This window comes from Labrus bergylta, chromosome 6 (assembly GCF_963930695.1).
Source record: "Labrus bergylta chromosome 6, fLabBer1.1, whole genome shotgun sequence".
Taxonomy (NCBI): domain Eukaryota; kingdom Metazoa; phylum Chordata; class Actinopteri; order Labriformes; family Labridae; genus Labrus; species Labrus bergylta.
Genome location: NC_089200.1, coordinates 8,320,630 through 8,392,718, shown reverse-complemented (window position 1 = coordinate 8,392,718; position 72,089 = coordinate 8,320,630). Strand labels below are relative to the sequence as shown.

At 40.0% G+C, this 72,089-nt stretch overlaps 1 protein-coding gene across 1 annotated transcript; it reads left to right on the top strand.

The window, feature by feature from the left end:
* Nucleotides 1-30,913: 30,913 nt before the first annotated feature.
* On the top strand, nucleotides 30,914-62,943 carry LOC109986572 (regulator of G-protein signaling 8). The gene is made up of 5 exons (XM_020637281.3): nucleotides 30,914-31,177; nucleotides 48,604-48,714; nucleotides 51,325-51,386; nucleotides 58,421-58,587; nucleotides 60,279-62,943. Exons 2-5 carry the CDS (start codon nucleotides 48,614-48,616, stop codon nucleotides 60,471-60,473), a joined length of 525 nt encoding a protein of 174 aa, XP_020492937.1. The 5' UTR covers nucleotides 30,914-31,177; nucleotides 48,604-48,613; the 3' UTR covers nucleotides 60,474-62,943.
* The last annotated feature ends 9,146 nt before the right edge of the window (nucleotides 62,944-72,089 follow it).

Genomic DNA, 72,089 nt, shown 5'->3' with positions numbered 1-72,089 from the left:
TTGAGGAGAGAGAAACTCTGGCAGCATGGAACGTGCCAGATGATTAAAATGAGACGAACAAATGACAAAGGTTTTAAATGTATGGCATAAGGTTTAGAAAAGCCTTATATTGCATAAGACACCCGGAAAGAATTATGAAGGGGAATCAGTCACACATAGGAATCAACAGACAGGAAAACTCTGTCAGCTGAAGTTTGGAGTAAAAGTTGTTACTTCAAAGCTCAACCTCTTGATACTCTGTCTCTAACAGAGTCTGTTGTTTGCAAAGGAAAATCTGTTTTGAGAGGAAGTCCTTGCCTGTATTTTATTCATATCCCAACAATACACAATCCTAAAATAATGTGTTAAGCAACAGAACATAACATAATTAAAGCAAAAATAGAGTACATTACCCAATAGAAATGTTAGTAAAGATTCATCATAGTTTTTTTTCTATATTTACAAGCTGGTTCTCCTAATAGAACTGATGGTTCCCTTGGCAGGACCATATGGGAGAGGATCAAATACCAGGAGCTGGTAGAGCAGTGCTGGATAAGGGGCTGGAAAGCTTGCTGCTGAGCCCGTCGAGTTGGGATGTAGATACTTTGAAATGCTTGGCATCACAGGAGCTGCCAAAAGGAGAGCCATCAAGATTGTCATTGAGGCTACATAGAGGGCCTCTAGGGAGCTTTGGATCAAGAGGTCCGACTCATGGGCCAATAATCCCGGCTGGCTCGCCTGAGTAGATTTTGGGCAATTTTTTTTAGTTCATCACAGAATTTAAATACTTTTTTCCTACTATAACGATGTAAAGGAAAATAATGTTTTTCCTCATATTTAGAATTACATGAAGCAAATGATGTCCCTAATACTATTTATGATTTATGATTGACAGTTGCAGGAGCCTATAGGCACAGAGTTCATCCACAGTGTGTATGTAGTGTGTACACCTGCACTCTGACACAAACTCATACATATTCTTCTGTTTGACTCGCACACCTTCCCCCAATATCTGCAGGACTGAGGTTGTTTTGTATAAAGACAGAAAAGGAGACAGTGTTTATTATAACCTGCTGGAGCCCCGGGGACTCACTGCCTCATATTTCATCTTAATGTTTCTTCACTCACAGCCTCACTTTGTTCCCCGGGATAACTTCAGAGGAGGGAAACAACAATGGTGAAGCAGGTGAGTTGGCGCTCACAGCCAGTCTCACCTTGGCCTTATCTGGGGCTTCCATATCTCGGATTAAACTGCCTGAATTAGACTGTGCGCTCGCTGGACGCAGGTGAAAACGTCCCCTGGGAGTCTGGGATGAAAGATGTGTTTCTGCCCGAGCAGGGAGTGTGGCAACAGGCCGAGCTGGGCAGGTCATTATATTCTGGGCTGTGCTGAATGGGTGGGCCCGGCTGTGTTGCTCTGCATCTTTGGTTTCTGCTCCGTGATGACGCCCACAGAGCCCGTCACGACAGAGTGACTCAGGGGAACTTACAAGAATCTCATCACAGAACAGGTGAGGTACTGAGCTGTGAAATGAGACCACTATGACTACTGTAAACAGCAATGAAAGCCTGATATATTCTATTTCCCAATTTCCTACACAATGACCTATAACAAAAAAAAAAAAAAAAAAAATATATATATATATATATATATATATATATATATATAAATAGATCTATAGAAAATCTGATTGTAATTATGAATATTTAAAAAGGTAATGTAAATATTAATGTAAAATTAGATAATGGATGTTTGGTTTTCAAGCACATATTTAAGCCTACAGGGTTTAAAACTGCAGCTACAGGACATTAATTTCACTGTTGCTAGGTTACGAAAGTTGTCTCATGAAACTTCTTGCTGGAGTGTTGAGACACTTTTAAATTGCTCTGTGTGTTTATATTTGCTTTCATTTAAGGCATTTTTTTCAGAGAAAACATAAAAACAATAGAAAGGAATCGTGTTGTGACAGTAGCAGCAGCTCTCGACCTGGAAATAGTGCCTTCTAAAAAACAAGTCTGGGAGCAAGAGATAAACTGTGTGAGGAGACAGATCAGCCTCTCCTCTGTTATTGTTGTTGCCAAAGTTGAAGCCCTAATGTTTAAAAAAACACAAGTGTTTTAAGCATCTTAATGTAACATTACATGTAAAAGTCAATATTAAAATCCATGGATTCAAGAGTATCACTCACTAATGCTCTGTTTATTCAAATTACCCCGTGTCCTAACAGCACGCAAGCGTCATATGTCACGTTCTGTCGCGCAGCAACGGACGCTCGTTGTCCACACTGCATGAGTTAAATCTTGAAATCTATGCTTTGTAAATTTCAGTATCCCCCCTTGCAAAGAGAGCTAACATCTAGTGCTTTTGTACTGAAGGTGGACAAACGGATGTGTGGTGCTTTGTATTAACGAGCAGCTGAATCAAATCACAACACACGGGCTCGTCGGTAAACGGCTCGCAGTGAGACGAAATAAAAAGTAAATTTTCCGGTGTTGACACAAGTCAGAGCACAACATTTAAATCACGGAAGTGGATATTATCAATGTACCGTTATTTCCACTTTGTAAGATGAGCTACCAAGCTCTGTAGAGTGAGGAAAGCGATTGTCAGTGCCTTGGAGAGCCCCCTTCTTCCTCGTTCCCTGTCTGTTGACACGAGCGAGAGGAAAATAGAAACGGGGCGTCGGGTTAAAAACGGCACGCTGCATCGCGCTGCGTCGCTCACGGGCAGTTAGGACACTCGAATAGGAAACAATAGAATTAGACACGCCGTTACATATGGTTGTATAAGGCTGAAGGTCATTGCACTATTTTGTGCTCATGTCAATCATGTTTGCACACTGACTCTGAAACTTTCGTCCGTTATTATTTTTTTTCGGAACAGGTTCGATTTATGTGTGTGTGTGTGTGGGTTTGTGCGTGTGTGTAGTGTTGCCCCCCCATACGTCCCAGCCGCTGTTCATGATCAGTTGCTTTGCAGATATGAGTGGTGTTCTGGTGTTTAATGTGTGGTTCGAGTATAGAGGGCAGTGTATCAAACTGGAATCCTGAAATACACCTGGGAGCGATCGGGATGATTCTGCAGCTCCTTATCAACAGGAAAAACTTCCATTTTTTGACAGGTGAAACTATCGCTCTTGTCTTTTTGTCATGTGTCCTGTTGTTGTTTTTCAAGGAGTGAAGAGACCGCAAAATCCTCCTCGTCTCATTCTGCGATTTTCGCAATAATAGTAAGATAAACGCAGCGGACTCAGTGTGAAAGGTCTCGGATTACAGATCCAAAAAACTCGAAGGCGAAGGCCTTTAGATGCGACTTTTAGAGCATTATTCAGAAAAAACACTCTTCAGACACACCTCCATCATCCCTCAGCTCGCCTCTCCCTCAACCCTCGTCTGCAGTCTTAAGTGATGATCTCAGAGTTGATTCAGTTGTTGTATGTCTGCCATGGAAAGTCTTGTCTACAGTTCTGGAAAGTCTGTTGGTTCTCCTTCAGTTACAACACTCCGTTGTATTGCCCCCAGAATCAGCGTCCCTGAGTGGGCCGGGCAGCATCTCCCCTGCGTTGTAGCGTGGCTTACATTTCTACAGGGAGGGGTTCAGGCGGGGAAGAAAAAAAGAAAGAAACATGTTTGAGCCTCTGAGCGAAACATGAACAAGCTGTCCCATCAGTTTGAACACAGAGCTCAGAACAACAAATCCAGAGGGAGTTTGACCTCACTCCCTTTGTAGGAAGTCGTTTCTCCACCACACATTTACATAGGGTTTGATTTTCCCCGTGCTAATATTCAGAATGTTGCATATTATACTTTTAAAACATAGTATTACAAATAACATTTTGAATAACACAGTTGTGTAAAAAAACACACTTCTGGCTTTCATTTCGTTTTCATTCGACCAAGTAGGAAAATAAATCAGAACCCCAGCAGTCAGACAAAACGTCCTTTGCTACATCCCATTAGAGGCTGCATTGTTCAGTACCCGCCACACAAAGACAAAGCAGTTAGCTATTTCATTAGGATTTTTCAAGGCACTTGAGTTCAGTGGTGTTATAAAGTTTGGTACAGACTGTACAGTTTCACATCTCACTGACTGTGAGACTGTAGTACGTAATGTGGTCCTTCACACTTCAAAGGACCAACTCCTGAACAATGCAGTATGGTTGCTGCTGCTTACACAAATTATAGCAGGTACTGGAAAGCTGTAATCATTTGATGCTCAGCCATTAGGTATATGGTAAATGGACTTGAGCTTGTGTAGCTCTTTTCTAGTCTCCTGACTGCTCAAAGCCCCTTTAAAGCTGCAGGTCATACCTACACATTCACAAACTGATGGCAGAGGTTTCTATGTAACATGACCATCAGAAGTAACTTATCCCATTCATACAGATGCATATGCCTCCGACGAAGCAGCGGGAGCAGCTTGGGGTTAAGTGTCGTTCCCAATGACACATTGGACATGTTGCCACAGGAGCTGGGGACCGAACCCTCGAGCTTCCGGTTGAAACACGACCGACTCTACAAACTGAGCCACAGCAGCCACGCAGGATTCTGAGTGGTTTTGAAATTTAGTTTGAAGACAAAAATTAAGTCTGAAAGCAAAGAGCCCAAAATTTAAATGTATGTTTTAACCATATCAGATCCATTTCCACTTTCTTTCCCAACACTTGTTATCGCTCTTATTCAAATCGTGTGCAGCTGTAAAGTGCATCTCAGTTTCAGTGCTCTATATCTATTCCTGTCCAGTTGCGTCTTTGCCAGAAATTAAGACAAATATTTATTTGTTGTTAAGTTATCTGCTTCTTGCAACTGCTGAATAAAAGCTTCTGTGGCCACTGAAATGATCTTGTTACTGTCTGCAACCTCTGCAGTAACAACATGCTGCTTTAGAGGAAACTGTGACACCATGGTAGCTCTAATAAAAATTCAGAGGAACACCAAAGTAATCAGGAATTATCCTGCGGGGACAGATGAATCAATATCAAACTATTGTTTCAAGTCTTTATCTTTCAAATTACAGGTGGTTAGTTGCCAAGGGAGCTTTGACTCGCTCAGAAATACAACAGAGGAGCCACTGTGGAATATATCTGTTTACAGGGAAGCCACAAACAAACACACTTTAATACAGCAGAGGCCCTACACTCTTCAAAATATAGCAATCTAGGGACAAGTCTGAAGTCGGTGTCGCTTAAGAAGGGCTCAGTGATCAAATTAAAAACACAGGCAAAGTCAAGTTAGACTCTTCAAATAAAGCTAACTGAGAAGCACATTCTGTATGTGCAACAATAACTAACATGGTTTTAATTATTATTATTGTTTTAAAAAAGCTGGGGGGGGGGTTGCATTATGTACCTCCACCAGAAGGCGGCCCTATGGGGCTAACACCAACCCACAAGTTGACCCAATGAAGGGACATAAAAGACCATAACAAATCTAAACCAAGTGATTAATTATTTACAGATAAAACAACTAAATCAAATTAAAAAGATATCATAGAACTCAAAAACAACTTTAACACAAAGCACCACAACACAGCAGCAGTCCTAACTTCAAAAGCCTCATTACTCCTGAACTCAGCACTAGACTTTGAAGCACTGAAGCCCTGATCGCCTCATTAGCCGATTAGTAGCTTCACCTGTGCAGAGCTGGAGACAACAGAGGCGGAGAAGGGACAAACAGCACGGACAGCCGTACAGCCGTCAACCAGAGTATCCAGCTTAAAAAGTTTGTTTGAGCCACGATAAATTAGGACTGATAAGGGGCTGTCCACATTTAGTTTTGATACATTAGAAAAATAAGAGATAAGAAATAAATACAAATAATAGAGCACAGATTATTTCAAACATGAACCCAATTTGAAGCTTTGCTGGCTGCTGCTTTTCGTGGAATACAAAATAACAACTTGTTGACAGCAAGGATTTTAGAGCCTTGTTTCGCTTAAATGGACCATTGAGTTTATTTGCATGAAATTAAAATGTATCAACTCGTCACATTATAAGCCTCATTTACGCTGCTCACAGATCCATCATCTACACACAGAGGTAATGTTAAGTTGACAGTGAATAGGATTGGAAGTGCATCTTGTTTCTCAATTTCTCTTGCAATCAGTAGACAGGGAACACTTTCTAAAAAAATAATTAGGTCTCTGTCCGCCTTCCCCCAGGTGACTAGACAGGTGTATTCTGCATGGATTTACTGCAGCCTGGTTTTCTGTGTCCCTGTCCTCCTGGTTACAGACCTCCTCAGGTACAAGCCGGTAATCACCCTCCAGGACCTCGGCTCTGTTGCAGAGTTTCTGCTGCTGTTAGTTGGGCTCAGGGACCGGGTTCAGGTGGTCCTCTTTAGCTCCAGCATTGACGTGGCTGCAGATGTGGTCTATTTCTGCTACAGTGTGCAGCCGAGCTACTATCACACAGGGACTGGACTGCTGGGCTATATGCATACTACTGTTGGTGGCATGTTAGCCAAACTGCCAGTGTATTTGGTGTATGTGAGAGCCTGTACTGTATTTACCACAGCAGCCATATTCCTCAATGCCACTCACACATCCTCCAGCTTTTAAAATCATACAAGCACAGAGAATATGTCAACATGTCATTTGACTCCTTGCTCAGCAGCTGATTGTGAAAAATCTAGAGTGACATCAGGGTATATGTGAAAATACAGCCACACCTTTTGGGGCTCAGTCACACCAGTTTACAGTTTACGTAAAAGAACCTGGATAATACTACGAGCAAGCCAACACTACTGAGGGCTTGAAATGCGTGCCTTTCATTTCATCTATATGACGTTATAACTTGGAAAAATAAGTTAGCTTATATACCATACACTCAAAAAGAAAGAAAAGTTGAGAAAACTTTTTTTTTTAAAGGTAAAGCAACCAGCTGCAAGGCATTTTTGAGTTCACTCAACTAATGTTTGACATGTTGAGTCAACTAAGTTTAAGAAGTTTTAAGTGTTTTCTTCAATTTGTGTTGAATCTTAACATTACCACAAACATCTACTCACATACTTAAGTGAAAAAAATTAATTATTTTAATTTGATAACATGGAAACTTTGTTCTTCTTGATTTAAAAACATACGTCCACAGCACTTCATATTTTTTGTTGAGAGAACCTGACTATAAACTTCACTGTCACCCACATACTAGGTCGAATAAAATACTGACCTTTTAAATGCACTGTGTGGTTTTCTTCATTTCTTAATGCACAAACTGCTGCAGCCCCCGTTACTGCTCTTTAACTGTTTGTTTATGCACTGAATGTTCTTTTTTTTTTTTGTCTATCTTTGCTGATGTAATCACTGTACATATCCTTGTTGCGGTATAAAAAAAAAAAGGTCCAACTTATCTTAGTTAATCTTATCTCATCTTTAAGTTTTCAAACTCCTCTTGTTTCACAAGCTTGACAGTTCGTTCTGCACCGTCACTCCAAACTCAGGAGGAATTATTCAGCAAAATCCCAAAACTGATTAATTCCTAGAGCCAGCCCCTGCATACTGTCTGCTGCTTAACAGAACATGCTCACACTCTTGTAAAAACATTTTCAATAACGCTTATGGGTGTTATACACATCCCGCTACAAAAAAGTAATTGAATAGACACAATCCTTTTCTACTATCAGTATTTCACAACCCCCCAAAGCAACATACAATAGAAGCAGCATTAATTAGAGCTTTTAATTGCCTGCTCTCATTCCCAGATGGGTGTAGCAGCTGCTGCTGTCCAGCCAGTGCACTTTTATTGATTATAGTACTGATACATTCCTGTATTCCCCAGAAACCAAAGGCAATTACTCTGTGTAAACCACATCCAGGCTGTATGCCTTTCACTTGTAAATGGTTGTGCCCAACACGCAGTCAAGCTGTAGGGCCTGTGTCTGATATTTCCCTAAAGATTCCTGTTGTATTTTTTCTCAGTTCCACTCTTAGAAAAAACCTCCCAGAGGAAAAAACCTGGTGGAGAACCGATACGGAGAATATATGAATATGGATTACCAACATGATAAAATATAGCAGAAATGCAAAACATAATTTACTGTTTTCATATTCAGCATATTTATAACGATGTCCTGGAGCTGGAAAACAACATTTTTTAGGAGCTGTTATAAAGATAAAGCCAAATGTGTATGCAGAGCAAAGTGAGTTATGTTCGGTTGTATTGTTTTGTACAACATGATTTTCAAATAGAAGGCGTTACAGGACACCTCGACTGAAATACTTATGTGAGGTCTTAAGCTGTTGTACAAGTCCTTTACACTTCAAGTATATGGTTCAGTCAATGGGGAATGTATCCAGAGCATCATTTTAGTCAGGACATTTCCTTTCCCAAGGTCATGTCCACAGTTACCAATCAGTTTGTTTTATAGCTGGGTGATGTATATGTTCAGACATAACTCTGGGTGACACACCTGAGTTCAAAATGTTGGCTAATTCAAATTGGACTCCCCCTGCAAAGAGCACAAGTAATGTCTGATTTCATCAAATCAGAATGAAAAGCAATTCACAGAATGAAGTCACTTGTGTATCACTTCTATCCCACACACTAGTGTTGTAGTACTCTAAATCGGTTTTGGTCTTAAGGCCTGACCCGAAACCTCGTCTCAGAATCAAAGCATTTTGACTCAGTCTTGTCTCGGTCTCGGACTGGGTGGACTCCAGATTTTAAATCAAGACCGGTCAAACCACCACTGATATTCTGTTTTTCCACATCATCACTGTGATTAGAAGGAAAACGCCTCGTTCTAAAACAAATAACTTCAACACATTTATAGATTGATTTTTAACTCCCCGGTTATGGCCGCAACCTTCCCGGTGTTAAGGACAAAGTTAGTGACACGCCCCCTGCACGTAAGACGATGATCATTCATTGAAATGTCTGGTCTCGGTCTCGCCCTGCCTTGGTCTCGGTCTTGACTCGGCCTCGATCCCTAAACGTCTTGGTCTTGTCTCGGAGCACTCGGTTGACTCAGTTACTTTGGTCTTGACTACAACACTACCACACACAATGCCAAATTGTAAGAGCTGAAGTTGTGGTTTAACCAAGTGTTGATCTCTGGTGTTGAAAAATGAAGCCAACTGCAGTTCCTTCATTGTCCACTCGAGGCTGGCTGCAAAAGCCCCGAAGTCACATACACTCCCATGTTAAAAATATTTCCCTACCTATAACTAAACTTATATTTAAATGCCACATTTTTGCTCCTATTTTAACCATATTAACTTATTCATTCTTATCTTTCCTGAACCTTCACAAAACCATGAACTCGACCAAACCACACATTGTCTTAATCCAATCAGACATGAAGGAATAATGACCCGGTCTCTGAGGCGGTTTGTGTACAAAGTCCAACACATTCAGGGCAGTCCTCCTACAACAACAAAGATGGATCAGTTCCTGGCCTTGAAAAATCTTTGCCACCGATGTACTCCAGGGAGCAATTATCTTTTCTCTGCATTGATTCCACTCAACAATTCAGAAGTAAACAATGATTTATATTACGGTTACCATAGGCTAGTGTAATTCAGGATCTCCTTCTATTAATCTTACAATCAACAGAAAGTGGGGGAAATTATTTAATCTATACACACACGTCCAATAAATCTGAGGAATAATCAGTTTCAGCTCGGACTCCTGCTGTTTGAACATACTGTAAAGACCAGCCTTGATATTGATTCTCTCTGTGAAGCGGCACAGCTGGCTCCTTCTGACCCTGCTAAGCCGCCCATCAACACTTCTGAGGAAACCGGTCTAATTATTCTGTTTCCATTTGACCCCCCTCTGCTTATCAGAGCCGGGGGGGATTGTTTAAGTACATTTTAAATGGACTGGCGGTGTCCGTATTGGACTATTAGCGCAGATTGACCGTGAATGGAGGAGGAAAATCAAAGAAGATGCAAAGAGTGAAGCAATTATGCTCAGTCTCTTCATATATTCTAAAGGATAAAGAGCTCTCAGTAAATGGATCCTGGTCTCTGGGGACTTACAAGAAAGCAGCAGTGGTTATGGAGAACATGTGATGCATATGTACCATGATATGTAATGTGAGAGGTTTGAAAAAGAAGGGGGCAAAACCAAAAGAATACCCCAAAGATAAAAAAGAAAGGGGACAAAGTAGATGGTGTCAAAGCTCTTAAGACAAATAATGATCACAAGATTCACTTTCTGGAGCTCCATTTATTCATTCACAGGGATAAAAAGCCTCATCAAGTCTCACGTATGAGGTGAAAGGAGATTTGTAATGTATTAGTGTGCCACCCTGTGGCTGAAATCATAAACTTCACTTTTCAAATGTGGATGAAGAGGAATAGAGATGAAATCTGTAAAATGTTTAAAATATTAACTATTTTACAGACTGATTGATTTTCTTTCAGTTCTCTGCTCACAATTACCAAATCCAAGTCCTATACCTATCTCAAAGTGAAAGGGCTTTTTTCATACTGTTTTATAGTAATTAATAGAAAATAGACACACACAAATCAATAATAATTACAATATGTATTTTTTTCTAACTCTTGATTCCTCTTCTTTCCTCTTACTATAGAGCTGCTGCCATACATGCACCATAATGCTTAAAAATCATCTCATTGTATTGTAGACATGAGAAGCAAACATAACGTCTGCCATGAAAAAAAAAAAAAACATTTAGAGATATAAAAGGTATAATGTGCCACATTCCTACTCCCCACTTACAAAGACAGCTGTGATAAAGTGTCCAGCTGTACGTTTGTGTTTTGGTCTCCTTTAGGAGCCGCAGCCCCTGTTGTTGAGGGACTTGTATCCCTGGAGCGAGCTATGTGGGGGCTTCCGGTCCTGTGAGGGTTTCACGTTCATTATCTCTGGGACTGTATTCCTGATGGACCTGACTGACAACATTTGGATCTGCTACACATGCTTCTCTCTCTCTCGTAAACAGCCTCTACATGCTGCTCGGCACCATCTGCACGTCAGAATAACATCTACATATGTCAGCTGCCAAATATGTGGCATGTGGAGAGTTGAACAGCCTAGAAAATGCCAAATACTATGTGTCTGTTTGAACATATGCAAGGATCTGCTGTGTAACATTTAAATATGTGAAGCCACAAGGATACCATCACAACAAAATGTTTGTATTTAACACATGTTGATGTGTGCCAATATGAGGCCCTGTTGGATTTAGTTCTGGGGAGAATAAAGCCAATTATAAACCTCCAGACAGATCTTGTAGGTTCCTCTGGATTGTTGGTGGGGGACAGCCTGCTGCTATGGACTACAGTATGACCCCCTTCTGTGTCAGTGTGTTAGAAGTCCAGAAGGCTTCGTCTCCCCCAACCTTCATCTGGCACGACTACCACCCGCAGAGACGCTGCTTATCAACAGGAAAGGCAAATGCTTGGGGCTCCAGACCAGTAGGGGGCCCCTGAGGGCTCACAAACGTAACTGTGCAAATTTTGCAACGACAGAAGGAAACCTCCCTAAGGGGGCCCCCCATCTGACTGCGCTCATTCTCGTTACCCTGCTGAGTGTTGCATGCAATACTGCTGTGAAAACCAAAGTCTATCGATGATAGTCAACGGGGAAAAAATGAAGAGGAATTATCCGTCTACAGGAGAGAGAAAAAAGAAACAGGAAAAAAGAGGAAGAGGAGTAAGCGACCAGACACTGGCAGACATGATGGTGATGAATGCTGGTTGGAGGGCCCCGCTATTATTATTATTTTTTTTTTTTTATAGGGCCCTGACAGACTCTAGAATCGCCTTGACCCGGACTTAAAATCAGGATTCCGCCCAGTCAGAGACCTAAACAAGGCCGAGCGATTCCAAGATGAGACTGAGACCTTTTAGAAGTGGTCTTGAGCCCGGTCTTGGAACCAAGACCAATCTCGAGGACTACTTCACACTACAAGTGCTGCTGGAGTGTTTTGACCCCTTCAAGCCTTTCTCTCTCTCTCCATGAACCTCGGTAGGTGTTCACGTTGTGCTAGAACACCCTAGTCTGCTTCTTCATGGACCTGTAAGTGTGAAATAAAGACTAGAGTAAGCCCCAGGGAACAAAAACTGATGCTATTTGAAGATTATTTAACAAGCATGCAGAATGAGACAGACCTCGAGGGACCAGAGGAATAATTGGGTTAATGAAGTGATTAATTAAAATGACATTTACAGTGCAAGTTATACACACATTTCTTTTGAGTTCTTTCATCCATCATTCGTGCTTTGCCACCGTTTCCCTAATGATCACCGTCAGAGGTGTGCGTACCCTGCGCACTACAAATGAAGCGCCCCACAGCTAAGGGCCACCAAGCTGCCATACAGGTGAAGACCACCTGAGGCACGAGAACAACACTCGGGACTCTAATGTGATTGGCCTGAATTATTACTACAGCAAACAGTTGATACAGAGAAGTCTAAGACACATGTAGAAACAGAACAATTCATTCATTCAAATTTAAAGCGGTTAAGTGATTTATTAGTTTTTCTACCAGCATGGTTGAAAAAGTAAAGCCTTCACAGACAAGCTGAGACACTCATGGTGTAACTGCAATCCTTACATACGGCCACTAGAGAGCGATAGCTACACAGTATAAAATCAAACACACTCAAAGCCAGTGTGTGGTGATGTTACATTATCAGTCTGTACTGAATGTTTTAAGCATGTCAGAATTATTCATCTTTAAAGGACAATGACATTAAAATTTTTAAGTCCCTGCAGTTTGCAGCAACATGTACAGTATAACTATGAACATGTACAGTATAACTATGAACATGTACAGCATAATTATGAAGTGGAGATTTAAATACATCCTTATTTATACAGAACTGATCAAGATAATGGCTGCACACTGTGGTGCTGTTGCCCTACAGCGAGGAGGTTCCTGGTTTGAATCCTCATTGGACAGGAGCCTCTCCGTGTGGAGTTTGCATGTTCTCCCCGTGCATGCGTGGGTTCTCTCCGGGTACTCCAGCCTCTTCCTCCCACAGTCCAAAGACACACTTGTTCGGTTAATTGGGGACTCTACATTTGACTGAAGTTGTGAATGTGAGTGTGGCTGTTTGTCTGTCTATACAGTATGTAAGCCCTGTGAGTGACACCGCCTCTCACCCAATGACAACTGGGATCGGCTCCAGCCCCCCCGTGACCCCGAATGGGAAAAGCGGTATAGATACTACTACCTATCCTATCATGCAGAATGAAGGCTCATTAACTGTATCTTTGAATATTCTTTGAAGCACTTTTCACGAGGATTATGGCTGCTAAATTCAATGTCACTTAATTGCAACATTGGGTAACAAGCAGGCTTTTAAAGCAACACTGAGTAACCGGGCCTTCTCCTGGTTTTAATCATATTCAGGATCATCATGCCGTTTACATACACACAGAGGAACCTGGTTATTCATAACCCTTTCATACATGATAAAGACTAGTATCCCTGTTTCTGATAACTGTGTCTTATTTGTGCAGGTGTCTGTGCTGTTTAGTTTTTACAACACAATCTATGAGTTGGGAAATGGGCATCCAGTAACCTGTTCACCTCAGGCATGAATAGGTGCTTTCTCCAACCCACACTTCAGATTATATTTCATTCTTTCAAAACTCAGTGTCTTTTTGTCGCTGCAGAAGTAAGAAGCGTGTGTGGAGTAAGGCATCAGGATAAGGGCTTAACCCATTTCCTAAAATCAGGATATGATTTTAACATGCACAAACACAAAAACAGGATAGTTTAAAATAATTCTGGATCAAAACAGGAATACTGAAGTTAAGGTAAACTAGAGAACTTCCTCTCTGCATATTATTGAATTGAAAAAAAAAAACCCTTTCCATCTGTTGATACGCTGTGTCCTGAAATGACTGTTCTGCATTTGTAACTAAAAAACCTTGCAGCACAATATTCAGCAGATGTCGTAGCTAGTCCTTCACAGAAAGCGATTGATTTTGAAGACCATCCAAAATCCCGTCTAAAAAGCCCACCCCAAGCTTGCTGCTTTTTTAGGTACTTATTAGGCTGGGAGTAAATCGGGTGAGTTTGGGGCACTTTTCGGTGCACCAACATCACAAGGGAGCATATCTTTAAGCAACATGCTGTTGCCAGGAAACAGAGCTGTGTGTGTGTGTGTGTGTGTGTGTGTGTGTGTGTGTTTTTTTTTGATTAGGAGCCTTATTCAGAAAGGTTTGAGTCAGTCAGCTGCGGCTACTGGTGGTTTTTAATTTCAAACATTTGTCTGGGCGCGTTTGAAGAAAAGTATATTTCTAAGACGCATAATGTGAAGAAGTGGAACAAACATGTGTTGTAACCTCACTCTGTGTGGATGATTGACCTCACCAGTGTGGTGCTCTCACACTCAGCAGGTGACGTCTTATTGTGATGCTCTAATTTATCACATTTGCATTTTAGAAATTCATGTCTGCATTCATAAAGACCATACAGCAGTCAGGCAGAGAGAAAGAAGTGACCCTCCTGAGTGGTCAGGATGATTTATGTGTGGTCACGCCTGACCTATAATTCATAATTACAACAGTAAGATCATTACTGCTTCCTGATGGATAACAGCGGCAACTATTAGCTGAAATGAGCTGGCATATTGTATGCATAACGCTGGCTAATTAACCATATTTCTATGACGACATATCGCTCAGTTTTGTCTGTCGTTGTCATTAGGACTCTTATTAAATGTATAGTGAAGAGGTTGCTCTCGTCCCACTCGAAACAAAACCTGGGGAATTAAGAATATGTATTTACAATTACCCCAGTATGGTAATGTTTTATTGGTGTTAAATTAACAATTTCAGACTCATCTTTTATGAATCCTGCAAATGTAGGATATCAGTCAGCTTAATCACATGCAGTGTTTTGTTTTCCTGGTTGTGTTATTGCAGGGCATCTCCTAATCTAATAAAAGAGGGATGAGGTGTGTATCTAGCTGGAGGTGGGGTCAGTTGGTTCCAGGCAAACAGTACATTGAGGTATATGTTTGCACTCGTGTGAGCCTTTTGTTGTTTTTTTAATTCGATGGTAGGTTACACATGCAGGTGAGAGGCTGTCAGTGAGTTTTCAGTCTCTTGTTATGAGTAAGTCCGTTCTTATTTGAACCTCACTTGCATATTTTAACATCCTAATTTAAGATAGTAACCACCATGTTAAAGGTGCACTCTGGAGTTTTGGAGAGAAATGTAAATGTTGGAGAAATTTACAGATTCTGTGGTTTATGTTCAGACCTCTATACACAAACTGTCCTCAGAGGAAAATTTGGTCGCTGGAACACTGAAGATAAAATGCAACGGGAAAAGTCATGGTGGTTGGCCAGCAACAGTGAAAGCATAACTCTCCTGGTGTGAGAGTGTGCAGGGACCCATTTTTGTCCTTTGAGTAAAGTTTGTGTATTCAGTTCAGAAAATATAGCATAGAATTGTTTAACTTCTCCAACTTTCAAATTTCACTACCAAATCTACATAGTGCATTTTTAACATTTTCACCATTAGACATGTTAGCATGACTACAGATGTGTAGTCTTTTCTGATGTGAGAATGCTGCTAGCATGTTAGCATTACTGTCAGAAAACCACTTACTGTAGGCAAACGATTCTACAAGACAAAGAGCACTGACCTAAAACCAGACGAAAAGATATAACGACGTAGAAAAAAGTGACGCCTCGGAAAAACACTCTTCTCAGAATTGTTATTTGTGTATAAAAGTTCTTATCATGACCCAAAAATTTGACTTCTTTCATCTCAGTGCTTCTTCTGTGCTTTAACTGTTTAACTCAGAGCACTCATAACATTTCTACTTCCCACGTCAGGACTTCCAGAAATAGGTGGCACTCATCCTCAGGGAAATGCAGGAGTAGGTTCTGAGGGGTGTGGACCCAAGCAAGTAGCTCAGTGACAAGTTGACTCAAATGTAGTAAATTATTCCTGTAGGCCTAGTAAAGGGTCTATTCACCCTAAAACAATTTAAAATTTTTAGTTGTGAAAACTTGCCCTTAAAAGAAGCAATATGTCTGACTAACTCTGACACCCAGTCTTTAAAATGGGTACTTCAGTCCAAATTCAAAACAATGGAGAGAGCTGTCCCTCCCCGCCCCCTCCTCTCTTCAGGAGATGTGTTACATATTGGTCAAACAGTAAAAGAAAATCATAACACATCAGACTTAAAGTGTTCAGGTGTTTTTATCATATAAACACTGGCTGTGTTTTATACTCTCACTTAGCCATAATGATGTCAACATGCACAAGTCTGTAAATGAACCTGAAACTGAAATAGCTGAAAGAAGTTCAAGCATCCTTAATTTCATTATTCACACTTGTGCTTATCCTGCAGTGTCCGGTCAAGATGTCTTCCATGAAAACTTCACACTGGGAAGTGTGCCCTCCTCTGAGAATTCCTTCCTGGTATTGATTTGAGTTCAAGTTCACAACATATCTTAGACAATAAAATAATCTGCCGTTTCTTTCGGGTAAAGGAGTTCGGATGAGAGTAGCAAGGTGTCAAATTTGGAGTCTTCCGGAGCCTGGAAAGTACCACAATGAATCTTTCAAGGAAGTAGTTTGCACTTTTTGGAGGAGCACTACCAGGAATTGATGCTTTGTTTATTCATGTGAATTCAAGCTTCAAAGCAATGACTAAGCTGTGTATTCATGTAAAACAAGGAAGTTGGTTCATACTTTCAACAGCTCATCACTATCAGCTTTACTGTAAATAAACAGCAGCTGCTGGTGTTTGTTTTCATCATACAGGCCTATTATTAACTTCATGTTGGAAGGATTTCTTAAATTAGAGGCAGATGTAGGCAGACATAGTTAATGACCTTTATCTCTTAATACTCTGGCTGACGCGCTTTTCACATCCTCATGCAAGTGATTGTTTTCAACTTGTCAAACATAATCTACAGCACTCACTGATTATTTCCATTTATCAATCACATTTATTTATAAAGCACATTTAAAAACAGCAACAGCTGACCAAAGTGCTGTACATGAAACTAGAGAGCAATACAGATTCAAAACAAAACAAAAATAAAGATAACAAGGCAAAACTCACACATACAAATTTGCCTACACACATGCACACAGAATACAAACAATATAATTATATAATTAGACAATACTATTACAAGACATTTGATAGAAGTACATGCAATCTAACTAGGACTTAAAGGCCAACGTGTAGAAGTGTGTTTTGAGGCAGGACTTAAAAGATTCCACAGAGGGGGCAGACCTGACTGAGAGAGGAATTCTGTTCCACAAGCGAGGGGCCTTAACTGCAAAGTCTTGGTCACCTCGAAGTTTATAGTGAGAGTGAGGTACAGCTAGGAGGCCCATGTTAGAGGATCTGTGGGGTCTGGCTGTTGTGTAGGGGCTGAGGAGAATAGTAATATGAGGGTGCCAGGCCATTTAGTGCTTTAAAAACAAACAATGCACCCTTAAAATCAATTCTGTAACGATGTAATTTGAAGCCAGTGAAGAGAGGCTAAAACAGGGTTTGATATGCTCCCTTTTACGTGAACCAGTAAGCAGCCTGGCTGCAGCATTTTGAACCAGTTGCAGTTGTGATAGGGATGACTGGCTGATCCCCGAGTACAGGGAGTTACAGTAGTCAAGACAGGACGAGATGAAAGCGTGGATTATTATTTCTAAGTCATGAAAGGAGAGGATAGGTTTAAGTTTCGAGATTCCTCTTCTTAGCTGAAAGAAACTGGTTTTAACGACTGATTTGATCTGGTATTCAAATGTGAAGGCGAAATCAAATATTACTCCAAGGTTCTTAGCGTGTAGCTTGATGAGGGAGGAAAGATGACCTAAGCTGCTTGGGACCTGTTTTATGGCTTCAAAGGGGCCAAAAAGAATGAAAGAAAGAAAGCATTTGATGTCTTCCAGGCACTGTGTAAGATAATTTAAGTCTGATTGATTTTTTGGGTTTATGGGTGAGTATAGTTGGGTATCATCTGCATAACAGTGATAAGAAATGTTGTGATTTTCCATGATTTTTCCAAGCGGGAGCATGTAAATGGAGAAAAGAATAGGGCCTAGGATGGAGCCTTGAGGGACCCTGCAAGACAGATTGGCTGTGGAGGAAGAGGAATTGCCTATGTTCACTGAGAATGTTCTATTTTTTAAATACGAGATGAACCAATTCAGGGCAGAGCCTCCAACACCAACCGTATGCTGAAGGCGATCAATTATAGTGGCGTGATCGACGGTATCAAAAGCGGCACTCAAGTCCAATAAAACCAGGACAGCACAGTTTCCTGAATCGACTGTGTGGAGGAGATCATTATGGACTTTTAGGCGTACTCAGTACTGTGAGCTACCCTGAAACCTGACTGAAATTTATCAAGTATATTATTTTGGTGAAGGTAGGGCACAAGTTTGTGCAGAACAACCTTCTCTAGTTTTTTGGAGAGGAAAGGTAGTTTTGAGATGGGTCGGTAATTACAAAGCAGTAATGGGTCCAGGTTTGGTTTCTTTAACAGAGGCTGCACCACAGCATGTTTAAGACAGGATGGGACTTTGCCAAATGCCAAGGAGCTGTTTACAATTGAGAGGATACTTGGCCCAATGGAGTCAAAGGCCTCCTTAACAAGACGAGTAGGAACTATGTCATGCGGGCAGGTTGTAGATTTCATGTTAAAAACAGTTTCTTTAAGTGAGGCTAGGGAGATGGGCTCAAACCGGTTAAACTGGGCAGAGCGAATAAGAGAGACAGAAACATCCATCGTTGGTACTTGAATGCTGTTTCGAATGCTTTCAACTTTACCAGTGAAGAACTTCAAGAAGTCGTCACATTTACTTAACGGCACACCTTGGGTGATTCTGGGAGACGGACAGATGAGAGAATTTATGGTACTAAAGAGGACTTTACGACAATCGCTCCTTAAAGCTCTAGTTGTGTCAGTTTTTTATTTAAATGGAGCAATGGCCTCTAGAATGGAGGAGCAGGTGGAATTAAATAAGGTAGTGAGTTCCTCTGTGCTGAGCTCGGGAGGTGAGGCCTCAATGATGTGAATGTTTATGCACTCCATGTGCGTCGCAGTCTGTCAGCGCTAGGTGGCCATCGCTGCCACTCTTCTTAATGCTCCTGTATCCACAGCAAGAGTCGCAGTGCATCTCCGGCACGTGCCAGCAGCGCCACTGCGCTCTGCTCCATTTTAAATACACTGACAGTCTAAGCGCTGACAAAGCACACAAGCACATGTCAAGTTGGATGGAATAGAACAACCCGGACAGGAAGTCAGACAAGGAAACGCAAGGCGCGGCCAGTCAATTTCAAGGAAAAACACATTATACGGACTCACAATTTTGTTTTCCATCACTTTATCGACATTAATTTAAAACAGGAACCAAACGAACACCATAGCAACCCCAGAAAGACAAAAACAACACATGCACGCTTTTCTCTTCATTCCGACTTGATCTTGTTGTTCTCCTGTGATGTAAATTCCCTGACCTCACGCTCAAGAAATGGACCCAGTGGGGCATGGAGCGCGCCATCCAACGGAGGAAAACTGTAGCGTTGAAAGAACGCAGCACCCACGGACTATGTGGAAAATGGCAGTTAAAGTTTGAAATTGGTGTTACAGAAGGATGACAGACATCAATTTAAAGTACTGCCATTTCTCTTCTCTTGTCTGCATGGACCAAAAATGTCTGCTGATACAATAGTGTAGAGGAGAGGGGCCCTACTCGATAGTCTATCAAAGACGGCTTTGACATGTGGCTTTCCGCTTTCCTCGCACAACGTGACAAGGTGTGACTTCTAACACAGAATGTCTTTGATTAAATTAACTGGAATTCTAGAAATATTGGGGAGGTTATTTTTTACCGTCACATGCCGCAAGCATGTGGGTTGACACGAGTGATTAATTGCTACTTGAGAACAGCTGAAGGACGGGCAGCCCCAACACTTGATTCATTTTAACATATGATCCATCTGGACAAGTCAGAAATGATGGCAGGAAACTGCATTAATTATCAGGCTCTCCCTCTTTCACCCTTTTCAAACCTTCAGAAAAGCCGGTCTGTCCGCGCATTGCAATCCTTCATTTTCGTAATGCCGATTAATTCCCACATTTGACCTAACAGCGGTAACATCACTGCATTTAAGAGTTCAAGTTTGTTAAAAAAATAATCATTTCCACTGCTGCAATTTAACGTAATTTAAATATAAACAAATAGACAGTTGTTTCATCCAAGTATGAAGTACATCAACATTATCTGTGCACATGACTGAGAACTCCTGCCTTCAAATATGCAATCTTTGGGTATGGTTTCCTACATTGCGGCACAGATTTGTGGTGTGCACAAAGATTTATGGATATGGGCGATTTTGACAAATATTTTCTGTTTTAATTTTGTCAGAAATGTAGTTTACTGAGCTGCTACCTGTGTTGGTCGGGGATCTCTTGAAAATGTTTTTTTTCGTCTCAACAAGGTTTTTCTCTGGTAAAATTGAGGTTTAAATAAAAGATACACCTTGAAAATGTTCCAAAGCATCTGAATGAGACATTCACAACCCACAGCGTTCTCATCCTTCACTGTCCAATACCTACTTGTACAACGTCTCATTTAGCATCCGTCACACTGACAGTAAGTTCTAGTAGTACGTTTTTTTATTTTGGTAAATGGACTTTATAGTGCTTTTCTAGTCTTCTGAATACTCAAAGCGCTTTTACACCACAGGTCACACCTACACATTCACACACTGATGGCAGTGGTTGCCATCAGAAGTAACTAATCCCATTTATAAGCCACCGAAAAAAAGCAGTGGGAGTAATTCGGGGTTAAGTGCCTTGCCCAAGGACATATTGGACATGTTGCTGTAGGAACTGAGGATCGAAACCCTCAACCTTCCGTTTGAGAGATGACAACTCTACGAACTGAACCACAGCTGCGTTTTTTAAAAATTTGGTTTGGCTTTTTGTTCTTTATTGGAGAGACAGGTCAGTGGATAGAGTAAAAAATCAGGGAGAGAGAGAGGGTGGAATGACATGCGGCAAAGGAGCCACAGGTCAGATTCAAACCTGGGCTGGCCACATCAGGAACAGTAGCCTTTGTACATGGGGGCGTGCACAATAACCACAAGGCCACCTATGACCCTAGTAGTAAGTTTAAACAGAGATCAGAAAGAGTTACTGACAGTGGTAAGTTGAGTTTTTTTTTCTTCACATATTCTACTGATGTTGAAAATGTTGTGAAAGGTCCATTATTCCTTTAAATTGTTTTTGGTGTTTAGTTCGTGTTAGGCAAAAAAATGACTATAAAGTTTTTGGCAACTACTTGTTTAAGTAAAAAACTAAAGTTTTAATTGCGGAAAAACACTCCTGGGTGTAATAAATCATTGTTTACCTTTTGTTTTACTGGAAACTCAAAGCCCAGTCCTACAGTGTTTGACTCATCCGTTCTCCCTGAAGACCTTTCCAAGCTAGTTTTCACTACGTCATGCCGAGAAATTACATAGCACGTCTCATATTGCAAAGACTGGGTTTACTTCACAGTGAGTTGACAGCTTTGTGAGTCTCATGCAGAGGATGAAAGGTACATTGTGGGTCTGTATGAGACACCATGAGCTGTGACAAAACTGGTAAGAGCTGGAGGGGGGGAGTGGGTGAAGGTCAACTCTGTTCCGTAACTCACCACCACCACACACACCAATTTATTGCAAAGTATTTTGCTTAGTCATTTCAGTTTAAGGCAATGCATTCACATGTGCAGTAAATCCTTGACTACAGTTTCATTACTTTACAGTGCTGAAGATCAGGTATGTCACAACAACAATACAATAAATCAACTGAGGCATGATGGCATTACAGCTGTCATAGACATTGGGTGTTTTTTTACATGGCCATTTGGGCCTCAGTGCTCTCTGGAATAGATTTTATGGACTTTGAATAAAGAGTGAGCAGGCAGGTATCTTAATAAACCTATAAGAAACCATTTGGAAAAATCTTAGCCTGCTACAGTCCTACCTGCCACGTTGATCAGATGTCTGGTTACCCGACTATCAGTCTTTGAAGGAATTTTTTATCAATGAAAAAAAAAATCTGAAGGCTGTCCATCATATTGACTGAAGAAAATATGTTATGTTGTTGAGGTTCCAGGAAGTCTGGCACACAAAAAAATTACAATTGACATCACAATGTCCCTGTACGACACAGAAAACATTTGTACGGTTGTGTTCAGACTGTCTGTTGGACAACGCACCACATACCCAACATTAGCCCATACCACCTTTAAGGCAGCTGAAGCTAACATACTCGTGTGATTGAACCAAAGATGGTGCAAGCCAACTCTCACATACTTATGTGAGATTAAAAGGGATACTTCACCCATTTGCATTAAGCTTTGTATCATTAGAAACCTGGTAGTATTTTTGAATGGTCCCCGCCCTCATTTTCCCCTGAGATGGGAAATGTTTGTATTTGTAAGTCTGAAAAGGAACGCTAGTTCCTCATATGAAGCTAAAGACCTATCACTGATCAGTGGGTGGGAACTCACGCCCAGAATCGAAACTTAACATCCGCCCATATTGCTTGGAAGCTATGCTAAGAGGCTCTAAGGAGAAAGCTGATAATGGCGAAAAAATATAAATATAGCGGCGAGATGGCTGCTGCCGACAGGCCGGTCTTGTGTTTTGGCCGCTGATTCTGAAAATAGAGGACCTTAGTGGGAGTGGCCTGCGGTGCTGTGCATTCTGGGATTCAGTGTCTTTCATCCACGAGCCAAAAAGACACTTTCTGCCTTTTCTCGGCCAAGAAGGCAACAACCTCAAAATGTATTTCACATTTCTACTACATATATGACCCAATGTCAATACAGATTCATGTTTCAACTGGTGAAGTATCCCTTTAAGCGTACTGAGTACTATTAAATGCAAGTCCCACAGTAACTGGGTAGTTAACATTAGATAGTGAATGCTGTTGGCCTAACCAAACTCTACAAAAAAGAGAAAAAGAGATGTGGTTTTATTATTTGTTCAGAGGCTGATTCAGCTTAAGTCCATATCTCATTATCATTAGAAAAAAAAATATATTTAATATAAAAACATATTGACAGAATTTTTACGACCCTGACTGTGAAAATGGTCTGTCACTATATTTCATTCCTGTGATTGACTGGTGACCAGTCCAGGGTGTAACCCCGCCTCTCGCCCAATGACCGCTGGGATCAGTTTGAGGTCCCCGTGACCCCAAACAGGAAAAACGGTATTGAAAATGGATGGATGGATGGATGTCAAACTAACAGACGTTGATGAAGTCTGATGCAGCCTCAGAGTTGAGTGCTGCATTTGATTTCTTTACCTGTCTCTGATGAGATAATGATGATCTGATCAAATGATGCAGATGTTTGCCATGTGGTAACATTATGATTCCAAAATAGGTCAAAGTTATCATTTCCAGTCACTATTAACAGATGTATGAGTCGCTCTACATTAGAGATTAAACTACTCAGCATAATTAGAGTTTAAATAACAACAGTCTGCTTAAAGGTGAGAAAAAGGTGAAAGGGGGACAAGGATTAAAAGGAGGCGGTGAAATCTAATCTGCTTTCCTGAGAGAATCTTGTTGATAGACACAACAATGACTAACCCAGAATATTTTTAGACCTGGTGACTAAAAAAAAACACGTATGAGTAAAGGATGGGAAAAAGATTTGTGAGACCAGGGGAAATTTGTTTTCAGCATGTACAGGCGTATTACGTCCCTGAACCTATTTGAGCAACTCCTTGTTGTGTAACCGTAATAGCTCTCTTCATTGTGTAGTCTGTAATAATAAAATTGAAGGTCATAGACACAGAAGGGGAAACATTGGAACATGGATTCAGGTGGATTTTGACTCCAAAATTAGCATCCAATAACTCTACCAGACAGTACTCTGTTTGTGACTGTGGAAAGTTCATAATAAATAAAGGGCCATATCATATTTTTGGAGGTCCCTCCCTATTGAAGCTAAAGAGAAAAAGAAAACAAAATGGGTTACACATTGAAAGGAGAGCCTGAAGTATGACACGTCATAAAAAGTATCATGTGCTCAGGGATTCAGGTTAAAAATTCAACTTGCATGACATCAGTGTTAGTGAAGGTTTTTCTTTCCCCTGTTAGATAACAATAAAAAACATATTTTTCAGGTTTCTGATTCAGCAATTAAAAATTTAATAAAACGTATTTCCCTGATGCCTTCACTAACATCTACTGAAAGGTATTAATATTAGTAGGATAATACTTTATTACTCTGTCAATTCTAGTCAACCCAATAGAATGATACTATTTAATGAAGAAAGTTAAACGTTTGTGTTGTCAATGGATAGACATTTTTTATCATGATTAATAAGCGCAGAGACTGGGGTTAATCATGATTAATCACACGAATGATCAGAATTTAAAAAATAAACAGTAGGTGACTAACATAAGTTACGTTGGGACAAAACAACAGTATGACAACTTCTATCTAACTGAGGGTTAAAGTCTGTTTGTGCCCAGTATCTAGTGTCTGAGTTGTTAACGATATCTACTGTAACTTTTCCATCTCAGCTGCTCAGTGACTGTCTTGAGGTAATGCTTGCGGCAGCTGAAGGTAACAGAGTTGTGTGATTGAAGAATGGTGCAAACCAATGCTAACATACTTGTGCGCTATAAGCTTCCTAAGAAAAATTAAACTAGGGTGACAAAACTTTGAAATTTCCAAAATAGGAATCATGTAATTTTACCACAAACCCACATGTACCGATTCACAGATCAGTGATCTGCACTGGTCACACAAGTCGGTAAAGGGAAATGTTCCCTCCTAACAAGCCTGTTTAAGTTGGTTGTTACCGGCGTTTGCCTCACTTAAGTAGGTCAAAACAGTGCTACTTTAAGCCAGTCTGTGTTTGCTCACATTACTATGGCTTTGTATGTCGGCATTTCCACCATGGGCGACTGAAATATTGACACTTTGCAGTGTGTGCATAAAGGCATTATATTCATTGCCTGGTACTTGTATAAGGAAGCTGTAACTTTCCTGGAGCTTTTTGGAAAACGCTGACATTATATTCAGTATCACAGCTAAACTACCTGTTGTTGTGCAGCAGGTCCTGTTGGTATGACAAGCTAGGCTAGCAAAGCAAAAGTCACAACCCTGAGATTGATCGATAGAAAAATCTGTATTTAAATTTGTCTGGTGGTCCATTAGTGATGTTTTTCTCTTTTGGTTAAAACAGCAACAGACTTGACAACGACATTGTTGAAATGGAAAATTTGAAAAATAATATTTAGAACCTCCAAAGAAATCAAGACTTAAATCATTTATTCAGAAAGGGGGAATCGGGCCTGAAAAATTCTGTTTTTTTGTTGTATTTACTCCACATTAGCTGTACACAACAACACAAGACGATATTCTGTTAATATTTTTAAAACTAAAGATTGTTCCATCCTGTAGGTCTTATTTTCAGATATTACAAGCTGGCATTTTAAAATGTAAAACAATACTGGGAAGAGTGTGTGTCAGACAATGTTAAAGACCAATTACATGATGAACAAATGACGTTTGCTACTCGGAGAGGATATCCGATTAGTCATCCACAGAGACAGAGACGGTGTCTGGGAACCTACAATACCTGCAGCATCATCAAGGTCACAAATCCATGGTCAACTATGTGGGCGAACATTTCTCATCACTCCTTTTGTGGCCTGCTTCCTTGTGACTGAAAAGAGCTTTGAATTACTGATGTTTTGTTCTGCAAACTATCATTTCAAAATCTCTTGATAAACAAAATGTTTCATCTATGAAGGATCATGTTCAAAGACATTTTTTGGTACGTCACTTTTCATTGAAACAGTATAATGGGTGATTTAGGGGAAGTATTTGTCATAAATGCCAGATGCAACTTGAGATATAGCCACTTGATAAAGAAACCGTGCATTACGGTGGTGGACTGACCAGAAATACACCAAATTGTTATATTTTTTCCACTTTCTGGTAATGCCTTTTATGATGAATTTTCCCAACAACCACTGTGATGTAAACTGCTATTCCTGAAATGTACTGTATGATGTACTTCTGGGTTGTTTTTCCTGTTCACATTTTCAGAGAGGATCAAGTTTCCTCATGTTGCCATTAGAATCAGAAATAATGTGCTTTATCCCCAGGGTCGTCAATACATAATATTACAACTTGAATCTGTTCCTATACCTCATTATTTACTTTTATATAAAAGACAATATTTAAAAATGTAAGATACTTTGGTTTTTCAAGGTTCATGTCTTGCTTCTTGTATAAGTTTTGTGATTTATCCTGACAGTGGTAAACTTGGCTGTGTCCCAGTTCCTGGGCTACATCCTTCCAAGGGTATATTTGAAGACGCTTTGAAGGCTATCCCATTTCAAGAGGCTCCCTTCAAATGCAGCCAACAAATGTGTCCTACATTTCCTGAATGCTTCCCCTGATGGCCCACCAATCCAGAGATTCATTTCGCTCCATTTAAATTAAATGGTGCGCAATGAATCTCACTGGCTGATGACTGCGCTTTAAGTTATAGGTTTCACCTTAGCCGAAAAGCTAGCGATAAAATGTTTGAACAAAAGAAAAGGGCCTTAAAACTTGTGAATAAGTCTTACACTAATAGGTGAAGTAATGGCACATTTGTTATGTTAACTAGTTCTGGTGCAGCTGTTGACGTTACCAAGTAACAGGAGCAGTAAGTTAAGAATATAAGCGGGAACAGCTGGTGACGCAAGCAAGAAGTTAGACCAGACCGTCTCATTTCAGTTCTGCCTTGACTGACAACTGTACGGGGTGTGATTTTTTTCTATAACATGGCCATTTTGATTTCATGAACAATACATGTAATGCATAGTAAGGCGTGTGTCTGACCTGATTCAGGCTTTGTCCATTTATATTTACAGTCCATGGGTCCTTCAAAGGATGTTTCCCTCAATTGGGACAGAGTGCTGTTGTTTATAACAACATCTCTGACCACATTTTTGTTTTAAGGTGCTTCCTTAGTTTAAAAAAAAGGCTCACCTTCTGTTTTAAACAGCCTTCAGCTTTGCAAGGGGTCAGCCCTGTGTTCCCACAGCCCAATGGTCCCACAGTCCTCTGTTCCCACATTTCTAAGATTTTTCTTAAAATTAGGCCCTATTTACCTTTAGGAGTTGCCCTCGACCATACAGACAGTGTTTTACCATATTGGGAAACCATCATGGCTTTGTACTGCCTCTTGTTCTTGTTCAGAACCATTGGACACTACAGGCACGTACACCAAGCTGTCAAAGTGGCCATCCGACGAGCCTCAAGCCACGGTTGGAGGTTGTTATTTTCATTTCAACCAATCCCTGCGGAGGAAGATCCAAGAGCTCGGATTGGCTGTTCCCTACCACCAAGACCGCACCCTTGCTCGGGTCATCTGCAAACTCATGGCACTGGGTTACCTACCGCTTGCTCTGGTTCAGATGAACTTTAACACACTTGTCAATGGCAGACGCTGTAGACGTCTTGTGAGACACTAACCGGCAATTGAAGAGTTCATCACCTATATGAGGAACACATACATCCGCCCTGGATCCACATTTCCACCAGTTATGTGGGATGACTTCGAGAGGCACATGGACCAAAGAACGAGCAACGATGTTGAATGTGAGTAATTGCAAAATGACCATGTTGAATATTGCAAAATGTCTGTGTAGAAGTAATTTTAATGTTTGGTCTTTCTATAATTGTTTAATTCTAGCTTACCACCGGACGATGAATGATACAGTGCAAGTGCGCCATCTCTCTCTGTGGCTATTCATCCGTCACCTGAAAGATCGCCAGACGCTGACTGAAGAAAGCATCATGCTGGCAGAGAGAGGCGATGCACCCCCACGACGGCGACGCAAGTGGAGGATCTTAGAGGCCACACTGGTTCGACTGAAGGGACGGTATAATGGTGGCAATCGAAATATTGAGTCCTACTGGAGCGCTGTAAGCCACTGTGTTGTGGAAGCTGTTTAGAGTTGCCCTGGCTTGTGGACATGTGCTGTTCCCTGGCATCATTTTGACACGTCCTTTGCTAAAGTGAAGCTCCTTATAGTAAATTGAGCTTTGTATTCTTTTTGTTCTTGAAATAGTCTTCAAAGGACATCACTTGCAGAGTGCCTGTTCCTGGCACATAAAAGGTTGAAAAGTACTAGAGGCCTTTCCAGTTTTAAGTGAACTGCATAAATAGTGAAACGTTTTACTTATTTAGATTGTTAGAATGTGTACTGTGGAAAGTTAAATGTGCGCTGTGTCTTAATTACACTAACTCATGGAGGTGAGTTTGATTTCATTATGAGGGTTCGTCACTCCACAGCAACCCCATGTTGGAGTAACGGTGTTGAGCTTGAGAGAGAGTTTAGAAGCTAGCTCTCTCCTTCAAATCCCCAGCTGCGGGACTGAGTGGCAAACCATCAGGGTCAATTGATTTCAACAAACAGGACAAGATGTAAATATCGTGTGCCAAAAACACTCACCAAGAGAGTAGCGCAGTAGACTTGATGACACTGGCAGGTTGACACAGAGGAGTTTTCAGATAGGCATCCTCCTTCCTTAACGTTTCCTCCATGAGCCTATGACGGAAAGTGACTCAAAGCATCCCAGGAGCACCCTCTCTCTATGCCAACCCGGCTTTTCAGAGGTATGTTGAAGCTATGGTTTGCGTCCAGTTGCTGCGCTTCATTCGACTGATCTGACCAGAAGCTAGTCAATGTGAGGCCTCTGTGCTACTTAGTTTAGTTTGTTTATTTAAAAGGACAATGTGCACTTACATTAAATGTTTGCAATAAACAAAGAGATGGGCGCACCAGATTTAACTAAAAGTTACATTCCATCTGTAGTCCATTGCTACTGGATAATAGGTTGGGTGTAATCGGGAGAAAGGGGGATAAAATCTGATACAAGTTGATGAAAAACTAAATGTGGGAACATAGGGCCTAATTTTGAAAAAAATCTTAGAAATGTGGTAACATAGGGCTGTGGGAACATAGGGCTGTGGGAACATAGGGCTTAGGGAACATAGGCACGCTCCAGCAAGGCCAATGCTGATATAAAGAAATGGACCAGCTGGGACTTATCCTTGTCATGACATTTATATAACCCTCCTATTAACTGATATTTTCATCTGTGGAGTAACCTAGGTTATGCAATGCTTGGTTGTACGGATCTATTTGACTTGAATATATTTTATTGTTGCACAGTTCATACGCTGCGATGCTGTGGACATGTCAAGGTAAGATAAACTCAACGATGCATCTTTTAACCGTTGACTAGTGCATATCCAGCATAGCGGTAGGACTGTAGGTAAATGTACTAGAAAAAATGCAACTGTATTGATCAAACTGAGAATAATCCTAATTATTGCAGCCTTTATTAAATGAAAATTGGAGCCAGATCATTTTTAAATGTAACTTGTTCAACCATTGTTCTTCAAGTTCTTAGTTATACTCACAACAGACTGTGTGTGTGTGTGTGTGTGTGTGTGTGTGTGTGTGTGTGTGTGTGTGTGTGTGTGTGTGTGTGTGAGTGTGTGTGTGCATGTGCTATGCAGAGTAGATGAGAGTACCAGAAGGACAGAAAGAACATGTGTGTGTAGGCAGAGCTCTTGCTTGGTTTTGTGTACGTGTGTGTGTGTGTGTGTGCTTTTTTTATGTAACACTTGGTTGCCTATTCAGTGGCGAGATTCATCCTTCCTCAACCCGTCTGCCTCCTCCACACACAAAGTCTCTTGCAGAACGTATCTTCCTCATCTTATTGCAAAAAGATAAATGCACTCTCGTCTTACTTTTTACTATATCATCCCCTTTTTTTGCAATGTTTTCTATATTAATGAATATAAAGATAACAGATTGGAGATACTGTGGGAGAAGCTGCATCTATGACTTGTTTTTTCCAGAACGAGTATAATGTTATCGTATCATGTTACCTTGTGTGCCATTGTGCATGTGTACACTGTAGTTACAGATACTCGCACAGCAAAATACTACTACTACTACTAATAATAATAAGTAGTTACTTTATTTGTATAGCACCTTTCATAGAAGTGCTGCAGCTCAAATTGGATTGCATTAGATTGCATAGGTGGTTATAGACCACTCTCTGCTTTTAAACAACTTGAAAACTTGAATTTGTTTAAATAAAAAAAGCTGCAAGTGCTTTTAAATTTACCTTTCAGATAGGCTGCAGTGTGTGAAGATAGGCAATGTCCAGCCATCTTTTCTCACCTGCAAAAGGAGTTCCCCAAGGTTCAGTTCTCAGACCAGTGTTATTGACTATTAATAACACTTTTATTAATGACATTACTGCCTCATTGAATAATTGCAATATCCATCTTTATGCCGATGAGAGTATGTATTGAGAGTGCAATACAGTATTACACATATCTTACAATTTGAATACCTCACTTGTTCTTACTCACAATAATAAGTGAGGGCTGCTATTGTTCTTACTATTGTAAGTGAGGGCTCAATTTGTTCCCGAGGGATTTAAAAAACAAAATGAATAAATGGAATAATGTTTTACCTGATGTGTAAGGCTCACAACCAAAAAATTATGTTAAATTAACAGATTTGTCATGCTGTAAAGCTCCATTTAATTTCAATAATCTCAAACTAGCATATATTTTAATGCTTCAGAACTTGTATGTTAAAGAATTGTCCAATTGTTGTTGTCGAGCAATTCATCAAGTTAACAAACTTGTTCCAGATACTCGATAAGAAAAGTGTTTCAGTGTATTGTCAGGCTTCTAACAAAGAATCTGCTGAGATGTGAAATCCCACATTGACAGCCCTGTTGCTGACCTCTCAGCCATCTCAAGCCCCCCAACCCCTTCCACTTCACATTTATTTTCCCGTCCTTTCACCCACAGCATCACTGAACAGCACAGCTCCACTTCACAGATGTGCTCCGGTTGTCCTTGGAGAGTTCCCTTTGCAAACAAAAGCCCTCTTCCCCCTTCGCCTTCCTCTGATTCCACCCCCCCCTTCTGCCTCTCCCTCTGTCCGTCTCCCCTGCTCTCTCTCCCCCAACGATTTCACACCACCGAGCATGCCGCGTGTATAGCTCCCACTCGCTGGCTAAAGAAACACTTCAGTTCTGAGCCGTGCAGATTTTTATACAAAAAAACACACCAGCATTGGCTAGAAGGAGGCTGCAGTCTGCCAAACGCACGTTGCAGAGAGGCAGTGTTAAAAAGGAAGATCAGCCAGAGTCCAGCAGCTCTCGTGCACACAAGACTCAAGGTAAAGGATCCATATTCATTTACTGAACTAGGTGACGAGGTGTTATGTAACTCTGCCGTGGACTGAAGCTCTGAGCTTTACTGAGGTCTTTGTCATTCTTTACGGTTCATATCACTGATTATTATCTGCTGCTTTGAACAGAGGCTTTCTGCTAAATCAAAAAAAACGTTGGTGATTGGCATTACTGTGGTTTATTTTGTAAATATGAATCCAAGAATACAAGTATACAAGTAGAAGCTTCATACAACAGATTTCTACATGCTTTTATCCTGCAAATGTATTTGTGTGTGTGTACCCTTTGTGTGGCTTTCTGTTTACATTTCTGCTAAAGCTATTTGTTATTCACGCATGCTGCAGTTCGATTCCCTGTAAGCACGATTGAAATCCATTTCACACCCGCCCACCCCTCCCTTCATGATGAAAGCTCTGAGGGCTTTTCAGTCCAGTAAATGTCACTCATCAGGGCTATCAAAGATGGAGTAGAGCTTTGAAGCCCACACAAGTGGCACCTCAGGCTGAATGTTATCCAAACCCTGCCATAACACAGCCCCTTATTTCTACTTGTCCTGTCAGTGGGTCAGTAGCTATCACACTTACCATACTTGAAAAAGTGTTATTAACTGAGCACAAGAGGTACTGGTGAGGTCGATTGTTCCCATAAGACCAAAAGGCTTTCTACTCATACCACTGCATGCAAATCTGTACCGGACAAAAATAAACCAATGGTTAACATGGAAAGGTTGCAACTTGGTAATGTCAGCCACAAAACAACTTTGTAAGATGTGCTTGAAATTTAAAAATAGATAAGAATGGGTTTCATAAAACACGACCTTGGTTTATGGACTGTGTTTTTAATGACCCGTCCATCACCATAGAATAAAATAGAATAGAACTTTATTTGTCCACAAAGTGGAACATTTTCTTTGGCTTCACAAGAACAAGACAAAAAACATTATGACAAACAGGACAACATTCAAGCACAGCAGGAAACCAGTCCTCGACAACATCACAGTCAGCATGGTTCGTGAATTTAAAATAATAATTTAGTATAATAATAAGCCAGAGTTTTATGACATTTCATAAAGTTATAGGTTTAAAAACATTAATTTCATAAAACAATGTGCAGTTGAGGGGGTCGTTTTTTCCTTTATGAATTTAAGAATTTTATCGCATTTGCTACAAATTCTTTTTTATAAACATTTTTTGTGGCTCTTGGCAGTCTGAATCGCCGACCTGATGGAAGCACTTGCTTTGCTTTGATGCCTCTTGATCCTCGTTTCTTTTTTCTTTTTTTATGTATTTATTTTAATTACAAGGACCAACAAATGAACACAATACACAACAACCCACAACAACAACATACAGACACATTACAACAAAACAAAAAGACAAACAAAGATTAACAACAGCAGTTTTCACAATCAGTAGAGCTAAATAAAATAATTCATATTCTATTCAATTGTATTTGATGTTCCTATACACATTACACTGAACCATTCCTCTTTTAGAAATATTGCCAATGGGGACCATTCCCTTACAAAAACCTCAAGAGTACCTCTGAGTACATGAGATAATCTCTCCAAAGGCAAGAGGGACATCAGTTTTTCATACCACATTGAGATATCAGGAGGATCTTCATCTAACCATTTCTGTAACACTGTGAGGCGTGCAGCATACAAAGTAACTCTAAGAATGTACTGGTGCCTACGGTCACAGAAGTCCAGTCCAAGAACAAAATGATGAGGATTTAAAGGAATGTAACGCCCAAATATTTTCTTTATCTAATTTTGGACCGAGAGCCAGAATTCCGGACCCCTCCGGAATTCCAACGATCAATAAATTTGACTGCCTGCTCTTATTCTCATAATAATCCACCTTAGATTGTGGTGAAGCCGTATTTTTCTCCAATACATTTATGCGTTTTAGTGCATCGGCCACGTCGTCTTCTGCTTTACTCAATCTTTGTTACATCTCGACGTATGCAAAATCTCGACGTATGCCAAGTTGTTCATAGTGGTGTCAAGTTGAATAACCTTCTAGTCTATTATTTGGAGATTTTGGAGAACCTCTTTTTTGCTGTCTTCAATTGCACAGAGTATCGTTTCCATTGTGTGTTCACCTGCCATTGTTCAAGACACAGAAAAAAAATGCCACTGCAGCGTGGAGTTTCAAAAACATGCTGCCAAGGCTTCCTGGGATTACATTTTCAATCCAGTTTCAAATCTTTCGATTCATGTATTAAACATCTTTCACCAAACTAATATTTGATACCAATGTTCAATATAACTTAGACAGACAGGCAGGAGAGCAGAGCTCACTCATACACGTCCTTCCACACTCCCATCTTTCCTGTGTTTTCACAGATCCTCGTTTCTTAATTTTAGTTTTATGTCCTGCTGTTGTCCGGGGGTTCTTTAATAGCTTTTGATTCTTTGCCAGTCTGGAGCAGTCATTGGGTAGATTTAAAAACAGGTCACCCATTCTTGCGTGAGGTTCAAGAGACAACAGGTGCTCCTGGCTGTAGGTGATCAGGCCATTGTTTGCATGTAGTCCGTTACATAAATAACTGATATTACATCAATGATGACTTTTGATTTGCTAGGTACTCAAACCGTCGCTGTGTTTGAAGGTTTGTTTTTTTACCAATTGACCACCCCCTGCCTCCACCCCATAAAATAGGTATGCAAGTTGTGACATGTACAAGATGTTATGTTGCATAGTCTACTTTTGTTACGGTCAATGTTGACATCAGAATTCACCAAGATTCCTGGTCTCCTGGATGAAAGTCAAGTCTAGTGTATTTATACAGCACATTTCACAAGACATGAATTTACTCAATGTGCTTCAAAGTAAAAGTAGACAATATACATATTAAGAACATTATACTATAATGTTTATATTACTATAAAACACAAGATTCAAGCTTTTTGTTTTGAATGCATAAAAAACAGCAACATACAAAAAGGGAGTAGAAATATTTGAATAGAAATTAAGCGCAAGATATTCTCCAATCATTTATGATTTGGCCAAAAGCTTATGCAAAGAGACACTGTTTTAGTAGACCTTGGTGCATGTCATAAAGAGGCCAATAATTGGACCATAATAACTGAAAGCCCCCTTAGCTGATCTGGAATTCATTTTGGGTATGCTGAGAAGACCTCTATTTGACGATCTGAGGGACCGGTCTGGTGTGTACTTAGTCAGCATGTTAACAACATTGGAGGGAGCGAAGCAGTTCATAGATTTAAAAAGAACAAGTAGTATTTAAAATCAACTCTTTGCTCCGGTGAAAAGTGGTTAAAATGGGAGTGATGTGTCCTGACTTTTTCGTTTTAGTTGGCAGCAGCATCCTGAATAAGCGGGAGTTCATAATACGGTACCTGTTTTTGCAACTCCAGCAAAAAGTGCATCGCAATAATCAAGTCTGCTGGAGATGAAAGCGTGAACCAGCTTTTCAGAGTCTGACTGTGACAGGAAACATTGAACTTTGGATAGGTTTCTGAGATGGTAGAACGCCATCTTGGAGATATTTGTTACACGCTTTTGAAAGTTGAACTCAGCATCTAGAGTCACACCTTGGTTTTCTCCGGCAATGGGGATAGCAAAGAGATAATGTGGCCCCATAGAGTCTTGTGAAAGTCCTGTGTCCATTGAGCTCTCTGTCCCCCTGATCACACCTCTACCCTTGTTACACTAGATCACCTGAATTCCAGGTTTCTTCCTTCACAGTTACTTCACTGTTATTGCTGGGCTGCACCTGGCAATGGCCTCCTACTAACTGTACAGAAAGTTACTAAAGTTGATCTCGTTAATAAGGCACATGTCACCAGGTGCACATATTGCAGGGAAAACAAACAATATTTTACATCAGGAGGTCTGCATGCAGGTTATACTGATTTTAAATAGTTTTCAAATATGTATCATTTATAATTTATACTTGACTTGATATAGACTTTTTAGACTTTAATGTCCCCATGGGGAAATTCCTTTTCACAGCCCCGTTTCTGTCCAACAGACAATTCCCACCAAAGCACAGCAAAGTTAAACAACAATCAGAACTTCCCACTCTGGCCTGTTCAGCGGGGCCTGTTGTTCAGGGCAGCTGTAACAGCAGGGATCAGGCTTTCTGCACCTCAGTGCTCTGGGCCGCCGTTCTGAGGGAAGTGGGGTGAGGTGGGTGTTCAGTTCATGTGTGGTGTCCTGGTATATTGAGGTTGCAATGCGTGTTATAGCCCTGTTGTTGGATTCTGTTAGGTTGGGTGTGGGGAGACAGATTATTCTGGGAACTGTGGTTGTGTTTGGCCTTGTTTTTAACAAATAACATGTTTTAGAAGCAGGTGGAATAGTACATTAGGATGGGCTGGATCATTCTCTGAGATAGCAGCAGGAGGATATGGGGGGCAACATAAAGTCCTATCAGTTTGCGAATGGCTGACAATCGTTGATGGCTCTTTTTTTGGATGTCACTGGTCTGCGGTTGGATAACTGAGTTGGTTGTCTAGTGTCACTGCATAGTATTTGAAACTGTCAGCAATGTCGTCTGTTTAAGTTCTCAGTCATCAAGTTCATGGTAAGATTCAAGCTTGATCTAAAGGCAACTGGACTGGTAGAAAATCTTGAACCAGTCCAGTTGCCTTTGGATCAAGCTTCAAATGTATCAACTATTTATGCTATTTAACGCTGATAGTGGATTGAAAATCATATAATGCGCTCATTATTCAATCCCAATCCATGAGGTTTGTTGCATGTCATCCTATCGGCTCTAGGCTTGTTTTTATGCCCATATCTGCTGTCAATTGTGTAGCAAAATTCACAATTTTCATTGCATTCTTTCCGAGGCATGGTCTGACATTTGTAGATTGTATCCATAAAGTTGTTTGTGAGTCTTATTCAATTTGGTCAACCGTACACAAGGTGCTTCAACAGTGAGATTTTCTGCAAGAATTCAATATTAGTTCTGTTTTCTTTGAGATTTGTATTTGGTTGAAGGACAACTCGATGAGAACTGTTACAGCCAGGTCTTTGGATTTGTACCCAGAACAAAAAAAAAAAAGACATCTAGCAAACGCGAGAGCAAACACATTACATTGTAAACTGTTGGAGAGATAATAGATTCAGGGTGTATGGTCACAGTGTGCAGCAGAAATGTCACAACATGTGGGGATTCGAGCATGCGAGCAAGTGCACTGCTGCGGCTCAACAATACAAGTCAGTGTGTGCGCCCTACATGCATATGACAACAGCGTTTCAAATCCTTCTCTGGAGTAATGCTTTCAGTAGACAGAGCCGCAGGCACAGGAGCCGGTCTGCTTTCTGCAATGCAAAATAAATCCCTGGAACAGACTGATTACATAAATGGATAAAGGCAGTATGAGCGATAAAAAGACAGGAGTTCAGTCACAGTAAAAGCTGAAGAGAAGAAAGCACATGCTCAGATTTAAAAATACCACAGAGTCCTGTACATGACATTATGTTACATATGCTGCCGAGGGTTTCTGGAAACTCCATTACTATGATCCACAATGTTTACAAACACAAGTCAGCCATTTTGCTTTTCCTGGCTCAGCCACAAAATGTATCAAATACTCTCAGGGCTCCTACACCTCCACATGACTCCCATCACCATACTTTATTATATTATTTGAATGTGTTTTTATCACTCTTGCTAAATCAGAGTGGAGCCAAAAATTGCAATGAAATGGCCAGAAGCTGATTCCTACCCCTCAAGTCCTAAAGAAACCTCAGAGAAGGATCAATCATACTCAGATATGGCCTACACTGGATGACAAGCTCTAATTTTATCACCAAGCAAACCGTCCCTCCAGAAGCTACTGCAAGCCAGTGGTGTGCCCTTATCATCGTGACCACCACTGACATGCGTGTGCTTTTAATAGCTCCGTCCAAGCCATGACAACGAGATTTCCTTGAGTGTAATCTGACATAGCAATGAGTCATACTCGGGTAAAGTTTGGGAAGCCTCACTTGCTCTTTTAGTCTTAAAGTAAGTATAAGTGTTTTGTACATCAAGTTCAGTCAGCTTTGGGATTTCCGGTTTTTAAGACTGAATATAGAAGTCGGAATCAGTGCCATAGATATAAATACAGGGCTGTCGAAGGATGATCATTTTTTAAAAGCTTAATTTTCTAAGTTGGTTGGGAATTATTGCATGTTTAAAAATACATGCATTTGCATTTCAAAACAGTTTTAGTTATGCTTTCATTTTGTATTTTGTACTGCCTTAAGCTTATTTTGCTTCGCTTCCTGTTAGGATAAAAACCTGCTTTCAGTGTAAGGAGACAAACAGAACTATGAAGAGATCTCCGACCAACATTTCCAGGTCATTAGAGACACGATTCTTAATTAATGCAAAGTTTAATGTGTGCCCAGTCGTGTGTCATTAGGGAGCGTAGCTGGTTGCATAGAAATTTACATTAAATGCCATCGAGAAGCCAAAAAAAAGTGAAATTGCTGGCCGCTGAATGTTGACATGTCAGGTGGCTAACCCGCTAGACGACTTGGCCATCATGTAGCTTTGGCTAATGACTGGGGTAGAGGATGAGTATTACTTTGTAACCAGGATGCCGGTTGCTCTGGTCAACTAAGTCACTGCTTTGTAGCTCTTACTTAGCTCGACAAATGTTCTATCGACTGCAAATCATTTATAGCTTGTATTTATATACAGCATGATGCAATTTGCAAACACATTATTGTTACATTACTAAGCTTCTCATACAACATTCACGCACACTTAAATGAGTGCAGTCGTTAATGAGCAAAACTTTATTTAATCTTCATTGGCAGTAACAGTGATTTGTAACCAACCTTTGTTTGTAACTGTCAGACATAAGTGTCTTTTATTTATTGCATTTTTGTGCTTGCTTAATTATTTTAGTACATTTTTTTCTTACACTCTAGTTTTTACTTATTCCTTTCAATTTTTCTTAGCTTCTTAGAAAACCAAAGGTTGTTGATTTAAGCAGTCTTGTATTTATCTATCTTCTGGTTATTTTAATGATTTGTTGTCTGTCTTTAAATTGATTCTTTGATGACTCAAAGTCATTGTAATTGAGGGATCCCCCTTATTGATCTTTAGAGTAGAGTAATGAATGAATCTAGGATGGAAGCCAAAAACCCAGACTCAAATAATGATACAGCGTCTACTACATTCAGAGTGAGATAAAATTGTACATTCACTGTATTTGGTCAAGGTGTTAATTTTTTCAAATCCGAGCCCCAAGCCATTTCTTCTCCTCTCCAAGTGAAAGCAACATTGATTTACAGAGCATCTTTTTTTATCAAAAAGAGGTAATATAATTTTCTATTATAGGTGATATAAGTCGGTGCATGTGTTTGATAATATTGATAATATTTCAAGGTGGCATGAATGCAAAAGAACATGAGTGTACCTGTGTGAAGAGAGGATTAAATGATTGGACACAGTTCTATTATGAGAGTAGATGGGCCATCTTGTCAGGTTACCAAACAGGCTGTACTGACAGATAATGTACCATGTCCCTGTGAGGCCTGCTCAGTGCATTTCTGTTCTTTCCGTGGATTAAAGTATAAACTGCTGATGCGGGTGAATGGGATACAGATTAAGCTGATAGAAATAGATAAATAAGTAAGAGGCGGGCCTGCGTTGTGGGGGAGTGATATTGATCAAAGAGTACATGAGTGAACCTTTCTGGGGAGAATGTGGATGAAAATAGTATCAGGGTATAACATGATGAAAAGCCCCTTGGCAGCTTTATCCCAGGTTCACCTTTAAGACTATTAGAAGTGAGAAATGTGCTCAGCTGTAACCAGAGGGGGGTCTCAGGGGACTGAAAAACCAGAGTTATAGAAAAAGATGCATATCAAGGAACATGAGTCACCAGTGGAAAACTTTCACTTTTAAATAAGAGCTCATTTCTTTTATTGCTTTCAGAATGAAAAACAATAATTTTGATATCACAAAAGAAGGAAATAAGAGAAAAGTCTGCATGAAAATTGTTCTAAAAATAGCTATCACAAACTATTAACAATTCAATATATGCATGTTTTTTTGAGAGAAAAGGACCAGATGTACGACACTCAGCAATCAGACACAAAGATTTACTGACATAATGTGTTATTTTGATCAGAAATATTATCTGTTTTTTTTTTTTTTTAAATGTCTTGATATAAATGGATGCAGAGATGCTCCAAATCTCATGGTTGCATAATTATCCTCACACCTGCCTTTGGCCACATCTACAAGATTCTCCTGCAGCGTGGGGACAGCTGTACGTGTGACTATTACTCACAGCTGCTGCTTTTTATAGCAACTGATTACTTAATTCATTAGCCACTGTCAGCGGTGATATCTGAATCATTATTAAATGTCAAGGGATCAATTATTCAGTTTAGCACACTGTTATTGAAATAGACCTGCAGGCTGCTTATAAATAGAGGACAACAAAAAAAAAAAAACATAGAAGAATGGTGTTATTAAAGTTGACCTATTATGATGATCCCCATTTTAAAACCAACCTGTGGTGTTACATCGCTAGGTTCCCATATTAAAAGTGGGCAAAGTTTCAGCTCATGGGGGAAACTTATGTTGGAGTAATCCCAGGATAAGTCTGCAGGGTGGGCTGATCTGCTTGTCCTCGCGACCATATGCAAATTGCAGCGACTGAGTCGTTGTAAAACAAATGATTTAAAGCTCCTGTGAGGAGTTTTTAGATGGATATAAAACAGAATGAAAATGATACTGAAAATTTTTCAGACAAAGTGATAAACAGCACGCTGCAGAAACAACCCTTTTTACATTTTCCATGCAAAAGATGCACAGTGACATGTTTGACTGTTAAAAGACAGCAGGATGAAAACTCTACTGACACATACAGGACTATATCAGCAAATGGATATATGGTAGTGCTTCGTCCACAGGGGGGCACCAAAATCAAAGCAAATTCAATTTTTAGCTTTAAGTATTGATATAAAATGTTTCTGACATCCAGCACTCTATGCATTTATTATGCAAGATGCATGAGAAAAGGTTAAGTATTTGCACCTCTGCCAGCGTTATTAGAAAAACTGTTAGAAAAACAAAAAACACACTCAACAATTAATGTAAGTGAATGAGAAGAGGCGTTTTGGACTTCCAGGTGTTTCTGAATTAAAACAGAATCTGGTGTCACTTCAGGTCAGAGTCTATTTTCAGTTGTGTTTTCCTGGAACACACCTGAGCCATCTGAGCACAGCAGATGTCTGGGATGGACAGATATAAACCTCAAATCAGCCCTAATCCTCTCCGTGTTGTTTCTAATGGTGGCAACACATCAGATGGTTTGACACATACTTCTGTAGGCAGTTGGGCATCCGCTCTGCAGGAAGGGGACACACAAATACACATGAGCAAACACACAAGTGCAAGACCACAGTGTTGTGCTTCTGTGACTAAAGACCCAAATCTAAAAACTCAGCTGCAAGAGAGGAAAAGGGACATGCCAGGACTTGCCAAGAGTGGATAGCGGTCCAGGCAGCCTGAGTCACGGTGCATCTTAATTAGCCTGAAAACTGTGAAAACTGTGTCTGGGAATCAAAGGAGTGAAACTCGATTATGAATGTGATAATATTTTTAAAACATTTGGCAGTGGTTACACCAACATGTGAGAGACGTCCAGATTTTTGTACATTGTCTCTTTGTTTTAACACTTATGAATGAAGTCGAAACTATCAAAAGAAGCCAATAACTTTTGAGATGAGATGAGATGAGGTTCAACTTTATTGTCATTACACATATACAAGTATAGAGTAACGAAATGAGGTTTGGCATCTCACCAGAAGTGCAAATAAGCAGAAAGTGCAAGAGTCTGTGCTATGTACAGTAATTACAAAATTTACAGATGTAGACTAAAAAAAGTGAATTATGTATATCTGGATGGCTGGATCAATGGGATGCTATAAATATAAATAAATGCTATAAATATAAGTGTTTTATCTTGTTTGCTGTATCACTGACAGGCTCAAAGAATATTCAAGAAATGTGATATGTGCAACTATTTTTCCTCCAAAGAATTTGCATGTTCAATGATTTCCTGCCACAGCCGCATTTCTAAAAAGCTTCTCATTAGCCTTAAGTCACTTGATGATTGCCCCTGCAGAGATAAGGCAAGTAGTTGACCCTGTTTCAGTAAGTAGGAAAAGGGAAAGCGGGTAGAGAGGATGACAGTGAGTGAGTGAATTCATTAGCAAGTTCACAAATTAAGTGATTCATGAGAGACTGCAGGAAAGCCATATATTGGACACTGTATTTGTGCACTACTGTTTTGAAAACCTAGGAAGTCGTCTTAAACGTCTTTGCATCTTTGGGACAGGTCTTGAATTAAAGCAACAATATGCTACATTTCCACATTAAAACTGTAGTTTCAAAGGTTGACCTAACAGTACAATAACTTTAAAGAGGGAGAATGGCATCTCTCCCATGTCCACAAAGTACCCCCTCAACTGGATGCACTACAGTATGTTAACCTGGCAGTGGGCTGGGGTCATCTCATGAGACGTCTGTACGGCTTTAAGGCACTAACGTTCACACAACAGCCTTCAGCTAAAAAGAAGCTAGTTAGCCTGTCTCTGTACAGTTTGATGCAATGGCTTTCACAAAGAAACCTTTGGTAGGCGCTACACCAAATTCATACATAGTGAGTAGGATTTGTTTTCTGTCAATTTTGAAGCCTGATAGATTTAGCTAAATGTGAGCAGTATAGCAAAGACAGAAAAGGCGAGAAACAGCTAGCCTGGTAGCAAAACAATAAGTCCAGGACACACAACGCAACATTGTTTTTACTTTTCTAAATAAACCCAATAAGTTATTGATAATGAGCATTTTATTTTTTCTGTTTTTTAAGATTGATTTTGTTGGGCTTTTTGTGCCTTCATTGTAGATTTGGGACAGTGGATAGAGTAGGGAATCAGAGAAAGATAGAATGGGGAATTTCATGCAGGAAAGGAGCCACAGGTCGGATTTGAACCTGGGCTGCCCGCTTAGAGGACTACAGCCTCCACACATTGGTTAATGTCTTAGTTTTGGAAAGACTTGCTGTAGACAGTTTCTATATGAGGCTGTGTTTAACGACTCCAAGCTCCAGTTTTGTGTCAAGAGAACTGGCATGAGAGCTCTGTTGATTTTCTTTAAAAAATAATCACAAAGCAAAATGTGGCGCCCCATGTGTGGAGGCTGAAGTCCATTAAAACGGTCAGTCCAGGTTCGAATCCAACCTGCGGCTCCTGTCCGGCACGTCAACCTCCGCTTTCTCTCTCCCCCGATTCCTATATTTACAGCTTGTCTCTGAATAAATGCATACCAAAAAAATCCCCCAAATAGATCTCCAACCCAGCAAAAGAGTCATTGCTGGCTGTTTTGCATGTGTTGAATTTAAACGATTGCTATTATCACTTTGTTTTGTCCTTCTTGTCATAGCTTTTGACGTCAACCTAAGTTTTGCAGGGTTACTTATAACCACACAGTGCTGTATAAAACAGTATGACGTACTTAAGGAGAAAGTTCCAGTTTGAGGACAAAAACGTGACCAGCTATAATCGAGCACAACCGTGAAAGTCTTGTACTCCAGTGACAGTTTTCTATTTTTACTCGCGCTCCAGAACGAGCAGCGGGGGCTTGACCTGTCCATGAGATGTTCTTCTGTTGATTTCAGATGTGACGTTACACACACATAAATGTATTGACGTCACAGTTAACATCAGTGCAGATGTGAACATGCATGCAAGCACCTGAGCATCCATGCATACCTTATCATGCTGTTTGTAGTATATATATATATCTGTAGTACCACAATATGAATAATAAATGCAGAAAGAAAATTGTCCAGAGCTTTCATTTTGGAGTTCGATCTGAAGATATTCTCCTTGTGTAGATCAAGCCAATTCTTGTCATTGCTATACAAATCTTGTTTCATAATCACGTCACAGCATGTCAGCTCATTTCCACATAACTCTGCAGGGCGTCTTCTGTCAGCATCCATGAGATGAGGACATGGAGGGAAATGTGAAAACCTGCATTGCACCAAGTTAGGTAACATCAAAGAAGATGTTCATACCCATACACACACACACATAGAGAGACATAACTTCCGTGATCTAGATTTTTAATTTTTGATCCACCAGACCCAGCGGGTGTCTCACACTGGAGGTCTGTAGCGGAAGTTGCCTACACTTTGAAATTCATGAGGTGTGTACTTGTGTATATGTGGGACCTTTAGAGTGCTGTTGCTGTTTTTAGCCTCTTTCCTCCAGGAGCCAGCCCCGCTTCACGGCTGAATATATCATGCACTGTTTCCTCCTGACTACATGGATTTGTCAGGGATTGTTATAAATAGCTCAGAAGAGGCACGTGTCTGCAGCATACTGCAGACGAAGTATGCAGCTCGCACAAAGCCAGAGAGATCCAGATTTGTCAAAACAGAGGCGTAGAAGTGAGGAGAGAGGAGACAGAATAGGGGGGAGGGCGAAGTCTGCTGTGATGCTTTTGACAGCAACTAAACAGACACACATACTGATTCAACCATATGTAATTTTTTAAAGCATGCTTCCACTTCCAATGGTGTCTCAAAGCTACAGCCCAATATGTCAGTGTTTTAATTTTCTAATATTCCATGTTACATTTAATTTCCGTCTGACACTGATATCATACGCACATACAGTCATGTCTCAGTTACTTGTGCTTTCTATTATAATCTAGTTGTGTGTTTTCTACATAATGTAAGCACTTAAAGGGTGAAAGGGAAAGTCAACTTGTTGTGCTGGTTGAGCGGTATGGATGCATTAGCTATTTATGTAACTTTCATCACTTAGTACTTCCTTAAAGGAAACATGTGCAACATTTTACACAAATAAATAAATAAATAAAGCAGAAATCAAGTATATCCTGTGTAAATGTCTCTCTGAGTCATGACTCTCTATAATGAAAAGTGAAAAGCTTGAGTCCTGCCAGCTGGATCACGGCCATTCTGTGTCAATATATGTTTAATGTGAAGCTATGAGTTAACCAAAGCGTGCTAACATTAGCCTGCCCTTTTTTAGTTGAGGTGCTATTTGACCAAATGTTGCTGATTTACTTCCTCTAACTTATCTACTTTATTTTGAAAGTCTGCACATGCAAAGTGATGCAAAAAAGATACCAAGAGCTTTATATTTTAAAGTGAAAGGATGCTGACCAAGCCTTGACATTGACCGATTTAGGAAAGAGAACATAATGGATATTCATCAGATTCAGAGAATGAATAATAATTGACAAAAAACATTTTTCAACATTTTTTTTTTCTGGAGCTTTCTGACCAATCTGAAGTTAAATTGAAGTTTTCCTCAGTGGCTCAAGGGCTTCTTATAATCTGCTTCTGAGCTGTTTACTAATGTTCTTGACTTTGTAAAATACCTATGTGAAGTTTGGGATCTTCTCTCCATCCCATAGCCAGTCATTCCACTTTAGACTTTACAAATGACCAAGGCCATGAAATATGATGGGGGAAAAAAAATAGCTTTTGAAAGGATGCATGAAACCGATTTAGTTACCCCCTGACATTTTCTCTAGCGATGACCTTTTCACCAAAATATCACTTGCACTCACTATGTTGCACAATCTTAAAGTCGCCATGTGAGTTTTATAAGCATAAACGTATGCACGCTCCTGAGAGAAAGAACCGTTTAGAATGTTGTGTTCTCTGACTTTTTAAGTTCATTTCCTTCTTCGTTTTACATGTTTTTGCCTTCCCGCTTTCCTATTAAAAAATAATCATGTTATGCTGCTCTCATGTAATGATGTTATTCTGCGTTCCATGTGAAAAAAAAAAAAAGTTATCCAGACCACACTCTTTGAAATCCTTCCACAAGCCTATGGAGAAATGTGATGAAAAAGCCTGACCTGCTCCAGTGTACTAAATCCAGTCTGTTTATGGCTGTTCTTAAAATATCTCACCTCATTATTTTTGCATCCCCTCTGAAAATAAACATGCATCAACAAATGAAGCGCTCCTTCAGATGATGACTCACATAGACGACATGCAAACTACCTTTCCAGTTCAGTGCTTCTGATGCCTTTTATAAAACATCTGATGCATAACATAGGAGTCTCAAGGGCAGGCGAGCATCATATCTACAGCGCACCCGGAAACAAGCTGCAAAAAACGTCAGTGTTTTGCATCCGGACATTTCTGAGGTGGGAATATAGTGGAAGAAAATGATTGCGAGTTACTCTCCAACCCAACCCCACCCTCCAAAAAATGTTCTTTGAAGGAAGAATGTGCAACTTTTTGATGTCGCCCCTCCACTCGTGTTCTCACAAAGGAGTTATCAAATGCAAAAGCTCTTATTTGCCCCTCAGACACAAAGTTTTGACTGCAAGCAAAATGCAATTAGATTTTCAGAAACTTGATACATTAGTCAAATGGAAAACAACAATGCACATCCTGTCCCTGATACACACACACACACACAAACACATTTATACAATACTTGAAAACAACCACTAATGGACGACAGGAAGGGACATTTTTAAAGAGCCTTGGCATTCATGCAGCAGCTGTAGCCCATTAATTCCTGCAAATGGCTTTCACATTGTTAATAAAGAGAACATTTCATTGCAATGTTCCCAATTCAAGGTCCAAGCATCCAAACCATCCACCGCTTCAAGCTAGTACTGATACCATGCAAAGTGAAGGAAAAATGGATTCTTTTGGATTCTTATGAAATAACATCTTTTTTTAAGGTGAATGATTGGAAGAGTGGATGATTGGGAAGAAAGATGTTTTCTTTAAAAGTAATCCTCTCGATTACACTGCAGATTTTACATAACACATTCGTCACAAAACATATAACCACAAATTGGTTTCTTGCATCAGAGGGAAATATGTTTCAGTATGAAGGACAGCAAATCCTTTATTCTTTATTCTGCCAGTCTGACCTTAAGAGCCATTTGATGCAGCTGATCTCCGTGCTTTCAGCGTCATTAGAAGTGGCAAATATCAAAGACTTTCTCAATCCAATGGCCCTATGCTTCAAAATATATCTGGACATCACTTGTGCGCATGCAGGGTTCTGCAATCAAGCTAGAAATAATAATCACAACAATGGCTGTCAGTGTTTTTTTAAATGCCATGACAGATTGTCCCTTTAGGCGCACCATAGCTAAGACACTAACACAAAGAACATCACCACTGCTCCTTTGACACGTCACTTTGAAAAACTCTCAGACCGCTCAGCTCACGAGTCTCATGACATCAAACATGTCACTTTTTAAACTGTCCTCTTTAGCTGTTTTCAATCAGTAACAAGTTCCTTTTTCCCTGTGGTTACGTTGATGTTGTAGCCTTCACTCTACTACAAATGTCTTATTTACTTTAAAAATAAAAGTGTGGTTGTATCAAAACAGGAAGTGAAGTGCCCTTAGATTAAGACAAAAGAAATATTTTAGAAAAACATTTGTTGAAATTCAAAGTAATGGAAAATATTACTTCCAAATATTATTAAAAACATTTTAATAATTTTACAGCCCTTAATTACAACGTGTGGTTAGTAAATTAATAAAAATCCAGTTGGATTTCAAAATATTTCTTGCTGATAATATTATTTTAAGAGTTCTGGAATTGCAACTACAATCGACAGGTTGTCAGGTTAGGAAATACAATCATGGTTTGTGATTTGTTATCCTTAATATCTTATTATTTTAGTGATTGGTTACTTTTGGAGGTTGTATGTCATACTCCTAGATTAATGTTCTGTTAGTTACATGGTGTTCTAAAAAATAATTCACATACCCCCAAACAGACATTTCCTCTTAACTTTCCTTCAGTGCTTTTTATCGACTAAACGTTGTTTTTCACAGGAGTGATACATGAGATGCTTAGCAGGGCAATGGCAGTGAGTACTATCAGATGGGGCCCCATTAGGGAGGTGTCCTACTGTCGATGCAAAATTTGCACATTTTGAGCTCCTGCTGTGGTTTTAAGTTTTTCAGCCCTCAGGGGCCCCTAAGTGGCCTGGGGCCCCCAAGCAGTTGCCTGATTTACCTGTTGACAAGTGACCATGTACCTTGAAAACCAATGCACTCTAATAACTCCAATTTTACCCACTGGGGGGTTTCCAGGTAACCAGCGACCCCCGGCGGTGCTGTTGTCTCATAATGCATCTCATTGTGGTTTTGCTTTTTGTTATCTCTGTCTATGTCTGTATTGTTTCCTCTTGCAATGTCTCTCCCTGCCCCCGGGGCAATGAAGACCTTGATCTCAACTTGATAACCTGGTTAAATCGAGATAAATATAAACCACACCCAAGCAAGCTTCATGTCCATGCAGCGTTGCTAAAAGGACAATGGACATTTGGTTGTGAGATTCCCTTTAAAGCAGACCACACAGAGCCTTGTTTTAACCTTGGTATGAGGGTTTAATGAATAAATGGACTCAGACACATTACACCATGTTCTCAAGGAGATGTAAACGGGCAAAATTTTTCCCACCCAACAACTGAATAAATCCCTCGAGTTTGTAGCTTTTTTTATTTTTTCTGCTTCATAATCGATGATTCGGCTGGCCATGCATGGAAAAATCAATTCCATGACCTATAATAAGCATTAATGTGGAACATATTCAACATCCAAATAATTAAGACAGTGCACACAGTTGCATACAAAATTCAAGCTAGAGTCTGCATGGGAAATCATAGAGACATTTCTCTCTTTGTATCTCAGCTTCAGCAGCACTCACCTACAGTCACAAAATGTTGCGGGGGAGGTTTCCCAAATTCTGTAGACTACACACAAACTTTCTTCTGCTACAAACACAATTTGTCCCGATAAGAAGCCATATCAGGATGTGAAATTGGACACCACAGATTTCTGAAGCTCCCTTTTGAATGAGGCAGAGCTGTACTGAATCAGCTTTTTGCATATGGAGTTGCACCTGCTGTCTACATCCAGTCCAGTCAGATCGCCGTATCGCTCTTCATCTTGCTTCTTTCAGCAGGTGTATTCATCAGGTTTCCTAACAACATTTAAGAACTTTTGCATCGCTTACATAAATAAATCTAAAGAGGCTGCCCCAACTGCATCAAACATTATAAATAGCCACCTTAACAACAACTAGAAGAGTATACCTGGCAGACTTTAATCCAGGGCATGTGACTGAACATAAATGGTCTTTAGTTTCCGATTCATGCAGCGCCAAAACATGAAGGCAATGTTTTCTCAGCTCTGTTTGCATTGCAATTTCCATGTGTATAATCCTGGTGCTGGCTGATGCTATTTAAAGTGACAAACACACCCATGAGTCATCATCTGCAAACACTGCACACATCACAGGATTCTCTTTCTTTGTTCTAAGACTTTAGCTGTATGCTGAGGTATATAGTTTGGAAGGGGAAAAAAATGAGTATTGTGCATTGTCTCCTTGCAGGATCAGCACCATGAAGACCAGACTAGGCTGCCTCTCACACAAGTCTGACTCCTACAGCGACTTCTCCGAGTTCCTTCCTCCTGCCCACGAAACCACGGCCAGGTGTCTGAAGTGAGTCTGCCAAAGATCCTTTATCTAATCCTGTTGGACTGCAAAGTTTGAACAAATTGTTACACAGGCTTCTGTGGTGTTAAGTAACTCTCTGGATGCTAGCATTGGCCACCAAAGTTTGAAAGTTAAATAAAACTAACAATTGTATAACATTTGAATGGAACGCTGTCAGGGACTTTAAAGTTCTTTAGTGTTTATCTGGGATATTCAGTGTAATGTATTGCACTCCTGTAGCCATTTGCCCAATGCTGCTTTTTTAATTCGACCAAATATTTGCATAGTAATCTTTTCTTTATGAACTTCGTTTTGGTCTGCGTAAGAGAACATAGTGAGTCAACAAAGCCCTTGAAAATATCAGCTTGTACTGCAGAGAAACATTTGACTAACAGATTAGCAGATATTCTGCTGCGAGTACTCTGTTATTTGAAACTCAAAGAAATGTGCAAGCAAGATAAGTCATGAGGGTTGCCCATGCCTTCTTATCATTTTAAGTCATGCTTTGCATTCCAGTCAGGGCTGTAAGCATGAACGCGTTAATCTTGATGGGATTAAGGCCCAAAATGAATGCAGTGATTATTTTTTATTGCATGCTATTTTGTCCCTTTAGTCGCACCATAGCTTAGCTAGATGACCAACCGCAGCATCTCCCTATAAGCACAGTGATGGAAATGAATGACATGAAATGAAAAGACAACACTGCACCTTTAAATGGCTCATTTTACTTTGAAAAACTCTCACACAGCTAAGTTGACGAGTCAAAAGTGATATCCACCTCATGACATCAAACATGTCACTTTTTTACTGTCGTCTTTGGCCGTTTTCATTTACTTTTCAATACGTCACAAGTTCGTTATTATGTAGTTAAGTTAATATTGAAACTTTCGATCCTACAGAATTTCCCTATCAAAATAAAAGCTGGTTTGTACCAAAACAGGAAGTAAAGTTGTTTTTGGTTAAGACAGTACAACAATTCAAAATAAAATCAGAACAAAAAACAGTTTTGAGATGCAAACTTGGGGTAAAAACTTCTTCTTTTTTAATTGCGATTGAACTTTTTGATCATTTGACAAACCTAATTACGATACAAGTGGTAAATGTGAAAATATTCAAGGAAAAAATGTCCTCCCTCTTTCTGAAAGCCATTGCAAGTATTGATAGCAGAGTCACCCAGTAAGTTTTGAAATGTATTTCATGATCATGTTCAAAAGGCTGATTTTAAAATACATGCCTGAAATCTGAAAGATACATCAGTCGCTACAATACAGCATGTTCAAGGCAATCTCGACTTTTTTAGTAGCTTCATCATTAAAAGTACAAAGACGGTATTGGTGGACAATGTTGTATTGCATCTGTCGATAGGTATAGAAGAAGAAGACATACTGTACATTATTAATCCCAGAAGATAATTTTTTTCAACATGCTACATTCATACAGGCCAGGAATTCACCCATGCACAAACGTGATCTTTTGGACGAGCATTAGTGGAGAGATGTCAGAGTAGAGGGGCTGCACACAGACGAGAGCCCGGATCAGCTGGGGTTGAGCTACAGCCACCACAGACTGAGACACTGAAGCATGTCCGTGATAATCAGGGAGCAAGAAGAATGGAAGAGAGGAGCGATGCATGTTTTTGAAAACAATCTGAGCCTTTATACTCGTGTTAAAGACATCTGTCCTCATAGAAAAAAAACGTTGCACATTTCATAAGACAGGTGCGTAGAAGAGCAATGTGTACATCAACAACTTAGAGGTATGCACACTGTCTAACGTACAAAAAAAAACATTTATTGGCAATGTTTCGGTAAAAGACCTTCATCAGGCAAAAAGTCTAAAGACATCTGTCCTGAAAAAAAATGGGCTCTTATAATAAATAATTCTGTATTTCCTTTGTTCAAAACTTTGACATAGAAGAATCCAAATAGCTGGCTTACTGACTTGGGTATGAGAAGGTTAGCTGTTAAAACAGAGGATATTACCTATGTACCTAAACAGACATGGCGATTTGCTTAGCTGAGAAAGGTCAGGTGATAGCGATGCTATTTTTCATGACATGTTTAAAAATCACTTTTGTCCCCAATTGATTCTTTGGTCTGAACTGTCATCACACTTTATCAATTTGCCTCCTTTGAAACCTTTATAAAGCTTTCCACAATGAAACACCAGGGATCAAACATGCCTGCTTTGTTTGGTACAGGGTAAAAATATTAATCAGAGGCCCCTTCTTTATGGCGTTATTGCAGGAGATCTGCATAAGAAAAAGGGCTATTTACTGATCCTTTATGTTCACAAGAGAGTGTTACACAAACACACTAATGCGCCATATAACAGAGTGCATGATATTAAAGCATCCCTCTTGACCTCCAAGATTCCCATCATGGGTCCAACACTTCATTAAAATATGAACAAGCAGCTGCTGTTGCTCCCCTTCTTCTATCTCCCTCTTCTTCCTCCTTCACAGTCTTGTGCAGAGTGGCAGCTGTGAGCAGAGGAGAAATCAGGAGCTGCCCTTCAATAATACATGCAGCATCATCTTGTGTTAAAAATGCATGAACCCACAGCGGCTGGTTTGCATCTTACTCAAGCAGTTTCCTTTGGCTCTCTCTCCATCAGGCTGTCTACAGACGAGGTTGTTCGATGGTCCGAGTCCTTTGAACATCTTCTCTCTAACAAATGTAAGTACACTGTTTTGTTTTTCAGAGGGAACGGTCTCATCTGCTTTAAATAGAGCAGACAATAAGCCGTCTCTATAAAGCTGTACAAATATGATTTTCCTGTCTCTTTGTCAGATTCTATTTTTCACTCAGCACAAAACCAGAGTCCAGATTCCGCCGAGCCGGTCTAAAGTAAGGGCCTCATCACTGCGCTGTGAGGGCTCCTTACTGCAGAATGAGTCACACACTTTTCCCTGACCTTGCCCTCGGACCAAAAACACACAATGTCACAAAGTCACCCACAAACACACATCTACACAATCAGGTTAAGGGTTTATTTTCAGACTATGTGATGTAGCATCATCGACGCAAATCCACTGAACTAGCAGAATAAAGGCAAAACAAATGATTCGATGCTTGTTCACTTCCTTATATTTCTTCATTTGAATGATGACAAATAGTAGGCACACACACACACACACACACACACACTTATGATGATGAGACAAAGTCTGTTATCATCTTGCATGGTTGATGGTTAGCAGTGCTGTAATGCGGGGTAAACACAGGTATACAGAGCACCCTCTCTCTGACATCTGTCCAGGTTTAAGCATGTCCAGAAGTCCTGTTTGTGCATGTGTGTATATCAGGCGTATGTGTGTGTGTAGCATGTCTTTCTGTTGTGTATAATCTAAGCATGGTTTTTTTTTCATCTTTTACAGCTGTCAGTCAGTTAATGATTAAAACTCTTGACAGGTGTCTTCATTTTCCATCTTGTGTTATGCAACACTCAGAGTAATTTGAGCGATGTTTCAGTGCTCGAGATTGCAATCATCTTAAATTCTGCTCCAAACTTGAGCAGAAAGAAAGGACAAATACATCTAACGTGTTTATTTTGTTCTCTTTCACGGGTACATTTAATCATTTAGTCCAAAACTGCAAACCCCAGATGCAGCACTTTTCACTCAGGTCTGTAATCAGAGTGATTATTTCCATCACATCAGATATTGTGTTAACAAAGACGGGGAGACAGAGCACACCTACAGTATATGAAAGGAGGCTTTTTGCATGCGGCACTCACATGAACATATGTCCGTATGTTCTGATCGAGGTCATGACATAACGCCTCTGTTTGACACATAACCATCAGAGAGATAAAGTCACATTCTGTATCCTGTTTCAATTGACCAAGCATTAGTGAGGTGAACTACAGCATGTGCATCAAAACACAAAGACAAATACACGACATGAGTAATGTTGTATCCCTGAGACACGGTACTGAATGTTCCTTTTGATAGGATATTAAATTGACCTCAGCTTTGATTTGTGTCTAAGTAAGGAATAGAGTGTTACACTAGCTGCATCGTAGTGTCACTGCTCAGTGTGTACAGCTGATTGTGTGACTGCTTGGAGCACGACCTGATCAAAATGTCAGCTGATACATGTCTTGTTAGTGTGAGGACATTCTGTGAAGTCGACGAGTGCTGCGATTTTCAAGCTAATTGTGTCAGAGGTCGTATTGTAGTTATCCAAAATGCCAAATCATGTCATTTACAGATGATGTTATGTAAGCCTACGATGTATTGTTTGAATAATGTGTTGTCTGGTCTCAGTGTGCTGAATGATCACTCCTGGGTCTCAGATTATTGTATCAGTTACAGCATCCTTGTGTTGTCTTTATTACTCACAGCTGCTCTTACTTGTTTTGATGTATTTCAAAGTCTATCTAAACCCCAGAGTTTCAGCCATGAGCGACGACTTGTGAGCAGCAATGACACTTCTGCAATACGGAATCATATTTGTGCCAAAAAAATCAACACAAAACATCTCAAATTGCAAACAAAAATAAGACATTGAGAGAGATATAATCTCACTCAAGCAAAAAAAAAAAAGTCCTCTTACAAGAAAACATATTACTTGCAATTAAATATTTGTGTAATCGTAAACCTTTTACTTTTTTTTTATCATCAGTCGTTTTGTTTACAGTTCCCTTTTTTTCTTTCTCACTGATCAGACATTTGCTCTCAATGTCATACATTACGTTAGACTGGATCTGCCGGAATCAGAAAACAAATTCATTATAAAAGTCGGGGGTGATCGTTGTTAATGCTCACGTCAAACACTTTTTTTAATCCCAGCTAACACAGACTCCTGCAGGCCACGACCACCGCGGTCCAGATCAGCATCCGTTTGAACCGTTAGCAAAGACAGCGAGTTCTGAGAAAGCCGATGCCAAGGACTAGAGACGCATCGAGCATGGGGGTCGTCTTTGAATGGTGCCCCCCCCCCCCCTCCTTGGGGATTTGAATGTTATGGCTTTTAACATTTTTAAACAGTTTTTGCACTTTATACTCACCATATTTCACGGCAAACCACTTTGATTTCAGCGATAATCAATTCTCTCAATCCACTTTACTTCCCACAGTTTGCTGAGTCGGATGATGATGACAGGGTTTCAACCTGTAGAGGGTAGTTGTTTTTCATATTTCTAACACAATATGTCAGGTTTAAAAACTTTGTACTCAAATGTCAAGCTTTGGACCCGACTCGATCAACAACACTCCTTAATACCCATATACTAAGGTTTTTTTTTTAGCTGAAACAAGTGGTCTGGTGGTTTAGTTACTCTTTAATCTCAAGTCCAAAGATACTCTGCTGTCAGCTCATTAAGTCTTCTCGCTTCATTGACTCAGTTTATGTTTAAATTGTGTGAACCTGCCTGAACCCTGCTCTACATTCGTGGTTCGTCTCAGTCCTAACTATAGCGCGTTTTAAAACAAATGGATGTAGTCTAAGTCTTGCCACCTATTGGATTCTGAAGCTGAGTTTTGGAGTCCAATGACGGCTGTCAGGACATTGGAAATGCTGCCTTAACCTAACATTTGGTAAATCTAATAACAGTCAAAGACTTGGAGCTGAGACGGGCCTGTAGCCTCCTGGCAAAAATCTGCAACACACCCACCTGTCAAATCAGCCACATCCCTAAACTCTTAAAATAAAAACTGATCACTTGTAAAACAAGTCCCTCCTTTTAAAGTGTGTACCAATAAATACCTTAGCTACTGATACCAAATTTGCCTTTCTAACCAGGCTGTAAGCATGTTTATATCTGCTGTAGAAATAAGTGAAAAAATGCTTCTGAAAACAGTGTACACTATCTGTATAGCATGCAAGAGCAGACAGACGTAGCTGAAGACTACCTTGTCAGGATAGTGCAGCTTAAGAGCTAAATCCTGGTCCAAAACTATGAATAGGTGCAAGCATGAGAGCAGATTCAGTGACATCTTTTACATAATTTCTAAAAACTCCCTTTTATAGAGCGCCACAGGAATGAGTCCTAAATCCCGGAAGTAAGCTAGCATTTGAGCGCCATGGGGTCTAACGTCTAAAAGTCAATGGGGATTTTGAATGGGTTTGTGGTTAGACGCCTGAAATAAGGTCTGTGGTTAACACAAACTTAAGAGATGTTGGCGTTTTGTTAGACCACATGAACTACGTTAGGTAATACCCGCAGTTTTTACGCGTCTTTAAATAGGCGGTTGCTAGCAAGTGGCTAAATGTGACTACAGTGGTTGTCGGGAACATTAAACGTCATCACGCCGGACACAGAGGCCGGGAACTCTCTCACTAGTACCTCTCATGTCGGTTTAATCTTTAGGTTAAGGCAAATATCAGTTTAGTAAACAATTTATTAAGCTACGCGGATTAGTTTATCGAAGGTCGTCTGAAGCATAACGCTAGTGACATCACAATCATCCGACCGTGGCGTAGTTCACTTGCAGCATAATGTTAGCTTTTTATTTCTGTTGGCCGCATTAACGCTTCAAACATCATGAAAATTGTGTTAATCTGTGAAGATTATCCTGCTGAACAAAATGCCTACGCTTCAGAAACGTGCGTTTGCCACAGAGTTTATTTTCTGCAACGATCCAAAATCCCATAGGCGAATTCTCATTCGACCCCATGATGTCATGTCACGCTACTTCCGGGTTGGCCTCCAAAATTACGTCATATGGTTTGTTCTCTATAGATTTGCTTTCAAGTCACATCACCATTTTCTAAATACCTTTATTAATCCATCCTTTCCTACGCCTGCTCTTAATGTTTGACTCTTCTGTCCTGTCTTGCTTTTATATTTGTATTTAACTGTCTCTCTTTTTATCTTTATTGTGTTATAAGTGCCTGTGATGTCATGTCATCGCCCTCTTCTTCTTTAATCCTGTACTAATGTCATCATCTTGTTAACTTTTGACCTTTTATTTAATGTTCCTTAATTGTATTGCTTGATTGCTTTAACTGCCTGTTGTTTCTTCTTTTTCCTGTAATTTGCATTTCTATTCTTTGTGTACTCTGTTTGGCCTGACTGTTGACATCTGCTCTGGTGTTGTCCTGCGTTCATACCTTCTCTTTGTCTGTCACACACTTTGTAAACATCTGTTTTTAAAGGTGCTTTATACATAAAGTTATCTTATTATTAAAAGGATGTAGTTCCTTCATCAGTAAGATAAGCAAACTAGGATATGTTTATTGCCCTCTTGGGGGATTCTGTCTTAAAGGGGTCATTTTAAGAAAAATCCACTTTGACAGTGTTTTTGAACATATATTTGGGTAACCTGAGTGTCTACTGACCCACAAAATGTGTGTGGTCTGCATAAGTCTTACAACACTGAGAGAAATGCTCTGTTTCAGATTTGCTCTCCACTCCCAAGGGAGGCTCATTGCATTTAAAGAGACACACAAAGCAAAACAGAGCGTTCTGAGTAGTGATGTGAAAAGCAGTTCTTTTCAGTGTAATGAATCAGTAGAATCAGTTTAGTAAAGTGATTCGTTCAAAAGATTCGTTCACCGAATCGTTCAGTACTTCTCTGCAGCTCTGTCTGTGAATCAGAATTTAATAAGCTGAAACACGGCCGAATGTTTAGTTCTGCTCGCAATCGTACTGAGAACAGCCGGTGGTGAATAATAAGCCAATGAGCTGAGAATTTAGTTGGATAAAGTTACAGTTTGCAAACTGAAAGCTGCTAAAACAATCACATTTATTTTCCCCGACCGTTCTGTTCAGTACGTTCAGTACACAAATCACTCACTGACTGTCTGACTGAGAGGAAGAGAGTGACTCGGACGCGGAGCTCTTGTTCAGTTCGTTCACTGAACAAACTGAACAAGAGCTCCGCTTTTCCTCTCAGTTCGTTCAGTGATTCACGTCGGAGCGCTCGTTCAGTTCGTTCAGTGAACATGAACGTGAACGAGCGAGACTGCGAGTCACCAGCCTCAGTCACACACACACACACACACGCGCACGCGCACACGCACACACACACACACACACACACACACACACACACACACACACACACACACACACACACACACACACACACACACTGTACTGACTGAAACACGATCGTTAGTAGATGTTAAAACAGTCAGCTGAGTGAAATTAAGTTGGATATAAAAGCCGTTTGCAAACTGACAGCAGCTATAAAAAGCACAAACATTTTCGCGACACCTAAATGTTAAATATTATATTTTCTACTTCCTCAATTTTGGAGACATGAGAGGGAGAAGTAGGGGCGGGCTTTAGCGACACAGAGCTACCGACCGACTCCGTCCTGTTGGTTCAGTCAGTACGTATCACTGACATGAAAGGAGAGGGAGGACGGGCTTTGAGCGACTCTTTCGGTCTGGAGAGAGAGACGCGAGACGGGAGAGAGGAGAGCGCAACTGAAGTTGAGAAATGAACGACTCTTTTCAGTCAGTGATTCAGTTCAGTTCGTTCACCCAGGTGATTCGTTCGTTTTGAACGAATCGTTCATGACCGACACATCACTAGTTCTGAGAGAGCTGGTTCATACAAGGTCACAAACCGCCTTTAGTGCTTGATTCATGTTATATTTTGACCAAAGCACAGCACAGATGTTTCATTTAGATGACAAGGGACTGTTTGAAAAGGTGGAAAAGGGGGATAATATGTCCTCTTTAAGAGGTTTTCTATATCAACTGATATGTAAATGCTGTGTTGTAACTGCGGTCCTGAAATGAAAAAACAAAGAAGGTTCTGATCAGTTATGTATTTCTCAGAAGGTCCTTTTTACTACACGATCAAAGAACACTTATCACAAAGTTATCACGCTTGACCTAATAGATAAAGGGCTTTTAAACTGTTGTGTCCATGACTGTCTCCTTTTCAAAGTTTGACGCAGTTTTCAGTTGCAAGAAATTATGCAACTGAAGTTAAAAAAACAACTGTAGAGTAAAGAGGTTTGCATTCTTTCCAATGTCTTTCGCTCTCTGTGACCGTTGGAAATGTGATAGATCATGTTATAGATTATGAAGGGGGAAAACCCCATTTTTGATGTGCTTTCCAAAAAGTTCCAAAAGGAAGTAGGCAGCGCTTAAAAAGCTTGAAGGTTCCCTGTCGCCTTTGGGTGTCTGTGTTTGAGCCGCTGACCCTAAAACATATGGGATGACATAAGTCAGAGTGTTTCTCTGTATGAAGCCCAAAAAAACCTGCATGAACACTCGCTCATTAGAGGTGTGTATCCGGGTCTGTGGCAGCAGCTAATTGAATATGAACAGATGGAGCATCCTTTCCTCTCAGTCCAGCTTATTGGGTAAACAGCAGGAAAAAAAAAGAGGGGTGAACATGACATGTCAACATGACCCAGACTGTAAGAAAAACATCAGTTTCCTCTGTGATACTGTGAAAGGGGAGCACATAAATTGATCACTTATCTTGACTGATGAAGACATAATCAAAAAAAATTTCTCTGTGGGAGTATTTTCTCCTTATTTGTTTGTGTGTTCTGATCAAGAGCGCCGTTTCCCGCTTCTGGGAACAAGTGCGTGTATGCACTAGAAAAACATCAACAACGGATGAAGGACATTGTTGAATGTCACATGATGGAGAAAAAAAACAGAAGGGGGAGTTCTCATCTGCTGTATACGGAAATAGGTGCCACACTGCAGTATCAATCATGTTTTGCTGTGCTTTTTTGTTGTTGTTGTTGTCTTTACCTCCTCCCTTTACGCACTGATTCATGTGTCCTTCGCAGATGGTCTGGCCGCTTTCCGGACGTTTCTCAAGTCGGAGTTCAGTGACGAGAATATCGAGTTTTGGATGGCCTGCGAAGAGTACAAAAAGGTCAAGAGCTCGACCAAACTCGTGTCGAGAGCAAACAAGATCTTCAAGGAGTTCATTGATATCCAGGCACCACGAGAGGTGTGACCTCGTCTCTTAATGATGCTATAGGGCCATTTTGTCATTTATTCATATTCTGAATCTCATTTACTGTTTCTTTTAGCATTGACCTTAAATTTGGTAACATTTCAACACAACTAAAGCTTTATTATTTCGACCAATTCTCCACATATTCAATCAATCTGTATTTATATAGCGCCAATTCATAACAAATGTTATCTCGAGACACTTTACAAAGAGCTGGTAAAAGACCTCAGTCTTTGTTATATTATTTCTAAGACCCAACATGAATTCATCATGAGCACTAAGCAACTTTTAAAAAAGTTAGAGTGGCAAGAAAAGACTTCCTTTAAGAGGCAGAAACCTCGAGCGGAACCAGACTCATGATGAACAGACTCCGATGGGCTTGATAAGTGGGATAGAAGGATAAGGATAGAGACAAACAGAGAAGCAACAACGACATAAATAAGATAGATTTAAATAATTAATAGCAGTAACAGCTAAGTATGATAGTAGACTGATCAGTCTAATAATAACGTTTGCAACTGTAACAATGATGATGAAACGGGGAGGACTGATTCTGTCAGTTTCCCTGCACTGTCAACAAGTGTCTTCTACTAAACCAACCAATGAGCTGCCGTTTCACATGAACAAAATGAGTATTTTCTTAGTTGAGTTTATATGACTAAATGGTCAGAACTACTTGGAGAATGTAATGTTGTGTTCGTCAGTGTTATTGATCTATAATGTATTGATATTGAACGATATTCTCCATTCTTTAATTTGAGGTGTAGATGTTTGTCTGAATGGATAACATGATCGCAATGTGCGCTAATCAAACAACAGCACCTTTAAAGCCTGACCGATTAATCGGCAAACAGATAATATCGGCCAATGTTAACATATCATGTGAACGAAGGTCATCCGCTAATTTTACCTCTCAGATATTTCTAGATTTATTTACCAGTCGAATATGATTAAATTTGAGTTACATTGTATTACACCAGTAGTTTTCTTTCTGGCTGTCACTAGCAGACTGTGCTATTGATCACAACATGCATCATCACTCTCCAGGGTGTCAAACGGTGACGCACGTACATCTGCAGTTACTCTCCAGTTGAGTGCCCATCTTATCCTGTATGTGTGTTTTCCACACATGTTTTATATATGCATTTGAGGGATAATTGCAATGAATGTGTGTATCTTTATCTAAATATCTATCTATCTATCTATCTGTCTATCTATCTATCTATCTATCTATCTATCTATCTCTACAGAATGATGATAGATCTAAGAAATATATCGGCTAATTTATCAGTTTTTCTCTCCATATCTTCAGTATTGATATCGGTCCCAAAGAATCCCATATTGGGCCCGAACACCTAAGACTGGATGAAGAGACACATATATCTTCTTAGTCTACATTTTGAGAGAAGTTACCTCAGGTTTTATTACCTTGACCTACTTTTATTTTGAGAACAAAGAGTAGAGACTGAGTATTCTTCGACATGTTACTTCTCCATAATAGCACTCATTGTTAGGAGATTGATCGCTGTAAGTATTAGTCATACTGCTGTGAATTCAATTTGCTAAAATATCTTCTGGATTTGAACAAAGATCCAGGCACCTAAACAGACAAGTGTGAATGGCTTCAGAGTAGCTCAGTGTCACACATGGGTTAATGGGAATGTTTGCTGTCTCTATCCATGCAGGTAAACATTGACTACCGCACCAGAGAAAAGACAAAGCAAAGCCTGGAAGATCCGTCCCCAACCAGCCTCAATGAAGTCCAAGCTAAAGTCTACAGCCTCATGGAGAAAGACTCCTACCCACGATTTCTCAGGTCCAAGATGTACCAGGATATGGTAAAGAGGGCGCACGCGCAGAGCCAGCGAAGGTCTGTTTGACGAAATGTGAGACAGACCACAGAGGACTGAAAACTGGACCTACACTGTAAATGATTAATTTACCCTTTCATCTCTGAATACTGTGAACCTGCAAGGATGGAGCGACGTTGCTTGACTGTTTTCTTTGTTTACACCAGCTCCATGCATGCGACCCCCTGCAGTAAAGACGTGTCTGAGTGGACTGTACTGTAAGGTACAGAGAAGGAGATTTGATGAGAATGAGCTAACTGTTTTAGGTCCAATGTAGTGCTGGGTGATTTGTTATTAAAAACTGTCAAAATGAAAATTTCCACTTCAAAAATAGAGCAAGAAGAGATGACATTTGGCAACGTAGCTGAAGTCTTCAAGGTTTCCTTAAAGCTCCTGTTGGGCGCTTTTGGCTAGTTCTTAATAAGTGATGTCTTATAAAGAACAAAAAAAGCAGACAAGACTTAAAGGAAGAATGTGCAACATTTTGATCCAGTAGATGTCGCCCTTGAGCACCAGCATTAAACTAAAACAAAGTGTTATTTGGCGACACCTCCGCTATTCTGAAGCCTCCGCTCTCATCCAGCGGCGCAGCTCCAATCCCTCTCTTAACTCTAGTTATGAATTTGAACGCATCATAATTAAGCTCCATTAAGCCCAAGTGGCGGACAAAATTGTCCTTTGCTCGAGCTGGGTTGCCTGTGTTGTGTTAGCAGGCTAATGTTAGCACACTTTGGTTAACTCATAGCTTCATATTGCACATAAATTGATACTGAATACACTGTGATCTAAAGACACTATGTGACCTCCAAATAAGCAGTGAGTATGTTCTTCTTCTTTTCTCTAGTCCTTGACTAAAACAGCTTTATATGATGTAAACACAGCTCCAAACAACAGTACAGCTTGCAGGACTCGAGCTTCTCACTCAGTGTAGACAGTCATGACTTAGAGATATTTACATACAATATACTTGAGTTCTGCTGTATTTATGTGTAAAATGTTCCACATTCTTCCTTTATGCTCAGGTTTGCTTGGTAACGTTAGCGTTAACTCTTTATAATAAAGGTGTCTGATTTATTGAGGTTCCACACATTCACTGCTTGTAGAAAACTGTGATTTCAAGAACCGAGTGGACATCATTCCATCTCCTGAAATAAATATTTTAAAATATATCAGGGTTTTTTTTTTTTATTGCCCAGCACTACCTTTGCTCCTCTTGGATTCTTTGTGAACTAGACTCCGTCGAATGCAGGTGAATAGACCTTTTGTGGTAGTTTGTGTGTTTACAACGAACAATTAAAGTGAGTGACCACTTAATATCTGAAACTGTGCCAAACTATATTGCACTTGATATAGCTACATAATCCTGTGTGTCGTACATTCTTAGCAGGTATTCTATGTGATAATAAATGTGGAGTATATTTAAAGGGGTTACGTTGATTTGCTTTCAGGTCACTCAGTTCAGGAAGTGGAAATTTGCTACCATTCCTGTTTAGCTTCTTGTGAATGGTGTATGGAGAACAACCCATTGGAGCAAACATTGACGGCAGGGAAACCGTTACTTCTAATCGTTTGTATCTTTTCTATAAAGGTTTGATTTGAAACACATCCCTTGAGATACTTCCTTGAACCAAAGAAGCATCAAATAATTGGATTCTTTGAACTAAAAATAAATAATGAATTTGGAAAAGTTTGGCAGGGGCGCTTTTAGTCTAGCGATTAGTGCACATGCCCCATGTATGGAGGCAAAGACCTCCAAGCGGGGGGACCAGGTTTGATTTCCAGCCTGTGGCTCCTTTTCTGCATGTCGTTCCCCATTCTCTCTCTCTCTCCGATTCTCTACCCACCGTCCTATCTCTACAATAAATGCATAAAAAGCTCCAAAATAAACCTTAAAAAGTTTGACAAAATGACACCATGACTGAATTGGAAAGCAAGATAATTCGGAAAAATATTCAGCGGCTTGCATAACTAATGTGCTAAAAATAACTTCAGCGATGCTTCATTAACCTGGATATTCCGAATGGCTCTCCTAACCCCGGTGCTAAGTGAACTGAAAGCTACAGCCAGACCCCTCACATAACAATCTGTCCTGGATTGAAAATTATGTTGTGCAAATTATTCTATATTTTCAGCATGACGCAATACTCTGAATAACTTTTTAGATATTCTTTGATTTGTATGCTATGTTGTGAAAATGACTGCAAAAAAGAAAACCCTAAATGCAGAAAAAGTCAATAACATGACTAATGTGTTTGCTCCCTCAGCATTTGCACTCCCTTTTTGAATATCTGAGCGAAAAGACATCCCGAGTATTTCAGGTGGGATGAATATTTTCCTTATTGCATGAGTACTGTAACAGGCCATTCTGTTGACCATACAACTAATGGCTGGAAAAAAACATATCTGCCCCCCCCTGATATATTTAATGTAACTGTGATCCAGATTAATGTAACCCCCACCCCCCCTTATATTTTGGAATTAAAAAGGAATCTGCATCCATGTTACGTGCACTGCGTGACTTCATTCTCATAATGCCAAGAGGGGTATTAGAGTTAAATGCATTCATCCGATCATCGGAACAGACTGACCTGAATTTCAATTCCATTTTATAACAGCGATGAAACCAGACAAAAACGTCTTTAATAAATGAGAACCCAAATCCTCAATCTGGGGAGGATTCATCGTTCTATTTCTACCTTCATTTCAGGATAAGATTAAAGTTTATAATGTCAAATTCCTGTTGGAGTAGGTAGCAGGGATGTCATACACATTTTTAATAACTGATGAGCAGGTAGTTCAGTTAATTGCTTTGAAATAGGAAAAGAACTTCCTTCAACAGCCAAATCTTTTCAGGACTTCAGAGGTCAGATAGTGCAGCTGTGTTTTACAGCGTTGACTAGTGTTGTAGTCAAGACCATGCTTACCAAGACCAATTTATATTTGAGACCGGAGTGCTCTGAGAATGAGATAAGACCGAGACATTTAGGGATCAAGCCCGAGTCAATACCAAGGCAGGGAGAGATCAAGACAAGAACATATCAACTTGTGTGCAGCAGGCGTGTCACTCACTTAGACCGTAAGAACAGGGAATAACAATCAAACTACAAATGCATTGAAGTTATTAGTTATTTTAGAAAGGGGCGTTTGCCTTTTAATCACAGTAATGACTTGGAAAATAGCATATCAGTGGTGGTCTTGACCGGTCTTCATTTAAAATCCAGAGTCCGCCTAGTCCGAGACAAGACCAAGTAAAAACGCTTTCCATTCCAACACGAGACTGAGACCTTCAAAAAGTGGTCTTGAGACTTGAGTCTTGAGACCAAGACTGGATTCAAACACTTCAACCCTAGCGTTGACTCACAAAAAAGAATGAAAGAAAACAATCCCCTAAAAACTAAAAACAGAACCACAATCAAACATTCATGAAATGATTTCTACTCAGCATCGCTGGCTTTAAAAAGAACTCCCCATTCAGTATCTGGGGCACTTCTGGGATATAGCTGCCCACTGTGACATTACATAGCCATTAACGTCGCTGCTGTTGGATGTGTTCGTCGCTCAGTGAATGGAAAGCAGAGTGAATGTGGGACAGCAGCCTGCTCAGCAGACACAACAAGAGCCTATGTGGGCCAGTAGACTGCAGACAGAGCAGTCATACATCACGCAGTGTTGGGCATGAAATGATAACTGCTTCAAATTATCTGAGGACATCAGTGAGTGAGGAAACTATACATGTAGCAGCTATGGGCTATTTAGATGGGATCCCTGAATACAGAGGCTTGTAATGTTGCTCTGCAGATGTAAACACACTCTTACACATAATGGGTTAACGGAGCTGAAAGGCAAACACACTACATCGTAAACAGGAATAAGGTCAGTGATTCTACCCCCAAAACCTTGATTACTTTTTTAAAGTAGGAAGACCTTATGTTCATGTTGACCCACGCTCGAATTGGGTCAGCACTCATCACAGTACTGTCACTTCCAACATTTATTTTTGCCCGTCAGTCACACCCTGCCAAAATTTTTCTGAGGTCCATTTTGGTTCTGGATTATTTATAATGTACCAAATAAATTACCCCTGGGGACCTCTATGTAAAAATTGTTTCCTTGCCTCCCAAAAGGATTAATAAAGAACAAAAACAGAGTCAATTACTATCAAACAATACTCTTTCATTTTTTACTATAGTTCAAGATTTAATTACCAGTAACAGAAAATTACCTTTTGTTGAGGCTCAGTAACATGAAAACATACAAAATTACCCTAAATAAGTAAAAAACACAGATGCACAGCATTTTTAAAATATTGCTTATCTAGCCGTGTTTAAAATGCGGATTGCAGTAGGAATAAAATAGTTTCTGTAAGTTTTCTTTTTTGGCTAATGGTACTCTGAAACGACCGCCTGAGGGGCGCAGCTGGAAGGAGTGGTGAAGGGGATGAGAAGGGTCCTCGGTGATGCTGACTGCTTTCCTTTCTGCTACTCGCAGAACAAATGTTATTGAAAAATGTTTCCCCTTGGTTGCGTTTTTATGTAACCATCAGTTTACAATTTTAACAAAAGAGATTAATAGAAATGAAGGCTGTCAGCATTAATGCATTCATCCTGATGTGATTAAGGTGCAAATTAAAAATGTTGTTTTATTGCATTAAAAGCATGTCATTTTGTCCCTTTAGTACCACCGTAGGTCAGCCTATACGTAGCATCTCCCTGTAGTCACAGTGATGGAAGAGAACGACACTGTACAGTCTAAAGCAGTGATACTCAACCTGAGGCTCTCCAGCCACATGTGGCTCATTTGGGACTAGCTGTGGCTCTTTTAGGTCCTACATGGAGAAAAAAATCCAAAGTAATTTTCTTTTAAATGGAAACATTGTCAGCTGAAATTATTCTTTGCAAGTCGTGTCACTGTGTTTCCCACACATATTTTAGGAAATAAAGTGTTTTTTTAATTGTGGTTTTTGGTCAATGTGGCTCTTAAGTCTAACAAGGCTGAGTACCACTAGTCTAAAGTAACATTCACCTTGTGACATCTAACATTTCACCTGTTCCTGTTCTACTTTTTACTCGAGTGGTTTTCATTTACTTTTTTCAATCTGTAACGAGTCCCTTTTTTTCCTTCGATCTACCAGAAGTTCTTCAGTTTTATATTAATTATTAGACGATAACAGTCTAACATGACATGAGGTGAGTTTGTGTACATATTATGACCATAATGAAGCAGATTGGTTTCGCTGCATTTCAGAATGTAAAAAGGAAAATGAACTTTCTATGACCAACTGTGTTAAATAAACAAGGTGTAAGCAGCAGTTATTGCACCAGTATTGCTCACTCTTCATCCTATCCCTTTTGTTTCCCTCCCTTCCCTCTCTGTCGCTCTTTCTCCATCTCTTCGTATCTGATCTGTTTATCAACAGTAAACACAATACCCATGGTGCAGCGCTGCCATTACTATGGATCATCACGGGGCGTATGAGAAGAACAGTTGATTAGTCCTCCTGTTCTGCTCGGAGATAAACAACAGACGCAGTACAGGAAAAACAACCACACAAATTCAATTTGCTGTTTTACAAAATCACTCAGAGAGCAGAAAGTGTATTTAATCTGATGCTGCACCGCTCTCACATGACCAGGATGAAGATGTAAACATACTGTTCTATCTGACAATGTTTTCAACACGGTATTAAATGAGTCTTTGTAATGTAGGATCTTGCTTGCGGGGACAAATCCACAGAGGTTACTATCAGTCAACTTCACAGTTCATTTTAAATTCATGGTTTATTCTCAGTCCTCATTTAAACAGATTCAGAAAACAAGAGCAGATACATTCAAGTTACCTTACCTGCTAGGGGTGCAGAAATGCAAATTTTTCTCTAATGGATTACTCTTCCCATTGTTAAAGCGAGTACTCGAGTAATCGTTTTGTAGTTTTTTTTTTTTCTGCGATTCTTTTCCCCCGCGGGAGGCCCCGCCCCCAACTATGACACGATGCCGACTGTATCTATTGATTAATTTGAATCTTCGGGATTTTAATAATTGTTAGTAAGATGCCTTTGTATTAACATTCAAATATGACATTTCTTACTTCAACAGGCCGCAAACCTCAAATAAAACTTGACACAGACGTGTTCTGACCGTTTTAACACTTCATTATAATTAGAGCAGTGTGGCGAGCGGACATCAGACATCAATGCGCACTCATCGCACGTTGAAGCTGTTTTGACAGCAACATTCTGTTAACAAAGACTACAGTCTGCAGTGTAGAGCACACTTTACTCTGGTAAATTAAGTCACAATAGAACAGGTGAACAATTTAAGTGTCTGTCTGTTTCATCTTTCTCCTCTGTGCGCAATGACACACTCGCTCAATCTCGTTCGTCATGAGCTATTTCTCCCTTTAAGATTGTTCCTTTTTGTAGTTATTAAAAGAATAATCATCTAAAATTCCAAAATATAGGAAAACATCTAGTTATGCTGCTCTGTCCTGGATGATCAAACGTCATTGGTTTAGCGGAGTAAAGCGGTAATCGCAAAGTGAAAGTCCTTCTTTTTCTGTGGACTAAAAAGACAATTTGAACTGAGCTTTCGTAGATCATATTGCATATTTTGTTTGTTTGGGACTTTTAGTTCATTGTGAATTCATAAGGGGGTTAATTAAAGGGATATTTTTGCTAGGGTAGCAGCGTACGGTTCAACAACAGACACGTTTCAGCACAGAGCCTTTATCAGCGCTTTGTCATCTATTTTCTTTTTGCGCTCCTGAAGTTTTATTTCTGTTTGAGTGTGCTCCTTTTTCTCTGTTTTGAATTAGGCCTGTCCTAGAACCCACAATGCAACAAGAAACATTTACAAAAATGTGGACTACAAAACAATTATCGATTACATTTTTTTTGTAACCGATTATTATTTTACTCGGGTACCCGAGTACTCGTTTGCACCCCTAATACCTGCTCAGCAGTAAAAGTACTGCTAGTATCAATCAATCAATCTTTTTTTTGTATAGAGCCACTTCATAACAGATGTTATCTGAAGAGCAGGTAAAAGACCCCACTCTTTGCTATATTATCTACAAAGACCCAACATAAATCCATGAGCACTAAGCAACAATTAGCATAGGCTTTTTTTGTGATCAAATATTTGTTGGATATTTTTCAATATGGGTTGGCAGGAAAATGATTACATGAGTTCCATTGAGCAGAACAAGGCATACATTGTGAAACTGAAGTGGTCTGCCTTCCCCCTCCCCCAACCCCAGAAAAACATAATAAATAAAAAAATGGCAGTAAAAATAATAACAGTAAACAGAAAAAAAAAAAAAAACAGAAGGAAAGAAAAGAAAAGAAAACACAGACAGACTAAATCTAACATTTAGCAAAGGTAGAGTGGCAAACAACAACTTTCTTTAAGAGGCAGAAATTCTGAGCAGAACCAGACTCAAAAGGTCGGGCAGAGGGAGATGCAGGAAGAAGGAGAGGGACAAACTGAGCAGCAACAACAATAAGATAGCTACAATGTCAGTGATAGTGGTAAAAGTATGTGTAGTATTAGCAGTAACAACTTGGTACGTTAATTAAAGAGGTTGAAGTTTAGCAGCTCTAAGATTGACTTTAATATTTATCTTATTGATAATAGATGCAAGGCTGTAGTAGGAAGCTAACTTTAACTTTGTGTAGCCAGTCTCTAACCATTCAAAACAACGTAAATTTGGGGCAAGATCAAATATGGGGGGGAAAAAAATCAGGAGGAGGGTTGAGGTGGTAACCTTGGGACAGCTGTGGCTAAGTGGTAGAGGCGGTCGTCTCTCAACTGGAAGGTCGAGGGTTTAATCCCGAGCTCCTGCAGCCACATTCCAAGACACTTCACCCCAAGTTGCTCCAGCTGTACGTCTGCAGCGTATGCATGTGTACAAATGGGATTAGTTAACACTGATGGCCACTTTACATAACAGCCTCTGCCAGCAGTGTGTGAATGGGTAGGTGTGACCTGCAGTGTACAGAAAAAACAACTGCTTCAATCAGTTTCAAAATTATTTTTGCAATTGGGATTTCTGATAGGTATAAAGAATGGGCTGGATTGTCCATCTGTGTGAAATGTCTTATTTTTAGTCTCAAACAACACTCTCTGTAAACAACAGCACCTGCTACTCGCTGGTATTGATGTGACTGAATGCTTGTTATGATCTCCCAAGGCAGCAGGTACACTCGTATGTGATGTTGACAAGAGTCAAATATCAGTGGTGTTGTTGTCTGGGCCTTGAATTTCACAACCTCACCACTGGGATACAGCAGAAGAAGAAAAAAAAAAAAGGCCATTTAGCATCAAGTTAATCATTATCATTGAATTATCTGGGCCAACTCCACTGGTGAGAGACACACACACACACACACACACAGGTTGCAGTCATGTAACAGCAGGAGGGGCTTTTGTTGGAGGGAGCCATCATGGTTATATTTTATTCATGAAAAATCTGTTTCTGTCAGCTCAAAACCTCCTATAGTCCTCTCCTGTGACCGAATACAAAGGTGAATTACTTCAGTCAGAACGGGAACAGTCATGAATCTATAGAAGTTCATGGTCGAAGAGAACATGTGACAAGAAGCACTTGTAAAACATACATTTAGTCAAGAGAATCCCTCATGCATTGACATGTTTGCTTCACCAAAAAACTTGTTAATTTTTAAATGTACTTGTTGAATTGAAATTGGACCTGTGATTCCTCTTCTAACATGACCACAACACTTGAAGTGTTTTCAATATTCACAGATGGCTGGAGCACGTGTTGATTATAGCACGGAATTTCATTATCCAAGTGACTCCCTTTGCTGTATTGACCACGGGCATCTTATTTTTTTAAATGTAATGCCCCCCCCCCCCCCAAAACTGTTCTTGAAGAATACAAAGACAAATGATGAAGTGTGTTATAATGTAGCCCAGTTTTTAGGATCCCATACTCGTCTTTTTTCTCACAATACTCCAGCTTTGACCTTGTTTATTGGTATGACTGAACAATGATGAAGCACCTTTTTTTTTAACTTTCACTCAATGTGTAGTTCTACACACACACACACACACACACACACACACACACACACACACACACACACACACACACACACACACACCCTTTATCTGTCTCTCACTCTTCTCTTTTTAATTTTCCATTCATTCTCTCTCTCGCTGTCTCGTCATAATGAATACTGGATCCAAGCCTATGAAATACGGCATAATTAAATAATTGCATAATAATTTAAAAATAATTGTGTAATAATTTAAAAATAATTGTGTAATAATTTAAAAATAACCACATTTTCCAATTTAAAAAAAGGACATGGCAGAAGTGTCCATGTGCCTATGCAGAGTAACAGCCCTGAACCCGATGGAGGAGGGATAACACGTTTGAAGTGTGCTGAATCAATGTGTTCTCGCATTTATCACCGTTTACAAAGAACACGAGGTGTGTTTAGTTTAGACATGTGAGTTACAGCCTTCAGGTCTATAATCTGAGAACTTTAACAGTTATATTCATGCAAAAGTTTTCAGACTTTTTGGTCTATCTGAAAAAAAAAGTGAGGCATGTGAGGCAAACCTTCATGCCAGCGACCTGTCAGTGTGAATTCCCTCAACTTCCTCCAAACTGCATAGAGACACGCTGCCCTGCTCTGACACAAACTGTACTTTGTATCTTGAGTTGAGTAGTCTCTTCAATAAAAACTGCACCTGCAATACTGTTTAGTAAATACACTGTATCACGTTTCTACAGGACTTGGAAATGTGTTATAGGACTTGACCTTGTAATGAAAAAGAAGCTGTCATGCAGCCAATACAAAGAATGTATGAAACTGAAGAAAAAGTTGTAATATTCTTTCAATGGAAAAAAAAAAAAAACTGGATGCTCCAAGTGTTCTGTATGGAAAAATTAATATTTAAAGCATGCACTCAAACCCTTCAAGTCAAGTCAAGTTTATTTATGTAGCGCATTTCAAATGACTCAGTGTGCTTCAGTAAATGTCTCTCTCTCCATCCTCGGTTGGCTTTGTCCTGCTGTCATTATGTTATTTGTACACAGGTGAATTTTATTACTGGTTTAAATGAACCATTTTGATTTTTCCCCATCTTTCCTTTGCATGAGTTTTTTATGAAAATAATTAGGAAAATAGTCAGGCAGAGTTCATAGATTAAAAGAAATGAATAGCCAGGGCTATTAGTTGTAGTTTTATGGTAAGTTAAAGACTGCTGCAGAGCCAACAGTGAAAAACAAATTTTATCATGGAATATCACTTCAAGTCTCGGGACAGTCTGCATATTGTAAGGTTGGCTGACCTCTGTCTAAACAGCCTCCTGGGAGCAGTTTCAGATGATAAGTGTTGCTGTGGGCGGAGCACACTCCAGTGGTTATTGACTAACGGCAAGGGAAAGCATCTGGCTGTGCCCGCGGCAGGCTGCTCCTCTCCTCCCCAGAGGACCATGAGACAGATGAGCAACCTGAGGCTCCTCCACTCAGAAACACACACAAAAACAGACACACAAACACTGCCCAACACACTTTCCCACTGAGACCAAACAGGACCACTGTGCAAAAGTTCAGAGGCTCAGGAAAAAGGATACTGTCGCTGAGAAAAAGGTCATTTTTTTATTCTAGTTCCAATCATAAAGGCTCTCTCTCATTAACCAGAGTACGTCGTTTACAGCAGCATTATATCAGAAATTCAGTAAACATTTGGTTTGTTTTTTCACACTTTTAGATTTACAGCATTATTGTGAGAACCATGCTATCACTAAAACAAATCACACATTAAACCACATGTCATGAAATGATATGCACTGATGCACGTGTGATATACACAAGGATTTAACCTAATTTAAGGTGTTGTTGTGTGATGAGGTGTCACGTTTCCTGGGAGGTCGGCCGTTAAATAACGTGATTTGCCCTGTGTTTAATGAAGCAGTATGTTTATGGAACTGTTTGGCCTATTTATTCATTTAAACGGAATAGTTTGACATTTTCAAATATCCACTCCTTTTACTAAAGATGATTTTTTCGTTTTTTGTACCTTTATTCGAGAGATAGGACAGTGGATAGAGTTGGAAATCAGGGAGCGCGAGAGAGTAGGGAATGACATGTGAGAAAGGAGCCACGGGTCAGATTCGAACCTGGGCCGCCACCTTGGAGGACTACAGCCTCCATACATGGGGAGCGCGCACTAACCACTGCGCCACCAGCGCCCCCGAGTCCTTTCACATTGGCATAATTCTTGACAAAGTTACCTGGCTCCTTCTATACGTCTCATAGACTGTAAATAATAGTGGAAGAAGACGTCACCTGTTGGTTTCTGCAGGAGGCTTTAGAGGCCTGTCGATTGTGGTTGCCATATTGGAAATGCTGTCTCAACCTAACTTTCAGTCAACTTAATGACAGGTTAAGAGCTGGAGCTGAGGCGGGTCTTAAGCCTCTTGACAAACCGTTAAATTACGCCTGCACATCAAGCAGGTCAGACACGTATCCAACTATACATAACTCATATCATCAAATCTAAACAGATGAGTTATAAAACAATTCACGCCCCTGTACAGTGTGTGATGATGAAGACAATATCTAAACAGACCAACAATCATCATGCTGTAAATGTTATTTTCTGCTGTAAAAACA

Excerpts from the sequence above, each read along its gene's own strand:
- LOC109986572 (XM_020637281.3), top strand. The coding sequence starts at position 48,614 with ATGAAGACCAGACTAGGCTGCCTCTCACACAAGTCTGACTCCTACAGC. Across the intron at positions 48,715-51,324 it reads ACCACGGCCAGGTGTCTGAA|GCTGTCTACAGACGAGGTTG; the intron begins GTGAGTCTGCCA and ends TCTCTCCATCAG. Across the intron at positions 51,387-58,420 it reads ACATCTTCTCTCTAACAAAT|ATGGTCTGGCCGCTTTCCGG; the intron begins GTAAGTACACTG and ends TGTCCTTCGCAG.